This window comes from Microtus oregoni, unplaced genomic scaffold, assembly GCF_018167655.1.
Source record: "Microtus oregoni isolate MIOR12 unplaced genomic scaffold, Mior012 000023F_ref0000262, whole genome shotgun sequence".
In the NCBI taxonomy this organism is placed as follows: Eukaryota; Metazoa; Chordata; class Mammalia; order Rodentia; family Cricetidae; genus Microtus; species Microtus oregoni.
The window spans coordinates 28,413,890-28,485,978 of record NW_024543082.1 but is presented as its reverse complement, the minus strand read 5'-3'; the positions used below and the strand labels follow the sequence as shown (position 1 = coordinate 28,485,978).

At 40.2% G+C, this 72,089-nt stretch overlaps 2 protein-coding genes and 1 pseudogene across 5 annotated transcripts; 2 read left to right on the top strand and 1 right to left on the bottom strand.

Annotated features, from left to right (window-relative positions):
- Positions 1–10,622: 10,622 nt before the first annotated feature.
- Positions 10,623–11,213, top strand: LOC121462009 (annotated as a pseudogene).
- Positions 11,214–26,081: 14,868 nt separating this feature from the next.
- Positions 26,082–33,614, bottom strand: Cldnd1 (claudin domain containing 1). 4 transcript variants are annotated; one of them, XR_005976239.1, is made up of 7 exons: positions 33,505–33,574; positions 32,380–32,423; positions 31,860–32,169; positions 29,524–29,634; positions 28,267–28,404; positions 26,476–28,120; positions 26,082–26,390 (listed from the first exon to the last, which is right to left on the bottom strand). XR_005976239.1 is itself a non-coding variant. In XM_041673303.1 (6 exons), the coding sequence occupies exons 3-6, from the start codon at positions 32,149–32,151 to the stop codon at positions 27,900–27,902; spliced, it is 762 nt and encodes a 253-aa protein (XP_041529237.1). In that variant the 5' UTR covers positions 32,152–32,169; positions 32,380–32,430; positions 33,505–33,605; the 3' UTR covers positions 26,082–27,899. The 4 variants fall into 4 exon arrangements, 3 of the variants coding, with proteins under 3 accessions (XP_041529237.1, XP_041529235.1, XP_041529236.1); XM_041673303.1 differs by having other exon boundaries at positions 26,082–28,120; positions 32,380–32,430; positions 33,505–33,605; XM_041673301.1 differs by having other exon boundaries at positions 26,082–28,120.
- Positions 33,615–44,013: 10,399 nt separating this feature from the next.
- Positions 44,014–45,096, top strand: Gpr15 (G protein-coupled receptor 15). The gene has a single exon (XM_041673395.1). It carries the CDS (start codon positions 44,014–44,016, stop codon positions 45,094–45,096), a length of 1,083 nt encoding a protein of 360 aa, XP_041529329.1.
- The last annotated feature ends 26,993 nt before the right edge of the window (positions 45,097–72,089 follow it).

The following is a 72,089-nucleotide window of genomic DNA, read 5'->3' as shown; positions in this document are numbered from 1 at the left end:
CTCTCCCTCTTCTCTTCCAAATCCAAATCCCTAGTCTTATCTCCAATCCAGACCACCCGCTACAGCCTCCTTTACCCCCTTCCCCAGATCTTCCCCTCCTAACCATTCCCCATTGCTTTATCCAGGGACCCAACTCCTGCAGAGAATCTCTGGGAACTCACAGGCCACTTTGACTAGGGAAGTAGGTAGGCTAACCACACGTCACCTCTCCCTCAGCTCCTTCAAGTCAAATCCCCCTGTCTTATCCACATCTCTGCAGCAGATCTCCAGCTGCGGTCATCTTCCCAACCTTCTGCCCCCACCTCCAGGGTGTCACAAGTAACTTCCCTCTTCTCACTAATTGCTTTATCCAAGTCCCCAGCTCCAGCAGACATTCCATAGCAACCCAAGGGCCACCTGGGCCAGGGAAACAGGTAGCCTAACTGCAGCTCCTTCCTATCCCATCATACAGATCTTCTCCAACCTTCCTCCCTACTCGTCCTGTTATCCCAGTCCCCAGCTCCAGCAGACAGACATTCTGCCTGCCTGATGTGGGATGTACATGTGTTGCTTTTATTGACTAATGAATAAAGTGCTTTGGCCTATGGCAGGGCAGAATATAACCAGGCTGAAAGAGAAATAGAGAGTAGGTGGAGTCAAGGAGACACCATATAGCTGCCAAAGGGGAAAGATGCTGGAAACCCTTTTTGGTAGGCCACAGCCTGGTGGCAATACACAGATTAATAGAAAAGGTTTAATTTAAGATGTAAGAGCTATCTAGGAATATGCCTAAGCTATTGGCCAAACAGTGGTGTAATTAATACAGTTTCTGTGTGGTTATTCAGGTCTGGGTGGCCAAGAAATGAACAAGCAGTCTCCACCTATACCTGCCAAAGAAGCAGTAGGCCAGCAAAGTAGGTAGGTGAGCTTCGGATCTTCAATCTCCCTCGTCTCCTCTACATACAATCCACCATAGTCATACCCAGCTCTATAGCAGAACATCTGTTGTGGCCTCTCACTCTCTGCCCTCATTCCCTGGTGGAATAAGCAGATCCTAATAGAACACCCTTCTTTCCTCCCCATTGGTGATCCAATCAGTCCTGCCCCTCTCCTAACACACCCTCACTCCTAAATGTCAGTTCCCAATACCTAGATACATATTTTACCCAAAACCCCCAGTGATCACACCTAGATGGATCCCAGAAGAAAACCCAAACTGAGGGAAATGAAAATGAAAACTTTAGGAGCTCAAATAGGAACTTTGAGGGCTCCCACACCACACAACAGAATACATCATACAAGAGATGAAAGAGAGACTCACAGGCACTGAAGAACAATAGAAAAATGGATATGGATACCTCAGTAAATAAAATGTTAAATCTTAAAAAATTCTGACACAGAACATCAAAGTGGCAATACACATCCAACACACTCTCCTAAGTACCAGAGAAGACAAACAAAATCACAGAACAAAACACACATCCATGAAGACAAGACTATATATCATCACCTAGAATAAAAATATTCCAAAACCCAGATGCCTATACAAATTATAGTCAGGACAATGTGTCTCCCCTAAAGCCCAGCAACCCTACCACAGCATGTTCTGTGCATTACAATAGAGGTGAGGCATAAGAAAGATACCTTAAAGTAGCCTTTATGAATATGAAAGAAGTTCTTAAAGAAGAAATAAATATCTTTTAAAATCTATGAAAACACAAACAGTAAAAGGAAATGAAGTAAGTGTTAAAGAATTAAAAGAAGAAATAGAATCAATAGAGAAAATCAAAACTGAAGAAAATCATGAAATGAAACATTTAGGAACTCAAACAAGAACATCAGAAGACAAGGAACAGAGAAACTCAGGCATTGATAACACAATACAAGAAATAGATACCTCAATCAAAGAAAACGTTAAATCTAAAAATCTACCCTAAAGCAGGAGATGCCTCGCAAGATACAAGAAGCATACAGAACACCAAATAGATTGGCCCAGAAAAGAAAGTCCCCTCAGCACATAATAATCAAAATACTATGCATACAAAACAAAGAAAGAATATTAAAAGCTACAAGTGGAAAGGCCAAGGAACAAACAAAGGCAGACCTATTCAAATAATATCAGACTTCTCAAAGGAGACTTTAAATGCGAGAAGAGCCTGGACAGATGTTCTACAGACACTATGAAAACACAGATATCCACTGACTGGCTGATTTTCTGTGTCAATTCGACATTAAGCTAGAGTCATCAGAGAGGAAGGAGCCTCACTTGAGGAAATGCCTCCATGAGATCCAGCTATAAGACATTTTCTCCATTGGTGATCAATGAGGGTGAACCCAGTCAATGGTGGGTGGTACCATCTCTGGGCTGGTGGTCCTGGCTTCTATAAGAAAGCTGACTGACAGGACCAAGAGGGGTGCACCCACTGACGGAGACAGTGGGGCTGATCTATTGGGAGCTCACCAAGGCCAGCTGGACTGTGACTGAAAAAGCAGGGGATAAAACCAGACTCTCTGAATATGGCGGACAATGAGGGCTGCTGAGAAGCCAAGGACAATGGCACTGGGTTTTGATCCTACTTCATGTTCTGGCTTTGTGGGAGCCTAGCCAGTTTGGATGTTCACCTTTCTAGACCAGGACGGAGGGGGGCGGATGATGGAGGAAGGTCATTGGCTAATAAAGGCACTGCCCTGGCCCATTTTATTGGTTAGAGGATAGGTGGGAGGAGTAAACAGAACAAAATGCTGGGAGGAAGAGGAAGTGAGGTCAGACTCCACAGCTCTGCTCTCCTGAGCAGATGCCTCAGCAGAGACGCCATGCCCCGCTCCCGGGCAGACACACGCCATGAAGCTCCGACGCAGGATGGACTGGGCTAGAATCTCCCCAGTAAGCACACCTTGGGGTGCTACACACAGATGATTAGAAATGGGCTAAATTAATATGTGAGAATTAGCCAAGAAGAGAATGGGCCAAGCAGTGATTAAATGAATACAGTTTCTGTGTAATTATTTTGGGCATAAGCAAGCCGGGCAGGCGGCTGGGGTGTTGGGGACGCAGCCCCTCCGCTGCCCTTACTACTTCATATGGCGCCCAACATGATGGACTAAACCCACTTAAAAAACCTGAGAAGGCTTAAAAATAAGGGAGAGAGAGTTTAACACAGATTTTTGCTGTTTGTTGGTGGTGTGCTATAGAGAGATTTCCTGATTCGGCAACAGTAGCAGAAAAAACGCTGTGTCATTTTAAAGCGCGACTTCCTGGGGCTGTGCCACCATTGCGATCTCTGTCTGGCTCCTGCGGGAGACAGAGCTTTTGAATAGAGTATTTGGAGTAAAGTGCTACGATTTGTTTGATGGCAACTAGACTCGCTGTATTCTCGGGTCTGCTCTGCTTGTTAGAGGCAAGCATGCACTTTCTTCTAAGAGAAGCTTCCTGACTCAGCTTTAGCTGCAAATCCTGCAGCTCATTAAGAGGTCCTGCCACGAAACACTTAAATGGTGTTGATGAAAAGCTGAACGCATGCTTTTCGGTTTTCAGCCGTAGCAGGAAAAAAGCTGTGCCGTTTAAAAATGCCGGCTTTCTGGGCCATCCTGCCAGGGCAAACTCTGACTGTTTGAGGCAGGAGGGCCGGCTACCGAGAGAGAGGACTTGAGTGTTGTCTGTTTTAGCTCACTTGCTGGCAGGGACCTTGAAATGCCATACAGTTGTTGCAGTAAACATGGCTACAGCCTGTATATCCGCCATGAGGCTGGAAAGCTAAGGAATGGACTGGATCTAGCTGGCAAAGCCACGCCTTTAATCCTACTGATATTGCTTGGTAAATTAAAGACTCGTGTGGTCAGAAAAAGAGAGATATACAGTAAAGAGAGATTCAAAGACAAAGAAAATTTCTAAATGGTTTGAAGTGTGTTAAAAATATGTGCAGACTAAAAGTTGAAGTTCTTAAAATAAAAAACAAAAAAAGGAAGAGAGTTGTTGTGTGTGGTAACACACGCCTTTAATCCCAGTGCCTAGAAGGCAGAGACAAACAGATCTCTGTGAGTTCAAGGTGTAGTAGTGTACACCTTTAATCCCGAATGCCTGGGAGGCAGAGACAGGCGGATCTCTGAGAGTTCTAAGACAGCCTGGTCTACAGAGTTACTTCAGGTCAAAGATACAGAGAACCTGTCTCAAAAAGCAAAAAGTTAAAAGTAAACATAAATGAAATAGAGGTTAAAACAAAGCTGTACAAAGATGGAAAATAGACAGAGAATTTTGATACTGTATGCTATTGTGCTCTCTTTGAATTGTTTGAATGCTGAGGAAAGAGCAACAGCTGCTAAAAGATATTTATTTATAAATGCTGCTGAACTAATCCAAAATAGATATTTTGAATTTGGATCTAAGGACATGATACTTTGGAAAGGAGTTTCTTATTTTGTTTTCACAGAGGATGAGACGCTATTCATTTCTTCTATTTCGATTTGGTATGATGGACCACGCCCTCCTGAAGGGTTGGTGTGAACGCCTTCAAAAAATTGCTTCGCTCAACTGCCAACTGAGATGAAGCTAACACACAGGTTATACCATGAAAGACCTAATTAACGACGCCCCCATTCAGCAGGAAGCAGTTTGGAGAGAAATAACTGCGCCTATATTCCCAAATATGGTTTATAAATGTTCTTTTACATTTAAAGGGGGATATGATATAGATATGAATAATTTGCATTAGTATAGATTTTGCTTTATTGATAGAGATTTAAGGTCAATTTTGTGATATGTATAAGTGTTTCTGATTTTGATTAAGGTATTGTGATTGTGTAGTTCATTTAAATATGTACTGTATAATTAAGAAATATAGGTTGTTAATGGATAATCATCGATAATAGTAAAGCTTGTAGTCATGTTAATTAGATTTTCTAGATATATAGAGATATATTTTAGATAGACATTCTTCATGTCTTTCAAAGATTACAGAATAGGACATTTAATGTTTTAATAACTGAGGACTTTTCATGACAATGAGACACTCTGCTCCTGGCAGCACCAATCTACTTCAAGAGGAAGATGGGCATCGAAGAGGCTCGTTATGGAGTTTTGATAGCCATTTGGGCAAGAAACTGCTCTTGCCTGGACTATTGCATAAACTGGACACAGAGAACCCGCAGAGAGAGGACTACTAATCTCAAAGCTCTTTAGGTACTTTTGAATCCCATTCCAGAGACTCCAAATCCACTTCCTCTCTGAATGCCAGTCTGTGGAGAAACTGCCATGGGGCTGATCATCATATCTCAGAAGCCTTTCTCAAGAAGCCAGGCTTTAAGCTGCTCATCAAAGTAGCCCTTGATTCGAAGAGTCCCTGTCACCTCATTAACCTGGGATTAGAATTGCTGGATCCTGAGGTAAGTTGATTCCCAGTTTTATGAGAAACTGCCACACTGATTTATGTAGGGAGCCATTATGGAGTTAGCAAGAAACCTGGCTCTAGAAAAATGCCCAAGAACCCACAGGGATGAACCCAGCTGAGACCCTAAGCAAAAGAGGAGAGGGTGTCTGAACTGACCTTACCCTGTAGTTAGACTAATGATTATCTTAAATATTAGAACCTTTGTCCAACAACAGATGGGGAACAGAGGTGATGACCCACATCAGAGAACTGGACTGAACTCCCAAGATCCAGCTGAAGAGTGGAAGGAGTGAGAATATGAGCAAGGAATTCAAGACCATGAGGGGGTCATCCACTTAGACAGTTTGCTTGGGCTAACGGTAGCTCACCAACTCTAACTAGACTGGGAGTGAACAAGCATGGAAACAACCAAGCCCCTCTGAAGAGGGTTGACAGCTAGGGCAGACTGAGTGACTGATAGTGACATGGGGATGTGTCTCTACTTGCATATACCAGCTTCATGGGATCCTATTCTCTTTGGATGTAAACCTTGCTCAACCTAGACGTAGTAGGGAGAGCCTTGGACTTTCCACAGGGTGAGGTGCATGACACTCCCTTAGGGTTGGAGGGGTTGGGGGAGGGTCTGTGGAGGGAGAGGGAGGGGACTGAGAGGAAGGGAGGGAGTGGGAATTTGGATTAGTATTTTTTAAATAATAAAAAAGGGAAAAAAACAGAAAAAAAGAAAAATACCTTATCTAAATTAACTAATAAGGAAATAAAGATTATCCAAATTAAGAAAATTAAAGATGAAGGGGGGGACATAACAAATACTGCAGAAATCCAAATAATTATAAGGATATACTTTTTAAACAACTAGTACTACACCAAGTTGGAAAATCTAAAAGAAATTAATAATTTTTTCAATGTATATTACTTACAAGAGTTAGACAGATAAGCAATTTAAACAGCAGTAGTTAAAAGTATACCTGGTGGGAGGACATATAGTTTTAGCACAGAATTCCATCATACTTTTGAAGAAGAACTAATGCAAATACTTATCAAATTATTCCACAAAATAGAAACAGAAAGAACATTGTCAATTCATTTTATGAAGCCACAGTTACCCTGATACCCAAACCACATAAATACCCAACCAAAAAAAAGAGAATTACAGTCCAATTTTCCTTATGAACACAGATACAAAACTTCTCAATAAACTCTTTGCAAATTGAATCCAAAAAGATTATCCACCATGATCAAGCTGCTTTCATCCCAGAGATACAGGGATGTTTCAGCATACATAAATTAATAAATGTAATCCACCATATTAACAAACTGAAAGACATAAACCATATAAGCATCTCATTAAATTGAGAAAAGGCCTTTGACAAAACTTAACACTGCTTTATGATAAAAAGCCTTGGAAAGATTTGGGATATAAGGGTCATACCTCAAAAATAATAATGACAGTTTACAAAAGCCTATAGCCAACATCAACTTAAATGAAGAGAAACTCAAAGCAATTCCACTAAATTTGGGAATAAGACAAAGTTGTCCACTCTTTCCTTACCAAAATAGATAGCACTTAAGTCTTAGAGCAATTAAACAAGAGAAGAGGAACAAGGCTATACAAATTGGAAAGAAAGGAATTAAAATATCTTTTTTGAAAATATGATAGTATACCTAAGTGACCCTAAAACTCCATCTGGAAACTCCTATAGCTTGTGAACACTTTAAGCATAATATCCAACACAAAATTAACATACAAAAATTAGTCCCCCAGCCATGTACAAAAAATAAATGGGTTGAGAAAAAGTCATGCAAACACACTTTTCACAATAGCATCATATAATGTAAAATATTGGGGCATCCATAACCAAGCAAACCCTGTATGATAAAAACATTGAAGAAAAAAAAATGAAGATGTTGGATGATGAAAAATTTCCCATGCTCATAGATCAGTAGAATCAATATACTAGCAAACAGCCATCCTACCAAAAGCAATCTACAGATTCAAGGGAATCATCATCAAAATTCCAACACAGATCTTCACAGATCTTAAAAGGAAAATATTCAGCTTCATATGGAAACACAAAAAAAAACAGAATAAAACAATCCTGAATATTAAAAACCTGCTTTCAGTATCACCACCCCAATTTCAAGTTGAACTGCAGAGTTATAGTAATAAAAGCAGCGTGGGACTGGCACAAAAACAGACACATTGATCAGTGGAATCTAATCAAAGACCCAGACAAAAATTCACACGCCTATTGATGCCTAAATTTTGATTAGGAAACTAGAATTACATAATGAAAAACAGAAAGCATCTTCAACAAATGGTACTGGTCAAGCTGGGTGTCAACAAGTAGAATTGTTAGCACAGGCACTAAGATCAACAATACATGGGACCTCATAAAGCTGAAAAGCTTCTGTATGGCAAAGGACACTGTCATTCCAGCATACAGCAACATACAGAATGGGAAAAAATATTTTTACCAACTACACATATGATAGAAAGATAATATTCAAAATAAATAAAGAACTCAAAAAATTAGATAACAAGAAAGCAAATAACCCAATTTTTAAAATTGTGTATAGATCTACACAGAGAATTCTCAAAAAAAAAGAAACACAAATGCTAAGAGACACTTAAAGAAATGTTAAGCCTTGTTAGTCATCAGGGAAATGCTAATCAAAACTACTTTGAAATTTCATCTTACACCCATCAGAATGGCTTAAGGTCAATAAAACAAATGACAGTTGATGCTGGCAAGGATATGGCATATGGGGAGCACTCACACATCGCTGGTGGAGTGCAAACTTTTACAGTCATGATAGAGATCAGTGTCGTGGTTCCTCAGGAAGATGGGAATTGATCTCCCTCAAGATCCAGCTATACCACTCTTGGGCATATACCCAAAGGATGATTCATTCTACAACAAGGACACTTGTTCATTCATGTTCATTGTTGCTCTATTCATAATAGTCAGAAATTGGAAACAACCTAGATGTCCCTCAATAGAATAGATAAAGAAAATATGGCACATTTATACAATGGAGTATTACTCAGCCATTTTTTAAAAAACTGAAATTTTCAGAGATAAATAGATGGAATTAGAAAAAATCATCCTGAATAAAATATCTTAGACCCAGAAAGACATGTTATCTATTCACTTATATGTGGATATTAGCTGTTAAGTCAAAGACTAAGCTATAGTCACTAGAATCACAGGACTTAATTATAGAGTAAGGCACCTGGGGACAGTAGATCTGTTATGCCCAGATCACAGAGTCCCCCCAAAAACAAGGAGACCAAGTCCTGTATATAAAAGCAAAGAGCCTTTATCCTTATTCAAGTTTGAGCTTAGACTCTCTGTGTGTCCAACACATTGGAACAGTCAGAGAGCCTCGAAATCAGGTGAGTGGGTTTTTTTTTTATAATAGTAGAGGTTGGAGTGAGGGATTTCTAAGTTTCAGGACCCCTGATTGACTGTCGTTTGTCTAGGGGTGCCCTGGTAAAATCAGGAGATCATATTTACAACAGTTGGAACATTACTTATTTATTTATTTATTTATTTATTTATTTATTTATTTGGAATGTTAGGTACTTTCCCCTTAGATGAATTGTTTCTGGGAGGTCCCAGTTTGTGGTCTTTTGTGGAGTCTTGTGTAGACTCAGGCCTACTTTCTGGCTGGTCTGCAGAGTCTGTCTTGTCAGGTGTGTTCCAAGCTGCCCTGGGCCCTACAGATCTCCTTAGGAAAGGGAAATAAAATATATAGCTGTGGATTAATGGAGGGGGAACTAAATGGTAGGATCAATTGGAGCAGGAATAGAAAAGGGGAGATTAGAGTGCAGATAAATGGAGAGACAGCTAAAATTAAGGGTCATGTGAGAGATAGTATTGGAAACCTAATACAGTAGAAGCTCCCTGAAATATAGGCAAATATGAAAGCAAATTAAATGAAATTGCCAAGTAATAGGGGAGACAGAGCTCAAACTGGCCATCTTTTGAAGTCAAATGAAACTTCCTGTACCTTTACTGGGTTACAAATAATTGAGCTTTAGGACAAAGGGGACCCATGAAAACCCCTAACACCTAAACTGTTAACAATAAAGTGCTCTCTCAGAAACTGTTGGCAAGGCACCATTGCTGAAAACAACCCCTACCCAACTCATTGAACATGGAGAAGTCAAGCTGGTGCTTTTCCTTCTGTTTGTTTTGTCCTATTCTGATGTGTATGTCTTTGTTTTTATCTTGTTTTATTATTATCCCTTTGATGTCTGGGTTGTTGTTGCTGCTGCTGCTGTTGCTGTTTTGAGACAGGGCCTTTCTGTTGCCTTGAAATTTACTGTGTAGACCAAACTGTCCTCAAACACATAGAGATCTGTCTGATTCTGCTTGGGTCAAAGGCTTGCACCACAAGGCAGCACCTGTTTTCTAATGAGAGACAGATAGAGGGTGGACCAGAATAGGAGAGGGAATGGGGAGAAACTGGGTGGGATAGCAGGATGGGAAAGCATAATCAAGAAATATTATTTGAGAAAAAAAATCTATTTTCAACAAAAGGGAAAAATTAAAAAAGAAAAATAGAAAACAGATGATTCCACAATTCCACTATGGAAGTGAAATACACACATGTGTGCAAGAAATGAGATTGACAACTTACAAGATATTTGCACAGCCATTACATTATGTGCAATTGCCAAGATATAGAATCATTCTAAGTATCCACAGATATATGAACCAACAAAGAAAACATGGTACGTAAAAGCAAAGCAGTATTATCCTCTCTTCAAAAGAATACAGCCATTTGACATATTATTTATTAAGAACAATATGTTATGGATATTAAGCAAGTGAAGAAAAACACCTATTATGTGATTTATATGTAGAACTTAAAAGGATCCAACTCGATGGATAGGAAAACTAATAATTAGCAGGAACAGAAATTGAGAAGAAGCAGGGGAGGTATTGGCCTAATGACAAAAATTCTCAGGTCCACAAAAATGATGTTATTTCCTTGTGCATCATGATGAACATATGATGATGTAGCATAAATTTGAAGGTAACTAAGAACTACACATTACTCTTTTTGACTTTGAATGTCTTCACCATAAAAATAATCATTGTAAATGCGTGAGGAAATATAGTCATAAACTAGACTGAGCCATTCCAAATACACATCTACGAACTATAACCGAGTAGCCTTGTCCTCTTTGTACCCCCTCTGTGATCACCGACCGGCAGCCTCAGGCCCACGGTCTTGAGACCGAGCATCATGCCTTTGATAAAGTCGCAGAGTTCTGATGGAGAGATATTTGAAGTTGATGCAGAAATTGCCAAACAATCTATGACTATCAAGACAATGCTGGAAGATTTGGGAATGGATGATGAGGGAGATGATGATCCTGTTCTTTACTAAATGTTAATGCAGCCATTCTAACAAAGGTCATCCAGTGGTGCACCCATCACAAGGATGACCCTCCTCCTCCTGAGGATGAAGAGAAAAAGAAAAACAGACAGATGATATTCCTGCTTGGGACCAAGAATTCCTGAAAGTTGACCAAGGAACACTTTTTGAACTTATTCTAGCTGCAAACTACTTAGACATCAAAGGTTTGCTTGATGTCACATGCAAGACTGTGGCCAATATGATTAAGGGGAAAACTGAGGAGATTCGTAAAACCTTCAATATCAAAAATGACTTTATTAAAGAGGAAGAGGCCCAGGTACGCAAAGAGAACCAGTGGTGTGAAGAAAAGTGAAGTGCTGTGCCTGACACTGTAACACTAGAAGGGTTGCTCCACATGCTAGTTGCACTGCTCTGTTTATAATTGTTAATATGAGAACAGTAGACAAACGCAGTCTCGTCCTCTCTGCATGTGTAGTTCCAGTACAGATCTGACCTATGGCTGAGTTTCTTCTATGAGCAAAAGTTCTTTTGTTTTTGTTTTATTCAGTATTCTGAATAAAACTGAACTTTTTGGGTTCTCTGTGGAAAGTGGCACTTTGGGTTTTCCCTCTTTTTGTAAAGTGATTTCTGCCTAGTTCATTGTCCAATTAACTTCAGTGAGCCTTTGAAAGTTGGCTTTGTAAATAAAACAACTTATGAGAAGTATTCTGAAATAGAATTACTAAAACATGATCTTTGTTCATGAGTTGGATACTGGAACAAGAGAACTTGAAGTCAATGTTGCAAGTGGGGTTGTTAAGATGTGTTCCAGCCTCTTTGCTGCTGGTAAGCTTGTATACAGCTGGGCTCTCTTAATTGGATCTGAGGACTTGTTTTGTCTTATCCGCCCCCCTCCTTTAATTTTTAATCTCAGCTTTGAATATGTTGCCTAGAGATTTAGTTTACTACCCATTTTGGTTTGGGGGGGTTGTACCTCGACATTTGTTAGCTTTTCAATTAAAAATAACACTTAAAAAAAGAATTATAACATATATAATATGTTATATATTATGTATTATAACATATATATGTATTATAACATATATATGTGTGTTATATATAGCAATTATGTCAGCATATCGATGAAAACATGATAATCCAGATAATAATGATTATCCATATCCAATATAGTAACATACATCCAAAATAAAGCATTGATAATATGAAAAATCATGAGAATGGTGACCCCCTCCAACCTCTGACCTCACTGTTTTTCTCTCTCCTACTGTAGTTTTCAGCTTCTCCCTGCAGCTTTACTACCCATGGGTGTACAATTGTTTCTCACTGCTTTGTACCTACGTGCAGATTAGTGATAAAAATCAATGAGATTAAAAATTAGACAAACTAAAACCAATACACAGACCTCAGAGTTTTCAGTATTAAGTATTTGCTTCAATCTCTTGGTCTAAAAGGACGCATTACTTCATTTCACTGTGTTAGCACTGTTGAGAACACTGGGTTCCCAGACTGCAATCTGGTATTAGTAGCAAGCAAATCCCCTTAGAATTAGTTTAAATATTTAAACCATTTCTACCAATGAGATGGGTATTGCCATTGCTCACTTTATAGAAATGATCAAGAAATGATCAAGAGGAATACCATTTATTTCTGGATCTCATTCCAAAGATGACATCTGTCAAAAAAAAAAAAACTACTGGTCACTTAAGAAAAATTCAGGTGAGAATAAGTTTACTCTTTCAGTTACAAATACTAACTTATAAAGCATGCATTCCTTATGTTCTTTTTAAGTTTTGCTCTTACAATCCTAATTTGAAGTGAGTAGGACCTTTGAAGTCCTTCATACACTTCAGAGTCCTGTGTAACCATAGACTAATGAGCAGTCCCCTGCATCACCTTGAATGTTAAGAGGCTGAATGTACCAAAGTCTAGAAGAGCAAATTTGGAGCAATAATGAAATACATCAGTAAGACTTTTGAAATTTTTTAATTATGTGATTTGCCTTACTACAAATTAAATAAAATGGTTTATTATCCTCTACGTTGATAGAGGGTTGAAAATTGTGTGTTACCGGGTCAAGATCCAGGATGTCAGTCACACAGAGAGAGGATGGATTATACGGGAGAAGGGGATGTCAAGGTCATGATCCACAGAGAAATATAATTTGAAATATAATTTCAAAATGGTATTATAGATTTCCAATACCATGTTAAGGAGATTTCTCTTTACAAATGAGAATCAAATAAAATAAAACATCAGTATAAAACTTGGGAGTAACTATCATATAGGAAGACTAATAATTTTTAATACCACATGACTTGACAATGACAGAAGGAAGGCACTGAAACAAAAACAATTATAATTACAGATTCCACATGTCCACTCCATTTTACTTAATATTCTGGGAGGTCTCAAACTGAAATAAGATTATAAGGCAAGAATATTTTCAGGAAATAAATGAAAAAGAAGTGCTGTGGGACAATGGTCTTTTATCTTATCTCTTGTATTATTTTTAATAAAACACTGATTGGCCAGTAGCCAGGTAGGAAGTATTGGCGGGGCAACCAGGCAGGAAGCAGAGGTGGGGTGACAAGAACAGGGGAATTTTGCGAAGAGGAAAGGTAAATCTGCAGTCATCACACAGGTAGAGAGGAAACAAAATGTGACTGCCTCACCAAAGAAAGGTACCAAGCCACATGGCTAACACAGACAAGAATTATGGGCTAATATAAAATGTAACAATTAGTTAATAAAAAGGCTGAGCTAATAGGCCAACCAGTTTATGATTAATGTAGACCTCTGTGTGTTTCTCTGGGACTGAACAGCTTCGGAACCAGGCAGGACAGAAACTTCTGTCAACAAAGGAGAGGTTTGCCTGTATCTTTCCCAAGTACTTGTCCCTAGTTCCTGAAATTTGGAATTCTAAGCAAGGAGTGCTCTTATAAATTTTCTGAAGATTTCTTGGCAGCAAGTTCAGCTGGGCTTGTCTGTGCAGCTTCCTGAGGGATGAGACAGAGGATGCTATTTAGGGACATAATGAAACTGGTGGCTGTTGAACTGTGGGTAGGGCTTATCCAAAATAATGTTGTTTTTCCCCTTTTTGTCACTGTCAAACCTAAAGTTGTGCAATGTGACTAGAACTCGGTGATTGTAATGTAACATCAAAAAGAAAGGCAAATACTCAGCAAAAGCAGGAGCCAAGATGTAATAGTGGTTCCATCAGTTGCAATAACTATAACAAGAACAAAGGTTCCAATTACTGCAAGCAAACAAAATTTAGCAGGAGAGGCAAACCAGAGAAGTAACAGGGAAAGTGCATGTTACAGTAGAATTGTGGGCTCAGCCAAGTAGTGTTAGCAGGGCCTAGCCGCAAAAAGGAAACCTGATTTAGATAATGCTCAAGTGTGAAGCCCCCCCCCCCAAAAAAAGGAACTTGAAATTATTGTATGAAATATTTCTTCAATAAAAAATTTTAAGGCCGGGCGGTGGTGGAGCACGCCTTTAATCCCAGCACTCGGGAGGCAGAGGCAGGCGGATCTCTGTGAGTTCGAGGCCAGCCTGGTCTACATGAGCTAGTTCCAGGACAGGGGAGTGCACTGGCAGAGCGCTTGAGGAGCACGCTTGGGATCCTATCTTCAACCACAGGCAATAGCAAAAGCAAGCACACAAACAAACAAAAGGGTGGAATAGACTGTGGTGTCATGGGATCAAATTACAGAGTGAAATGGGTTTGTGAGAAAAAATTTCTTGACTATTCCAAATGTTAATATTCAGGCATCTGTACTAGCCTACCCTTGGGGTCCTGGCAGGATGTGTCCTCGGCTGCTGACATGAAGAGCATCCCCTGAGCGTATTTGTTATGCTCCCTTTTAAAAGGTGAGCCTGGTGGTCTAGTGGTTAGGATTTGGCTCTATCACCACCCTGACCTGGGTTTGATTCCTGGTCAGGGAACCAATGCTGTAATTTATAAATCGTGTGAAGAGCAGTCACACCATGGAACAAGGCTCACACAGGAGGTTTATTGGAAAAGGAGAGATTAGGGATACAAGGGTCATACCTAAATATAATAAAAGCTATTTACAGCAAGCTGACAGCTAACATCAAATTAAACGGAGAGAAACTTGATGGGGAGTTTTAAGAGCTGATTTTACCTGCTGTCAGCATTCCTTCGTCCTTTGTGTAGGGTTCAGACCTCTTGGACTCTGCCCCCACCTCCACTCTGGCCTATTGTTGTCCTTGGAGTAAAGGGGAGGGGGAAATGATGTTAATTATATTATAATCTCAAAAAGTAATAGACATAATTTTAAAAAATTGATTCTTTTGATCTCATTGGTAGAGACATATTATTAACTAATTAGCTTATTTATTTAGCCTTCCTTTAGATGTAGTACCAGAACCACCTTTAATTTAGGAGATGACTTTTCCTCACTATGGAGACAATGTTTGTTTTAGTGTTCTTCATGACTGTTCAGTGAATTTTGGAGTTTGCACTTTAAAACTTTAAATGATGGGGACAACAATTAGTTCTTTTCCTCCTGCATAGCCTTACTAAGTATTTAGGTTATAACTTTGCATTGTAAACTGCTTTCTGTCATCATGCTTCAACTTTTAGTAACTATTTTCAAGAAAAAATCCAGCTTTGAATTTAGCAGCTACAAATTACAAAATACACTATTTCAAACAAATTTTCACTGTGTTACTTCCCCTTTTACAATAAAAATGACCAAAAAAGCTTAGAAGGAATATTTTCATTAATTTATGAAATGGGTATATACATGGTTATAATAAAATTAAGACAATAATAAGTAAATTAAACATATTAATTAATTTAAATAGAAAATATTACAAATTACACAGAGAACTATTGAGTTATATTCTATTTCTATAAAGATGGAATAAAAATGATAGAAATAGTCGACACAATTCACTTCAATTTTATTGGCCATAAACTTAATTGTTATTTAGTTTAATTTGCCTCACTCTTTGCATTATAATTTTATGTTGTGTTCTTGCTGCTGAATTGATTTCAGGAATCAAAAACTAGTTGATCCTGTTTAAGGGATTCCAGGAAAGGCAGCTCCATGACAGGAAGTACCAGTGTGGGAAAGCCTTGGGAGCAATGAGTCATAGGCTCTTACTGCTTCTAGGTGCATTCCGTGTGACACTCTATTAGATGAGGCAAAACATTCCAGTGAAGTAAAGAAAACTGACTGAGACAAAAATCCACAACACTCTAGAGGATAAAAAAAAAAATGTAGGGCACTGTAAAAACATGATTTCATATAGAAAGGTGGTCTGTGTGGCATTAATTCTTTATAAACTTGTAGCATTCACATAAAGAACATAAAAACAGCCTTTTGCCTTCTTTGTCATCACTAGAGTGCAGTAAGTAGAGTATTATAAGATTTTGTTCTGCTCTAACTAAAAACCTGACAAAATTTTTATTGATTTTTTTTTTAAATTTGGTTCACAGTTTGGATGTTCAATATATGGCAACTTGGATCCACATTTGGCAGGATATTGAGTCAGTAGGCATATAGGATAGGGAAGCTTTTTTACTTCATTCCAGACAAGCAGAATGAGAAATACGATGAGAAATGGATGAGACACCAAAGTACCTGGCCTCAGTGGCCTGCTTCCAGCTATACATCCTACCTAAAACTTGTGAGAGTTCTCAGAATCACACCAGCAGTAAGGATCAAGAGTTTAGTGCATGCTTTTCTGATGAACACTTATATTGAAACCACAGCACTATAAAAGTTGAAAGAACATCTTACAGGATATTGCAGTTAATTTAATGTAATTAACAAAAGCTAAACTTTCTTTTCTAGAATACTTGCCCACTGATTTTTTTTTCTTTTACTGTAATGGCTAATCTGGGTCTTCAACTTTACACAGTGTGTAAATTGCAGGTGTAGGAAAAAAAATGCCTTCATCAGATTGGTCTGTGTGCATGTCTGTAGGACATTTTACTGATTGCTAAATGGCATACAAGAGTCCAACCCATGGTGGGAGATATCACCTCTAGCCAAGTGAATCTAAACTATTTAAGAAAGCTGGTTGGACAGAGCCAGGAGGAGCAAACAGTAAGATGCATTCCTCTGGGTTTCTACAGCAAGTTTATGTCTTAAGTCCTTGGCCTGACTTCTCTCCATGATGGACTACATAGCCTGCAACAGAAAATAAACCCTTGCTTTTCGTCATCATGTTTATCACAGAAGCAGACACAAAACTAGAACAATAACTGACTTCATATTTAAACATGTAGACCCTAAGCAGAGGTATATACACACAAGGAAATGGACATTTCCTCATTTAAGACAGATGCAACAATGCAATTCATGATCTAATAATTTTGTATGTATATAAATAAAGCTAGCCGGGCAGTGGTGGCGCACGCCTTTAATCCCAGCACTCGGGAGGCAGAGGCAGGCGGATCTCTGTGAGTTCGAGACCAGCCTGGTCTACAAGAGCTAGTTCCAGGACAGGCTCCAAAACCACAGAGAAACCCTGTCTCGAAAAACCAAAAAAAAAAAAAAAAAAAAAAAAGCTATACAAGTAGATATGTATATAGTTGAACAATTGCAGAATATAAAAAACATCTGAAAAAATTAGTAGCTAGGCTCTCATCGCTATGACCAAATTACCTGACACAGATAGCATAAAAGGAAAAATTCATTTAACTCACCGTTTCAGAGGGTTCATTCCATCACCACAAGAAAATTCACATCATGGAAAGCCACAAAGCAAGGAAAAGTGTTCTCTGGTTTTATCCTTTCTCCCTTTTATTCAATGTAGGTCTCCAACACACAAAATGGCAGCACCCATGTTGAAACAAGGGCGGCGGGCTGCGTCCCCGGCACCCAGCCGCCCCCACTGCTAGCTTTACCCGAAATAATTACACGGAAACTGTATTCTTTTAAACACCGCTTGGCCCATTATATCTAGCCTTTTCTCGGCTAACTCTCGCACCTTGACTAGCCCATTTCTAATAATGTATGTAGCCCACGAGCTGGCTTACCAGGAATGATCTTAACCTGCATCTGTCTGGAGTGGGAGAACCATGGCGACTCCCTGACTCAGCTTCTTTCTCCCAGCATTCTGTTCTGTTTACTCCACCCACCTAAGGGTGGGCCTATCAAATGGGCCTAGCAGTTTCTTTATTGTTTAATCAATGAAATCAACAGATTGATATATGACACTCCCACATCACACCCATATTCGGAATATGACATCTGCTTTCATTTAATCCTTGGGAATCTCATCATTGATGTTCTCACATCTATAGGTATGCTTTAGACTACTAGGGCACTCGAAATCCAGTAGGGTTGACACTGAAGGTTAACCATTGCACCATGGTTTACATGCAGTAAAAAGTCAAAGTTATACAACACTTATTTCTTCCTGCATCTTTCAGTAAATACTTAGTAGGCACCGATAAAATATATCAAACATTGGGATAAACACTGTGACTTAGCTACTTTTCTGTTGTCATGACCAAGGCAACATATAAAAGAAATCATTTAATTGAAGGCTTGCTTACAGTTTCAGAGGGTGAGTTTATGACCATAATGTCAGGGAGCATGGCAGCAGGCAGGCAGGTATGGTTACTGGAGCAGTAGCTGAGAGGTTACATCTAATTCATAAGCCAAAGGCAAGAGGGAGGAGAGAGACAGGGGGAAGTACCTGGAATGTCACGGGCCTTTGAAACCTCAAATTCCAACCCCAGTGATACACCACCTCCAAAAAGGCTATACCCCCAATCCTTATCAAACAGTTCCACTAACTGGGGACCAAGCATTCAAACATATGAGCCTTTGGGAGCCATGTCATTTAGTACACCTCACTGTATTATGAGTAGAGTCAATTAGAATGCATAGTTTCATAGAGTTTATAGCAATTCTGGGAGGAACAAAGTATTAGAAAATACTACAATTTAGTAAATTGGTGACATCATTTAATCACACTTTCCAACTATGTTACATAATTCAATTTAATCAGAAGCTCTATGTTCTAAACGAGGTGTTAGAACCCATGCCAGATTTGAAGAAAGTGGTCCAAAACTTAAGGCCATGACCATTGGCTCATCACTGTTCTGGAAGGTCTGTGCCTTGGAGAATAATCATCTTGGAGAATTGGGACACAGACATGTTCTGAAGATGTCTGATGACTTACAGTACTATCCACTATGGTGAGGAGGACAGAATTTACCTCTCTTTGCTCTATTAAGAGATATTTATCTATTAAGAGATAGATTACCCAGATACATGGCACATGCCCATTGGAGTTGGAGGAGCCTGTAAAAGAATAAACAACTCAGTCTAAGAGAGATTAAAAATAAAAATTTGGGGGAGATAGGTCTGAAGCTATAAACTTTGTATTTCTATCAGAGAAGAAACCTCTGAATGTATATTAAAAATACTGCAATTTACAGCAGGTGTTTTGCAAAGCATTAGTTTGCTTGCAGTGTCTTTGGTGGTACTGGAAAGTACACACAGGTGCTTAAAACAAAGCTGCAGTGAAATACAAGATGCATCGTCGGTGACTACTAACAAAAATACCTGGGATCCATTTCACCTTTGATTTCAAAATATTTTTTGGTTGTTGACCATTCAAAAACTTTTCACTTTTGTCAAGCTTTAATCAATACCCGCATTGAATTATACAGCCCCCATACAGAATTGCACTGTTTCAGAAGCTGGGCACGGTTCTATCTTGTGACCAGAGAATAGGCCCTTACCAAACACTCAATTTGCTGGCTTTTTGCTCTTAAATATCTACCCTCGAAAACTGAAATTTACCCATTGCATGAGATCTGTTCTGACAGGTTTCTGAAGCGGCTAAACTTTAATTACAGACTGGTGGTTAGCACACGCATCGAAAGGCCCCAAGTCTCACCCTAGCACAGTCCTATTTGAACGAAATGATAAAAATGTAGGCTAGAAAGCAAAACTTCTTCTACAGTGAGTAAAGCAAATGGCTAAAATGCTTGTCTACTGGAGCCCTGTTCATTTGGAAGTAAACCCTTGTTGGAAACTGAAGACAATTTGCAACATCTGTGCTGGAGCACATCCATAGGGTGCACAGCAGCTCAGACTATTGCATGCAAGCCTGTTTGGACGCTCACCTTCCTGGTCCTGGATAGAAGTGGGAGGACCTTGGACTTCCCGCAGGGCAGGGAATCTGGACTGCTCTTCATTCTCGAGAGGGAGGGGGAATGGAGGGGGAGAGGGGAGGAGGGGGGAGGGGGTGATGTGTGCGAGGAGGGGGAGGGAAATGGGAAATGGGGAGGAGAGGGAAATTTTTCTTTTTTTGCAACAACTAAAAAAAAAATAAAATAAAATAAAAAAAGAATATTGCATGCAGTGCGGACTGACTCGCCAACCAAAGGCTGTTTCCTTCCTTGTGTGTATGCCTTTTTGGCTCTTATATTTCAGGATCTGTTCTAAGCCCTCTGCAAGTTAGAACATTTAACATGCACAATAGTGAAACAGAAACTTTATTTTACAGGTAATCCATCCTCCGTCTCTGGCTTAGATAGAGACTGATGTCAACCACTCATGCTCACTCCTCCCTAGTTCTAGTGAAGAGAGAATCTGGTGAAACGGTAGACATGATAGACATGAGACATCCACTATCTTGACAGAGGCCTAATCACCCCTAGCTACAGTCCCTGTGAAAGTAGTAGAGAAATTAGTGTCCCCCTTTTACAGTGGTTTCTTTCTTTCCTGTTATCAGTAATGGAAGGGGGTAGGAACAATATAATTTCTTATGAATAGGTGTGAATTTAATGTCACACTTTGCCTAGTTTTTAAACCAGACCTTACCACGGGCACATATTAGGGCACATTTAGTATTTCTGGCATCTGGTGCACATATATCAGGAATCAATTGGAAGGGTCTTAGAACCCCAGCGAGGCTTTAATTTGGAACTGAAGTCAAACAAGCAGAACTTCCTTCTACCTCTTGCTAAATCTCAATCTTGACACCCACCACCAAAGAGCACTCGGTTACAGACATTCCCCTCCTGTGTCCCCAGCACAAATGGTGTTGACATGATTCTCTAAGAGCCCTGAGCTACTCAGCACTGCCTGGTATCCAAAGGTCAGCAAGAGCCAATGGTGCTGGAGTTCACTGTCCCATCAGTGGTTAAGGACACAGACACAGGAGGAAGCAAAGCAAAAGCAAGCATTATCAAGGAAAACTAGAAAAGAGAAACTTCTAAGATTTGTGAAGGGTCCCCAAATGGGAAAACTGCAATGCTCCTCTAGGAAGGGACGGAACTGACTGTGGCTGGGCTGTTTATCCAGGGCCTTTTTTATATGGCTTGCACAAGCAATGAAACAATAACTGAGGCCATTTCTATAAATTTGTTTACTCCCTGCGCTTTTCTTAGGTCAGAAAAATCAGGAGGTCACGAACTCTCTCCATTTTCTTCTGATGCAACCAGGGAGATGATCATGGGCTTTTAGCATGCTGCTCACCTGGTTTGGGGGTAGCGAAGGCCCCTTCTGTCCCTCTGACTACTGCTTATCATCTAATATCATGGTGGTCTATCCATCAGCTCTGACTGGCATTACTGCCAGTGTTACAGGCAGTATTATTTTGCTAGTTGTTAATCAAATTATGTTCTTTGTTCTCAGATTAATGTGATTACAGTTTCCCTACAGCAAGGAATGAAGTCCAGCCACAGCTAACCAAGACGTAGCTGAAATTTTCCTGAATGGCCTCCCACTTGACTCATTTATGGGCTAGTCTGAAATGCTGGAATAGGTGGAGACTTTTTAGAAACTTCTTATAATTTAGTCCATTACAAATCACACATTTAGTCTGCTGTGTCAGAATCAAGGACACTACAAGAAAACTCACAAAAATAACTAGCCTGATTTCATAGGGGTTCACAAGAACTGAACCCACAACCAGGGAGCCTGCATGGGACTGACCTAGGTCCTCTACATATATGTACAGTTGTAGACCTTGGTCTTCTTGTGGGACTCCTAACAGTTGTAGCAGGGATTGGTCTCTGACTCTTTTACTAGCTTTTGGGACCCTAATCCTTATACTGAGTCACCTTGACCAGCCTTAATACATGGGGAGGTGCTTAGTCTTACTGCAACTTGATATGCTATGCTTTGTTGATACTCATAGGAGACTTGCCCTTTCCTTCCCTAAACAGAAATGGAGGAAGAGTGGACTGGGAAGTAGGAACGGATGAGGGGACTGGGAGGTGAGGAGGGAGGGGAAGTTGCAGCTGGGATGGAAAACAGAGACATATATGTAAAAATGTACACACACACACACATATTAAAAAGAACCTATGAAAAGACAATAGAGCTTTGCCCATGTTCCTCAGGAAGGCCGGAGGCAGCGAAGGCAGCCAGAACTGTTTGCCCAGAGCCCCTTTCCTTGTTCTCATCTGCTCAGCTTGATTATCTCACACCCAGTGCAAACTCTCTTATTTCACATCCCTACTGTTCCTGACCAGACCTTACAGTTTTAACACTAACATCCTTTGGACCCTAATGTTTGTCCCCTAATTGCATGGGTGTGGTGGATTGGAGCTGGCCTCAGTCAAGTCAGCAGCTTAAGACAATGATGGAAATGGAGACGTAGCTTCCAGAATTCAGGTACTGTGCACGTGTTTACTTCGCCGTCTAAGAACTTGCCAAAAAAAGAAAAAGAAGGAAAAAAAAACTCCACATAATTTTCTTGCTTTTTATTTTTTTTTTTGGTTTTTTCGAGACAGGGTTTCTCTGTGGTTTTGGAGCCTGTCCTGGAGCTAGCTCTTGTAGACCAGGCTGGTCTCGAACTCACAGAGATCCGCCTGCCTCTGCCTCCCGAGTGCTGGGATTAAAGGCATGCGCCACCACCGCCCGGCCCTAATTTTCTTGCTTTTTAAATACTCTTTTTATCTTTGTAATTTTAATGGTTTGTGCACATTGGGTGCAGTACCTGCAGACGCCAGAAGAGGGTTCTGATCCCCTGAAACTGATGTTACAGGGAGTTGTGAGTCTATCAACCTGGGTACTAGGAATAGAATCAGGGTGTTCTGACAGAGTGTACATGCTCTTGGTCACTGACTCGCCCCAGCCTCTATTTCTTACTTAAATAGCTTTCTAACATAGCTGCCTACTGGATTCATTTTTCAAAGTTTAAAAAGTCAAAATGGACACTCCACGATCAACTAAACTGGATTGTTTAAAGCAAAAGCAATTTTTGTAAAATTATGTGCATGCATGTGCATGTGTGTGGGTGTACACATGTGAGAGCAGGTGCCTGTGAGGCAGAAGTGACTGTTGGGTCCCCTGGAGGTGGAGTTAGAGTTGTTCCTGTAAAATACATTCTTTCTTGTGAGCCTCCTCCCATGTGTGCTGTGAACCGAGCACAGGTCCCCTGGAAGAGCACTGCACACTCTTAACTGCTGAGCCATCTCTCCAGCCCCCAAAAGTTGTCTAGGAAATTACAATGTGCAATCTGGGCAGCAAACAACTTCATACACTCAGCTAGCTCATAATGTAAGCAGTCATAATTAGCATTTTGAGTGACTACTTTATACTGGGCAATTCACATAATCATCACTATAACTCTGAAGTAGATATGTTAGTCATAGAATATCACAGGTGTGAAAAGTAGGGCTTGGACAGGCTGAGACACAGCCGGCACTACTAACTTATCATTCTGTCTCCCGAGCTGAACACTTCATACACACCATAATACTCACCCTGGCCCAGCAATGGTTCCTGTAAAATACATTCTTTCTTTCATAGGGCAAAACAGGTCATTGATATGCAAAGAGTTCATCCCAGCATTCCTTAAAGATCACATAAATTCCTTCCATGGAAGTTGAGAATAAGTTTCTGAAAACTTTTACAGATTTTGGGAAGGGAACATTACAGAGTAATACATCAATATTCTAAGATGACTATTTTGTCAAGCAGTTAAGTCAGTCTACCTCCTTTGAATAAACAAGCTTTAAGTTTTGGAACAGACATCTTGGGTACTTTGAGAGTGAATCAGAAAAGGCAGAATCTAGGAAACAGGCAGGTAGCCTGGGGCATCGCCGGTGTTTACAAACATGACAAGCTAAAAGAATGAGAACAGAAGGCTGGTCAGCTGGGAAGAGTCCAAAAGCTGCAAGACAGGTGGGGTGAAGGCCACACCCTGTGCCACCAACACTGAGTCAGTAGATAAAAGGCGACCAATTATTCAGTAATGCAAACATCTTAAAAGTAAACACAAAGCAAATAGTCTCTATTTCATATTCCCAAACCTCTTCAACCATAAAGTAATATGTTAGATCTTGTTTTATATAAGTTTGTTGAAAGTATATAAATATTTGTATCTCAGAAAAATCTATTAATTCACTGAACAGCAAAAAGTCTGATACCGAGGTTAGTTGCTATGGTAACTTCTCTAAGGTAAATAAGCCATTGTTATTCTTTATGGAATGTGTGATTTTTCATCATTCATCATCACATAATGAACGTACAGGACACTGGCACTTAACTGCAATTGACCCAAGGAAAAAGTCCTCTCATTAGAACACGTGAACAAAGGGAAAAGAATTTCTACGCATAAATAGATCCCCCTTGCTTTACTCCTTTTCTGAATCATTATTCCCTTACGAAAGCTGAAAGGAGGACAAAAGGCCCCACCCATTTGTCAGGTCAGAGCTGTATCCTGCCTGTAAAATACCAGTCTGTACCTTCAGAGCTTTGCAACCCAAAAATTTAGAGAAGTTTGCATTTGAATTTTAAGTTTACATGAAGATTAAGCATTGAAATGCCCTCGTAATAAAATGGATGTATATGTTTTAAGGTGTGTGCGTGTGTGTGTGTGTGTGTGTGTGTGTGTGAGAGAGAGAGAGAGAGAGAGAGAGAGAGAGAGAGAGAGAGAGAGAGAGAGAAATTGAGTATGGGAATTCCTGTGCTATGACACTCAGAGGGAGATAGGGGACAATTTCTGGAAGTCAGATCTTTTCTTACATCATGGGTTACAAGGATTGAACTCAGGTCATGAGACTGGTACATGCAAGAGCTTTAACCTGCTGAGAGTTCTGGCTAGCCCCTGACAGATAAAAATTTTAACAGTACCAGCATGAAATTTGGTGTTGGTATGAAAACACTCCAATTTGGTTATTGTCAGGTCATTCTTCTGTCACATGACTTAAATGAGTTCACCTGTGATGAGTTCCTAACCACAAATATACCAATATTGACACTAATTACCATATGAATAGATAGCACACAGGGAGGGATACCTGAAAAAACAGATTCTAGAATTATTCTCCATCTTCTATTACAAAAATTTCAGTGTTTTCATGATTATCCTTAAATTTGGCTGAAAGAAACACAGCAGATATTTACCCATACCATTTAATTATTAGGGCTGTAAAATTAGCTTTAAAGTGAACTTCTTAAGTTGCTGCAAAATATGTTCCAGAAAACCAGGAATTAATAATACCTGAAGGTTGCTTTGAAAAGACTGCATGGAAAGATTACTAGGATTTACCTTAGATTGGTCAAAATTGCTATCAGCAATTTCATATAGTTCAATTGGGAAGGAAAAACTGCTACCATATCTTTGGATCTAGCAAGCCCTATTGTATAGACAAAAAGCTGCTGCAGAAGAGGATGTCCTCAACTCTGCCACATACATAACATGATCAACATAGAGACGAAAGGCACCGGCTCTCCACACTCAAAGGTGCTACTGGTGAGCAGGAACTGAGTCCAATCCTGACTTCATTGCCACAGAGAACTGGGGGTGAGAGGCCGGAAGAGTCTGAAATAACGTCTTCACACAAAAAGCAGCGGCCAAAGGTTTCCAAATGGTACCCCCAAATGTCTTTGTTCACTTTTATCATGTCTACTTCCTACAGAAGTTGTTGAAGGCAAACATTAAGAATGGTTTGGGAACGGTGACAGCAAGACTGGAATCCCAGCTAACCTGGTGCCTGAAGTGAAAAGAACTGCAAGTTCAGGATTGAACAACTTAATGACACTATCTTAAAAATAAAAACAAATTAGTATGTATGATGTTGAACACCTATTTATCATCTAGCAGTTGCCAAGCAGAGGAAGTAGGGTCAGGAGTTCAAAGTCAGGCTTGACTAAACAGTGGACTCAAGGCCAGGTTGGCTTATGTAACTCTTATTCCGAAAAATCAAAAACAAACCAGGTTGTGAATGTAGTTCCATGCTAGCTCCCCCAGGATACCCAGGCCTTGAGTTTATTGCCCAATACCAAAACTAAAAGAGTAGGTAGAAACTCCAGTGACCAGCTACGTCAGAAGGAACTAATCAAAGTAAATAATGCTGACTTTGTTATAAGAGAGAAGCTGACATTTTATTAATGCACAACACAAATAAAGGGAGCACTGGCAGCTCAGTGGCTGAAGTTTCTCCTCCTAGAACACAAAAATTCAGTCATCAAATGACTGCTTAGGAAAAACTAACCACATCAAATATAATATGAAGAGATCCCAGACCTAGTTCAGAAACATGTTTCATTGAAGACACTTGGTTTTCTAATGAGGAAAGGGCTTTTTTATCCAGTTTCCGCAACAGACTGCAGTGTTTGACTGAAGAGCATCCCTTATAGGCTCACATCTCTGAGCACTGGTCCCCGCGGCTGTCTGGAAAGGTAACGAAACCTTCAGGAGCTGGTGCCTGCTGGAGGAAGCACTACTATGATGGGCGGGCTTTGGGTTACAGCCTTACCTTTCAGTTCATTCTCCCTCTGCGTTTCCTGTCTACAGCCGAAGAAGTGATTTCTCAGCCTCCTGCTCCAGTAGTCTTCTGCCATTATGGACTCTGCCTCCAAACTGTAGGCCAAAATATACTTTCTGCCCTAAAATTCTTTGGTCATGGTCAACAAAAAGTAGCTAATATACAGACTCAAACACATGTATAATTTATCTCCTACAGTCATCCCCATTTTTAAGCCCAACGTGCTGAGACCTAAAGCAATTTACACATTCTACATGATTTTCTTTTTTTTATTTTTTTAAAAAAAGACAGATTTAGGATTTGGTAAGAAATTACTGAGTTACATTTTTTTTAAATCTGTGAAATGCTACAATAATGGAGTAAATAAATAAGATTTTTAAAGTTCAATGTTTACAGACATATTATAAAAAATGACTGAATCAGAAGACATTAGATAGTGTTGGTATACACCAGGAAGGAATTTGGGCAAGGAAAGGCACATCATTCCACCACAAGAAATAAAGACCACAGTTGGAAGTTAGTGGGTGGCCAGAGCTTTAGGTCTTGTGGTGGTGGAACCCCCAGCTCTGGGGGTCCCTATTGGTAAGACCTCCCATATAGTACTTAGCTGAAAAAAAGCAGTTGGGGAATTGACTGTGATTTTTCTCTGTTAAAAAGAAAGTTCTCTTTAATAAGCCTGGTGTGTGGAGGGGAAGAAGCAAAAATTTACAATGGTTTGGTGACACTGAAATCCTAATGAATTTCAGAATTTTTTTAAAAAAGAAAGTATAATGTAGCAAGATTAAACAGCTTTTTTCATTGAATTGAAATTTTGCAGTTAAAAGCTACAATTTCAAGTAAACATCATTTTTCACTTTTTTTTTCTTGTAGACAATCACAGTATAAACAGCTGCCATATTTTATCTCAGATGAAGCAATGTACCAAAGTTTCAGGACAAGGATGCTAAAAATAATTTCCCAATTTTATGTTCACGCATCTTTCGGAACAGTGGTTCTCCTAGCTGACTGGTATCAACAACAGGAAAGTAAACATGAATTTTCAACAGTGATAACAGATCTCACAGGGAAATTAGTTCCTAGTCAACACAGTTCCTACACTACTGAACTTAGCAGACATCAGCAGGCCCTGTGCTAGGTCTGTTTTCCATTGCCAATGCTCCTTCACAAAGCTGGGTTGCATCTCCACAGTTCTGTCTGAACAGTCTGGTAAAAAGACTGAATCACTTAAAGGAAGCCACATATATTTTAAGTGGTATTTACTGTGCATTTAGTGGCACTGTATATAAACAAAAGGGACTTTTAGGATAAAATGGCATATCCACAAAAATAAAATTTAAAGACAATTGAGAAGACGGCAAGGGAAAACTTCAATAGTAAAAACATTATTAAAAATCATCAAGCAGGCTGCTTCCCATTCATGCCACACGATAGGCCTTCATTAAGGTGTACTCTTTCCGGTTGGTGTGCGCAGCCCAGATGAAGAGAGCAGATGCCATGAACTGTAAGGGAGCCGAGACGCAGGCCAGGCAGAAGGACCATCCAAATTCTCCGGATACATTCTCGGGCAGCCCTAGTTTCTGGTGGAGTAGTTCAATGCCAGCAACATAACAACTCACAGTGCCCAGTGTACACAAACCTTGGGAAGAAAGTGAGAAATCAGAACGTGGCTGCACAACAGCACGGAAGCAAGCGTCTCAAAGATGTGACAATACAATGAATGTTCACAAGTTACAATTCCAATCCCTAAGAAGACAGAAGAATCCAAAGAACTGACTAACCCACCTGCAAGGAGATGGAGGATGCCCGTGGCAATGGTGGGATACAGGCTGCGGCAGATACAGGCACAAAGTCCAATCAGAGCCCCGAAGCACATCAAACCCAAGCTAACGAAAGGTAAAAGAAACTGGCAACGCCAAAGATCTAGTTTTAAAAAGGATAAAAAATTATTTCAGACCATTTTTCTACAATGGCAATTTCTTTATATCCTAAGGGATTAACTAGAGCTTTTCTTGGAGGGTGAGAAATGAGTATTTTAATATCAAGGCCTTATGATTCAAAAGGATTCCAATTTTTTCCTGAAAACAAATAAAGAGCCACTAAGGCAGTTAAAATACTATGCAATGTTTGCTATTCACATGCTTGAGTTAATCGTCCCAAAAGCCTACACTATTGGGTGCTACTACTATTTGGGGTTTTTTGTAACTGAAGGAACTAAAACCAGAGGCATTAGTAACTTATACAAATGAAGAACAGTGAAGAACCAAGATTTAAGTACGGTAAAACATCATTTCCTTCTATAGACAGATAGAATGAAAGTGTTTACATGATCAAAGGCAGGTGATAGCAAGAAAATAAACGGTGATCACAAAAGAGGACACAGTGGACACAGAGTATATCAGGCTTAGTGGTAGATATAAATCCCATAAATTCTCCTTTGTATTTATTTTGTTTTCTAGAACAGCATACAAGTCTTTATTTGTAAATATTATGCCTTCCCTTAAAACTCTGCTCCCAAATATACTCCTCTCTCTCATTCTCACTGCAAGGTTGAATAACTTCAAGGATTCCTTTGAAAACACCATCATGAAAACTGTTGCTCAAGTCTGAAGATGCCATCTGATTGGCAGTCTAACTATGGAGGAACAGAATGCGTGTGATACTGTTTGGTTTGCCATCTATCTTTGGCTACTACTAGGATTGGAAGGGTCTTGTCAACAGGCCTGATACTGAGCCCTTGAGTGCTTGGCCAACTTCTACAGGTATGCTCATGTGAGCTCAGGCAATGGGAGCCTAATAAATTTCCCCTTATTTGGGACCACTAAAACCATCTTTTGGAAATCAAGACTCACCCTCCATTCTATTAGCTCCCTCTACTGCAAGTTAATTGAAGTTTACTAAGTATGTTTCTGACCTCCAAATAATATTAGCCACGGAACAGAGCTTACTAGATGCTGCTGGGGAAGTTACTTAATGCTGACGCTGTGCACTAACATTCTAGAAACAGAGTTCAATCAAACACATATTCTTCCAAGTACTCACAGGTCCGAAGCAAATCAATTCCACTATTGTGGTTCCCAGGATCAACATATTTCTCCATGAACTGTTCATTTAGTGTGAAACTCATGCATTTTGTAACCACGTCAAATGACTCTGGAAAAAAACAATGACTGCAGGTTATTTTCATAAAAAACATGCCATAATAATCTCTTTCGGTAATTATCTTTTGAAGTCAAAGAGTGATGCAGAAGACATTCCCCAGGACATACATAATCTCTGGCCCTCCGTTGCCATCTCTGAGTCTCACTGATTTAGACACAAGGAAAAAAAAGTAACATTTAGAAGGTATGTTAGTAACGAAGAAGGTATATTAGAAGACTGGGAAATATGGACAGGAACACAAACTCCGTTGCCATCTCTGAGTCTCACTGATTTAGACACAAGGAAAAAAAAGTAACATTTAGAAGGTATGTTAGTAACGAAGAAGGTATATTAGAAGACTGGGAAATATGGACAGGAACACAAACTCTGAAGAATTCTGATCTTCACCCCTAAACTTACTATCCCAGCCATAGTCCTCAGAGGTGACACATGTCAACTTCTCTAGGTTCTCTTGTCCATATACATCACAACAGAAAATCCTTAAAACAGCTCTTTCTTCGGAATATATGCAAGATCCTGCTACAACCCAAGTTGCTATGTTGGTCTGACTTACAATGATCTCTCACTTGCATTACAACAGCCTACTAACTGATCCAGAGCTGACAGCCCTGCATGGGGTTCCTGTGTACAGACATCACCCAGAGTGAACAGGACAGGTCTCTCTTCTGTTCAATGTCCTTCCTCTCAATGCCCCTCTAGTCTGCAAGGTGTTCAGAAAACCTAGTGTCCTGCATGAACTGTCCCGCTCCCACCTTCCCAGCATATGCTTCCGTGTCCTATAAGTAGAACTGGAGGTTTAACAATAAACCTGTGCTCCCTTGCTTTGCATGTTACTTCTATTTTGCATACATGGTATAAGACCATCTTTTTAGTATATGGTAACTCAAGTGTATTCTGTTAGATATGATTGTTGCATGGAGGGGCCCACTTGTTCTTTCAGGCCGTCCAGCTAGCTTAGCCCCAAAATAACCACACAGAAACTGTATTAATTAAATTACCGCTTGTCCCATTAGCTGTAGCCTCTAACTGGCTAACTCTCACATCTTGATTTAACCCATTTCTATTAATCTGTGTATGGTCATATGGCAGTGGCTTACCGGGAAAGATTTAGCATGTCTGACTCTGATGGCTCCATGGCAGTTCTCCCAGCTCTGTCCTTCTTTCTCCCAGCATTCAGTTCTGTCTTCCCTGCCTACCTAAGTTCTGACCTATCAACAGGCCCAAAGCAGTTTCTTTATTAACCAATAAAAGCAACACAAAGACAGAAGGACTTCCTACACCATATGAATGCAATACTTTCCCAGTACAAGGTCAAAGAAGTAAATATAAACAAAAATAAACTGTAAAATGTTTTTATGAAGAATGCTAAGATTTCCAATTTAATACCTGCCAATTAAAATAGTTGTGTTAATAAGAATGATTGAAGAAGCTGGACAATGGTAGTGCACACCTTTAATAGCAGCACTTGGGAGGCAGAGGTAAGTGGATCTCTTTGAGTTCAAGGTCAGCCTGGTCTACAAGACCTAGTTCCAGACAGGCTCCAAAGCTACAGAGAAACCTTGTCTAGAAAATAAAAATAAATTTATATATATATATATGTGTGTGTGTGTGTGTGTGTGTGTGTGTACATATTAAAAGCAGAGTTGATCTAATTATGTTCTCTAAAATACAAGGCAAATGATAGAAACCTACTATATGTAGCTAATCATTGGTTTGGGGCTTGTTTGGCTTTTCAAAACAGGATTTCCCTGTGTTGTCCTGGCTATCTCAGATCTTGTTCTATAGACCAGGAAGGCCTCAAACTCAGAGATCTGCCTGCCTTTGTCTCCAAAATGCTGAGATTAAAGGCGTGCACCACCACCGCCTGGCTAACATAGCTAATTGTAAGAAGACAATCAACTCTAATTTGTTGACTTGATTTTGAATACCACTTCGTCCACAAATTATCAAATACTTAAAATCTTCAAACTCACAACATGTGAAATGAATAACAAATTTCCTAACTAGTAAGTATGAGAGTTCAAGTAGCTTTCCCAAAATTAAAAAGTTACTGTTCCAACTGATATCAGTGGGGACAATGGGAACGCACAGAAGCTGAGAAGAGAAAATGGCGGGAGAAACACAAACACAGATTTCTCAAGGCACAGCCCTGTTTATGCATCACCGAGTAATGATTATTAAATCATAAAGGAACCAGAAATGGAAATGAAGACTACCTGTCCTTTCTGGTGGAGCATACCAGTATGTGTTTTTGGGTACCGTGATACACCGTCTCCACAGTCCCATCGTGCCGTTATATCGGAACAGGGCATCATTGTAAGTCTTTTCATCTGCCTCATCACCAAGGAAGTCATCCCAGGCTACTTTATTCGAATCACTTGAATTTTCTTGAATCGGACTTCGATATTCATACCAGAAGTCTGTGCCTATGGAGGCTGCCATGTAGATGGTGGAAATGAGGCTAAGCACACAAGCAATCACAAACGCTGTAGCAAAACGGTTATCCATTCTGGCATTCAGACTGCTCTGTTTAAGTCGAAGAAAGAAGGAAAGTTAGACCTCAAGAACAAATAAGAAGATAACTTTTTAAAACATCTCAAACCACCCTATTTCCCATCCCTTCTTTTTTGTAAGGCAATGCATTTATCATTTTAAAAATTTACAAACAAAAAAGGCAAATGTTAAACTTAAAACAAAACTCATTCTCATGAAAGTACTTATTGAATGCTCACATACCCAGGATGCTACGGAGACAGAAGTCTTGGTCTCTAGTCTATCACCTGCATACTAAAACAGACAACACTGAAATGGACATACACATTACAGATACAAACAACAGACATGCCCGTGGCCAGCAGAGTAGCGTGCACACATTAACTGCAGGTTGAATTTTTATAGACGCTACAAAATGTTAAGTGCTTAGGGTCTGGGTGAGAAAAAGACGGAAGAAAAGGAAACTAGGACCCATCTGCTCTTTGGTGGGAAGGCTTCCAAAATAAGGGCAGGAGTGAGGAGTTGTTTGAAAATCAGAGATCTTGAAGGTGTTAACCCGAAGGGAAAGTTTGTTTTAAGTGTATGTCATAGCAAAGAGACCAATAACATCGTTAGGTATCAATCTCCCCCAATCCAATTAAAACTAAGCCAAGCTTCCTGACACAGCTTCTTACTCTCCCCATCCCTTACATTTCTAAACTCTTAAACTGCAATCCTCCTCCCTAAATCCTAAAGTATAGCACGTATCCATAAAAACTAAACAATCCCTACTCGCAAATAGAAAGGTGAGTTCGGCAAAATCTGAACACTCCCTAGGCGTGGACAAGGCTCCACGGCAGTAGTAAATGGCCGCGGTAAAACGACTCAAGGCGGATCACGCTGAGTCAAACCCTGCCAAGTGTATGTACACCGTGACCGCACCGAACCCCTCGCAAAAGCACCCGACAACAGGCTCACAAACTGGGGAGCAGAGTTTGGGAAATGAAAGTGACTCCGGAAAGACCGGGAGACTGCAATAATGAACAATAATAACTCAGTAACTGCGGTTTGTGATTTGATTTTCAAAAATCTCGTCCATCCTGGTGCTCTCGGATGACCTTAAAGGCCGGGCTCTGGAAGCTGCGCCTACCGCGGTCACCCTGGGCCTGTGGTACAGCAGGGCCTGGCATGGGCAGGCTGAGGCTGGCTGTGCTGGGCTGGGCGGGTGCCCTGGGTACCCGAGCGCAGCCAGCCCCAGCCCCCTCGGCCCAGAGACCCGCCCCTCCCGCCCCGCCCGCCCGCCGCTCCAGCCTCCCGGCCGGGCTGCGCCGGCGAGGGGCCCTCTCTCCACGCCGCGACCCGTGCTGGCCCGCGACCCCGCGCACTCACCGCCCATCCTCTCACTCCACCGGCTTCGCCCTCCAGCTCTGACCACAGCACCCTACTCTCCCCGCGCCTCCTCTGACGCACTTCCCTGCAGAGCCCGCCCCCTCCATAACTCCCGCGCCTCCGCCTCCGCCTCCACCCAAGGCCGGGCCAAGGCAAGATTGGGCCGTGGGGTCTTGTGGGAGTTGTAGGAAGACCGGAGGAAAAGCTGCTAGAGACGGCGGAGAGCATGCCTGGTGCCGCGCGGGGCGTTGTGGGCAATGTAGTTCTTTCCGAAGGCGGAGAGCAACGCAAAGCAGAGGTCCTGACTGAGGGATTGTTACACCTCAGAAAAGGAGGGACCAAGCTCCAAAAAGTGAAGGGGGAGGGTCTTTAATCACTCACAGTCAAAGACTGTGATTGACGTGACTCAGGTCTAACTTACGGTCTTGTGTTTTCCCTACCGTAACACCGTACCTCTAAATATTACTACTACTGAGTAGATGAACATTAATAGCACTTTTCTTCAAATATCGACAACCCCCTCCCCATTTCTGACTTACTCCCTTCCATTTGAGCAAAGAATTCTTATGTTTTGTTTAAATCTGACTAAAGATGTAACCCATCATATAATAACTATGCTAACGATGTAATCTTTTAGGATATAATTATGTTATTTGAAGAAATCCGTCATTTGTTCTCTACTACGGTAAAGTTTTATTTTTAAGCAAGTTTCAATTGGTTTCTTTTAAATTTGTAAATCCTGACGATACTAGATGTCAAAAACGTGAGTGACTTTAAAGTGTGAATTTAATATGAAATGGAGTTCGGAGAACATCATTTCCAGCAGAAAAGTCACGGGCAGCCTCAGAGACAGTAGACTGGGCTGCATGGAAGCAATGGGGTGATTCTACACCCGCAAATATTTCTCAGCAGGTAGTAGAAACTTTTTCTTTTTTAGTTATAAAGAAAAACATTTGTCTTTGGCTCATGGTTCTGGCTCACCATCAAGGGCTGTGTCTGGAAACGGACTTTTGGCTGGCAAATGGATTTCTTGAGGAGCACGTCATCACATGGAGAGGTGTGATACTTGCTTTTGTGTTTGTAGAGTAGGTAACGTGATGCTTATAACCAGAGCCTACCTCAAAGAATCAAGATGTTAACCAAATACACCATCACATGCAAATGGCGTGACTAGGCTTTCATGTACAACATCAGATCAAAAGGCAATTTTGCCACAGGCCTCAGCTGGAGAGCTTGATGGGTGTGCACAAGTGAATAGTGACTGTAACGATCAGACTTGTGAATGCATGTATGTGCCAGCCATTTTCACCCAGTGGCCTTCCTAATGAAGGAAGTCTTCTTCCTGGAGGAACATGCTCAACCGGTGCTGGTCAAAGGAACATTTCAAGAAGAAAAGAAGATGCAGCCTAAGTTTATAGACAGAGAAACTGAGGCCCATGAAGATTAACCAACTAGGGCAAACGTGAACTCTGAGGTAAATAAACTAATTTTATGACTTTGGACAATTTACTTAATAATCTTTAAGATAGGACTGTCTTTTTTTTCAACATATGGATTTTTGAAAATAGCATCTATCCTATGAGATCATCATGAAGCTTAGATAAGAAAATATACAAAATACCAGGCAATGGATGTTGTGGAATATTAGTTGAAGATGTGTTACATTTGTTTATCCTGTGGAATCCTTGTTAAATGATGCGAAGATGTGTTGCATTCTTCTATGTTGCATTTGTTTAACTCTGTGAAGCTGTGTTCCTTTGCCTGCCTAAAACATCTGATTGGTCTAATAAATAGCTGAATGGTTAATAGCTAGGCAGTAGAAGGATAAGCACGGCTGCCAGGCAGAGAGAATAAGTAGGAGAAGGAAGAAGAGGGAGTGTTGCTGGGTCCTAAGGGCTCCCACGGGGGAGGGGATGAGAAGGGGTGGCATCAACAGCATAGACTTAGGGAATCAGGTAAAAAGCGAACAGCAGACTTGTTTATTCAGCATTGGGGAGTGAAAAGTTTTTGTGCCCCAATAAGCCTCTCCAAATCAGACCAAATCAAACCGAATTAGAAAAAACCCAGGTTTAATGGATACTAATGTTCCCTGGTAGCCCTCCAGTCTCCCAGAGAGGAGATAGGAAGGAAGACCAGAAAACCACGTGTTTGTTCTCTGGGATACAATTTAAATACCCTGTGGGAGTGGTCCTGAGCATCTCTGGGGAGGGGTCATCATTTGGCAGGTTTTCTCAGGGGTGGAGTCAGGACCAAACATTCCAGAATCTTTGGATATATGGATGCCAGAGGCTGGAGTGACACTTCCACTGGAAAAAGGTAGAACCTTATAGACCCTCCTGCCAACACTCAGCCTGCATTCCAATCTGTTGGCATTGTGTGGTCACCCCTCATTGGCTAGGCACAATCAGGATCTCTGACAGTATCTGTTGCTAGGCCCTCAGGTAGACTACAGGTTAGCTCATCTCTCAGCCTTGTGGGCTTTATCTTCCTACAGGCGAGGAGTGAGAAAAAGAGGAGAGGAGAATGGCTGAGGCCAGCGACACAGCCACACAGCTCCACAGCCAAACACAAAATAAGAAGGAAAGAAAAAATATACAGAAACAGAGAAAGGTAAAAGCCCAGAAGCAAAAGGTAGATGGGACACTTAGTTAAGAAAAGCTGGCAATAATCCCAGCACTCAGGAGGCATAGGTAGGCAGGTCTCTATATGTTTGAGGCTAGCTGGGTCAACAGAGTTCCAGGACAGGCTCCAAAGCTACAGAGAAACCCTGTCTCGAAAAAAAAAAAAAAAGAAAGAAAGAAAGAAAGAAAGAAAGAAAAGAAGAAAAGAAACAGATAAAGAAAAAGAAAAAAGGAAAGGAAGGAAGGAAAGGAAAGAGAGAGAAAGAAAGAAAGAAAGAAAGAAAGAAAGAAAGACTGACTAGAAATAAGGTAAGGTCAGAAATTCATAAGTAAGAATAAGTCTCCATATATTTATTTGGGAGATGAATGTTGCCCCCCCCCCCAAGAGTAAAAAGAGTTTTACAAAAACAAACAAACAAAAAAAAAACAAGTGGACCTGATGATTATTAAATGGTTAAAGCATTGTTTATAATTTAATGTCTACAGTGTTGGAATAAGACTAGCATAAACAGCTTTTTAAAACACCTAACTCCCCTGGTGAAGAGGAAAAGCCTGTCGTGTAGGTGTCCTTGTTCACGGCAAATGACTTCTGGACTTGTCTACTACCTACCAAGTAACTAGGAAAGACTTAGCAGGAAGGCATTTCTGATGTGGTTGGTTAGTCCTCTGCTCAGGAAGTTCTAAGTCCTGGGTTCACTCTACACTAGTCCTGACACAGGGGGTAAAGTTTCTGGGGGCTCTATGAAGGAGAATGGTGCTTTCTTCCTCCAACTCTGCAGAGTGCCTAGCAAACAGAACAACTTTTAGTCATCAGCTTAGTGTCAATGTGGAAGTGTGTGCTTGAGGTTTTGGCCACCCTGAAGTCCTCAGCACAGAAGATCTGAACTTCCTTCTCACACAGTCCCACCAACCACACATTCACATTTCTGGGTTATCTCTGCATCTTTGGTGTTTTCCAATTTTTATTTATACTAAGTTTTGTGGGTGGGAAAAACCTGTAATCAATTATTAGAGGTAAATTTTTGCTCTTATTTCTTGCTCCGCTGTTAGGGAACACCAGCTGCTCATAGGCATTGTTAACCAAGTACAGCCTAGCCACCATCCCAGATTATGGGATATGGGTTTTAAACTAGTCATCTGGATAAATTTGCTGAATTTGATGTTTCTAGTTTTCAGGAGTAAGGTGTTAGAGATACAGTCCACTGTAAGTGAGCTCAGTAACAGAAAATTTAGATAATAATCTTTGCACAATAATTCCCTTCCATCCTGGGTTCTCTAATATTCTTAAATACAACTCTTCTTTTTTATTTGTTTGCTGATAAGAACCAAAACTTATGTTAATCAAAATGTAGCTACCTTATATTAATCTCATATATTTGTCCTCCTTTTTTCTTATAAACTTTGGGGCTCAGGAAGAAAAATAGAATTAGTTCAAGCCAAACTCCAAAGTCTTGATCAAAATTGCTTTATATCTAAATGTTCACTATAGATCAATGACAAAACTTGATTCAGATAAAAAAGCAAATAAAAATGTATTTTAAATGTTGTGGGGTATTCATGAGAGAACACGGCTCAGACATGGGTTTAAACCAATAGAAAACCTTTATTAGCTGGTCGACGACTACACTGGGCCTTTATCAGGGCCCAGTTCTCCTGAGCCTTTATCAGGGTGAGCACAAAAACTATGTTCTGGTTGACATACTTTGGTTAGAAAGAAGCAGAATTCTAGAAGCTAAAAAGCAAGGTTAGTACATTTAGAGACTTTTACAGAACTATGGACTTTCATGGATTGAGTCTTTGTTTTTGCTTTGGCGAGTGGTACTGTCTATGTGCTAAGTTTTATGGCCTAATGGTGCTTCCATCATGGAGTCAGTTGTGCTATGGTCTGGTAGCCTACTAATGTCTGGGGCCCTGTTACAAAATATTAAACTCTGTCCTTTTCATTTAGCAAATCCTATTAAAGTGTAACAAATAATAGTTGTTTGATTCCTATTGTTTGTGATGGACAATAGTAAATAACCATTTGGAGATAAGAAAGTCTAGTTAAAATTGTACTTTATTTTAAAAGACTATGGGTCCTTCTGGGTCCCAGTGATCTCATTAGTTAAATAGTTATTAAACCACTACCAAAAACCTAAATTGTGTGACTCATAATTCGGCTGAAAGTGGCGGAATGTAACTTCAAAACACAGTTATCATAGATTTGTCATCATCTGCAGAGATTGAAGTAAACAAGATAAATAAATTCATATCTGTTCGTTTTTGAATTGCTTCTGATTTAACAATATGCACTAAATTAAGCATTTGCATAAAGCAAAAACAATATGCTATATTAGCTAGAAGTATCTCTCTGTGTTAGTTTATGATACAATGAAAATGGGAGGACTAGCATAGAATGGAAGCTATTCCAGAGGATTTTGAATGTTCTTGCTCATTAGAAATGGCTCTTTGAACCCAAGCATGACTTAATCCAGATTTATAAGCATTTTTTTGGCCACTGCAGCCAGTAGTGTCTGCAGTGTTGGATTGCCAGGAACAACAACATAAATAATTCGATATGTATAACATAAATCCATATCAAACCTAATGTTTTATTTGTGTGAATGTGTATGTGTTTATGGGCATGCATGTGGTACACGCACACATATTGAAGTCAGAGGACAATTTGTGATCCTTTCGTGATGTGGTTCCAGGAAATCAAAATCTGATCGGCAGACTTGGGGCAGACAATTTTACCCAGTGAGCCATCTTTCCCTCTGCAAATCTACTATTATTTTTTTAAAGGCCTAAATTAACAAGGAAAATAATAAGCTAAATGAGGGTTCACTGATTACAGCAAATATATCCCTCCTAGTTTGCTAAGCTATTTTACTAAATTCTAAATTCTCCAAGTAATTTTAGGAATTAAAAAAAAAAAAAAAAACTCCAGGGGCTGGAGAGGTGGCTCAAGTGGTTAAGAGCACTGACTGCTCTTCCAGAGGATGCAGGTTTAATTCCCAGCACCCACACAGCAGCTCACACCTGCCTGTAACTCCAGTTCCAAGGGATCTGACATCCTCATGCTAATGCACATGAAATAAAAAAATCAAATAAAAAACAAACTCCTAGAGTGTAAACTGTTTCCTTAAGTTTAATTGTTTAAATGATTGCATACTTTACTATATTTATATAAGAAGTGAACAAGAGAATATTTTTAAATATAAACAAACATGTCTGTCTGTAAGAATAAAGAGAAATAGTTTGCTTCAAGCTCTTCAAATAGTTGCCATTTATCCTGGGACCTGTAAGTAGAACACACATGATCAGAAGACTTACATTTGAGATGACTTTGTGCCCACTTTTTTTTTTTTTTTTGTATAATCTGATGGCGTATCAACCAGTTTTGGAGGGCAGACCTTCTTTGGAAAGAAGCCAAAGTAATTTAATCCCAATGACAGAGGTTACCAACTGAGGGGACTGGCTCTGTTCATACAGAAGGCTTAACCAGCACTGTGGGTTGGAGGCTACAAACTGCAGTTACAGCTATATAATAAATAGGACAGTAGATTCACCTGAGCAAATGTCCTAGTGGGGTAAGCCTACCTTTTTTGTTCAACATCTTATTTAGTTCTGAACATATCTTGGGGATTGAAAAAAAAGTAGAAAATAGGAATTCAAAAGAAATCCTAAAATGTGAACTCCAGACTAAAAGTCTTCTGTCGGTTTCAGCATTTGACATATCTTTTAAGCCTTCAAAAAAATGGCCAAAGTAATTACAAAGCACAGCATATTACGGTGTTTATCTTATGCAAATAACTACAGTGCTTCTAAACTTTTGTGTGATAAACACAGCATTCTAGGCTCTATCACCAATAGCCGAGTCTATAAACCTAAACAGGGTTTGGAATCTATAATTAGGAGATGATATAGGCAACCCTAATGTGGGTAATGGGCCCTGGCATCCATAAGTTCAACACCATAGCCTTGAGACATCAAAAGGAGTAGGTGGCTGTTGTCTGTTTTAGACACTAGAAAGGAGGTGAGTAGCCTCTGCTGTTAAATTATTCATGATCAGCTCAGTAGGTCAGATGACAACATAACTAGTCACATGAAATGACATCTGGAGTACGATATAGAGTATTTTAAAAATGCAAAGAACCAAGGCACACACCTTTAATCTTAGCACTAAACGAGGCTGAGGAAGGCAGACCTCTGTGACTTAGAGTCCAGCTTGCTGTACATAGTAAGGTCCTTCCTCAAAAAGAATAACGTGAGTAACACAAATAAAAATCCAATGGAATCATTTCTGACAAGGCCTAGGAAGAAAACTTGAGTGTCTTGTTGTTGTTGTTTTATGGGAAAAATCAGTTCTCAAAAGGTGCGCACATACTTTAATTCAGTTGCTAATGCCTGAGTCTTGTTTTTCTTTTTGAAGGAAACTTGTCTGTGTTACATTTTCACATGCTTATGGACTCACTGATGCTTTTGAGTTTTGAACTATGTTTAACTGGTTATTATATTGCTAGTGTCTGCATGTGTATTTCAAAGGATGTTCAAAGTGCTAAAAATGACCCTTGCACTCAGGTTTCTTGGAACTTCCCTATTTTACAGCCAGCCTTTACTGTGGGTTTTCTTCTAAGACAGCATTTTATTCTGTGTTACTAAGACCCAAGAACCATGCTACTTTCTCCCCATCTTTAGCTTAAAACAGCCCATTTCCTAATGTAGGTCTGGAGGAGATACTATCAATCCATGATGGATATTCTCATTATGAAGAAGGTTCATTGTCGTATTTTCACTACATGTCATACTCCGAGTTGACAGATATGATAAAAACTAATCACCTTATCTATATCTGCTTCAAGAGTCTGATATAAATGTCAGATTCATTAGATATGGTTTACACCCCCAGCTCAGCAACTTTAGAAACTTGAAAGAAAATTTAGACCTACAGAGACTAATTAAATTTCTAAATGTTTAGCAATTTTCTTTTTTATATGTTTGTGACTGTGTCTCTCTATGTAATCCTGGCTGCCTTGAAACTCACTATATAGACCAATCTGGCCTTAACCTCACAGAGATTCACATGCCTCTGCCTCTTGAATGCTGGGATTCAAGGTATGTGTTACCTAGCCCAGCTAGCAATTCTATTTTTATCTACATGTATACATTCTATTAAACTAATATTTTCCTCCAAAATATAAATATTACTTCTTTTTAATTTTTATATTTTTATTTTAATTCCTTTAAAAATCGTGTGTGTGTGTGTGTGTGTGTGTGTGTGTGTGTGTGTGTGTAGGAAGGTAGGTATATCAAAGAACGCTTGTAAGGTAAATTCTTTCCTACCAGATAGGTTCCAAAGATCAAACTCGGGTTATCAGCTTGGAAGCAAACGCCTGTACACAGCTGTGCAATCACACTGGTGCCAAGATATGGTCTTCACACATATGTAAGGATTTAAAAGTTCCAGCCCCTTCCCAGGCAGTGGGTGCACAGGTCATTAATCTCAGCACCCAGGAGGAAGATGCAGGTGGATCTCTGAGTTGGAGGCCAGACTGATCTACAGAGTGAGTTCCAGGACAACCAGAGCTACACAGAGAAACCCTGTCTCAAAATGAACAAACAAAACACTCTTAGCCCTAAATCAGACTTATCAAATGCACAATAACTTCTGATCAAATGAGCTTAGTGTTACATCTAAGGCACAACCACAGAAATTTTCTATGACTGGCCCTTCAACCCATGCACATATAGATGCAGTGTTTCAACATTCTATTTTAAACAACTGTTCTTTTCCATGTAAATATTGTCCTACTTCAAACTATATGAAAAAAATGAATTATTCTCTTAAATAATTAAAGTTTACCCAGTGGGAAGGATTTCTGTCCCAGAAATGTCAAACTGTTAATTATTTTCTCTGAACTACAGTCTATATTTAGCGAAGAATATACCCCCCATGACGTGACTGAACAGCACAGAACAGTCAGGACAAAGAAGACAAGTCACCCCATAGATCAACTCCTTAGTGACTTGCTCCACAGGAGAAGAATCTTCAGTCCTTCATAATCTTACTTCTCTTGCCTGGTACAGAGGTCAGAGGTGACCTAAGACCACAAGGAGGGAGACTCGGTTGCTCTTTTCAGCAACCAGCTACTGAAAAAAATGACGCTTCTGTGGAAAGGACTTTAACTATATAGCGGTAATATTTTTGTCCGCAGACATCCCTTCTTCTGCACAATAGTGACTGCTGTAATCCTGAAACTTTGAGCATTAAAGAGATGGAAGGAGGAGAGGTGAGTGCAAGAGACTTGACACGCGTCAGACAGTGAAGAGGTGAAGTCAATGGAGTCAATATCAAAAGTTGTTATATTTTACTATGATCCCTACATATGAGAAAAAGAAATACACATGAAAATGTGCAGTGAAATGACTTCTGTTTTAGTTTGTTTCTCAAATATTGAGAAATTTGTATTAAAATTTTAAAGTGTGAAGCTCTCCTGTAAAGGCACTTTATACGGTATTTGCATTTGTTGCCAGTTCACTGATGTGTGGAGACATTTACTGAAAAGTGATGGGTTGAAAGCTAAAAAGAAAAAAAAAGAAAAAGAAAAAGAAAGAACTCTTGCTAGGTGCAAAACATCTTTATTCCTGGTATTTGGGAAGATGAAGTAAAAATAGCTTAAGTTCAAGGCCTCCATGGGTTCACTGCTGCAAAGGTGTATGTAGCACAACACAGAGAACAGGCAGAGAAGAAGGCAGCTATGGTCTGTAAAAGAAAAGTCCCTCATAACTGACGATGTAACCTGAAATAAAAGAGAACTTGAGAATGAGTTATGATAGCAGGTAAGAGGTAAAAATCGCAGTTAGTGTTTTTAAAGCATGTTTGTAATCCCCATAAACCACAGTGGTACCTATAGCTAGATTTGCCATTGATCCCCAGAGAGAAGAAAAGAAAGAGAGGGGAGGGGGAAAGGAAGGGAGAGGAAGAGAGAGAGAGAGAAGGAAAGAAAGGGAGCAAGGGAAGGAGGAACAAGAGGGGAAGGGGAAAACAAAAACAAGAAAGAAGGGGAGAGAGAAATTAATGGAATGCCAAAAATACTGAAGTCATGAATAAAAGTACAAGATGCAGTCCAAACCATTTGAAAAATTAGTTTATAAAGATAGGGCTGGTTATGAAACAAAAGAGCCAGATAAATAGGAATAATCCCATGCCCTAGTTACAATCATAGTGTTTGCTGTGTGTGTGATCTTCATGGCTTGGGAAGACTCAATTCCCTCCATAGGCAGTAAATACTAATAACGTGTGTGTGTGTGTTTGAGTGTCTGTGTGAGTGTGTGTGTATGAGTGTGTGTCAGTGTGTGTGTTTATCAACGCTGTACTACAGAGCATCTTCATCAGCATTTTACAATTCTATAATAACAAAATTTAAAAGTTGACATACAAGGCTGCAATCGCATAATTTGGTGTCACAAAAGGCTACATTCTTTAAAAGAAGTGAAAATAAAATGTTGATTCATTTCTTAATTTCTGGATTTAAGAAAACAAATCAAACATCTCAAATAAAGAAGTCCAAAAAAACACCTAAGTTTCACAGGCGAGTACAAATAAAGAAAACCACAACCACAGCCCAGCACCAATCACAGGGGTGCTCCTTGTGGGCCTTCAGAAGACTGGCAGAAACTACATTTTAACTGTTTTCATGTTCGTCCAAGATCTTGAAAGAAGGGGAGAGATAGAGACAGAGAGAGCAGAGAGAACAGAGGAGAGAGAGAGAGAGAGAGAGAGAGAGAGAGAGAGAGGGAGAGAGAGAAAGGAAGAGACTGCATCAAGAAGCTCTCTCGATTTCTCAAGCTCATAAGACTCATAGTAGGTAAGAAAACTTACCAGCTTCAGCATCTAACTTCAGTGATGGACCCAACAGCCACCCTTCTTTATTTGGATTACTATGAAGCTGCAAGCACCGATCATCCCGCCATGGGGACTCTCTCCCACCTTTCCTACACGTCTGTCTTCCTCCCTATCTTTTACACAGTCGTGTTTCTGACTGGAGTACTGGGGAATTTCACCCTCATGGTTGCACTCCATTTCAAACACGGCAACCGAAGATTAATCGACATCTTCATCATCAACCTGGCTGCTTCTGACTTCATTTTCCTTGTCACACTGCCGCTTTGGGTGGATAAGGAAGCCTCTCTGGGGCTGTGGAGGACTGGCTCCTTCCTGTGCAAAGGCAGCTCCTATGTGATCTCAGTGAACATGCACTGTAATGTCTTCTTGCTCACTTGCATGAGCATGGACCGCTACCTGGCCATCATGTGCCCAGCCTTAGCCAGAAGATTGAGAAGGAGAAACTGCGCATATGCAGTCTGCACCAGTGTCTGGATCATCTCATGCCTCCTGGGACTGCCCACGCTTCTGTCCAGGGAGCTCACTCAAGTGGATGGGAAGCTGTACTGTGCAGAGAAGGAACCCACTCTGCTAAAACTGATGTGGGGTCTGGTGGCCTTAATTGTCACCTTTTTCATCCCCCTACTGAGCATTCTGACCTGCTACTGTTGTATCACGAGGAGGCTGTGCGCTCATTACCAGCAGTCGGGAAAACACAGCAAAAAGCTGAGGAAGTCCATAAAGATCATCATTATTGTTGTGACAGCCTTCATCTTCTCCTGGTTGCCCTTCAATACTTTCAAGCTCCTGGCCATTGTCTCGAGGTTGCAGCCAGAACACCAGTTTTCCCTGGAGTCTTTTCAGATGGCTATGGAGGTGAGTGGGCCCTTGGCCTTTGCCAACAGCTGTGTCAACCCTTTCATTTACTATGTCTTTGACAGCTATATCCGCCGGGCCATTGTCCATCGTCTGTGCCCTTGTCTGAAGAACTATGACTTGGGGAGCAGCTCTGAGACATCAGACAGTCACCTTTCCAAGGCCTTTTCTAACTTCATCCATGCGGAGGATTTTGTCAAGCGGAGGAAGAGGTCTGTGTCACTCTGAAGAAACCTGTGACATTTTCAATCATGGACACTCTGAGGAAGCTGGGTTTTGTCAGCAGTGGAGAAAGAGGAAAGCATTAAAGTTGAAATTTATATTGCTTCATAAATCCAAGAAAGTGTTGATTTTTTAAAAAGGTGCCCCTGAGGAGATCCTGTGTTGTGCATATAACTAGGTCACATGCTGCATTTTCAGCTAACTGGTCTTACTTGGCGATTAAGCCAGCCAGGCAAATTACAAACTGTCCTTGAACTCTTAGGTTGATTTCTTCCTGTGTGGCAGTGCACCTTCAGGCCTTTCAAGACCATCCATCCCCACTGTTCATACTGGGCTATGTTTGGAAGAGACACTTTCATCTGGTAAGAAATGGAGTAGGAGGCACGATAACAAAAAAAGTATAGTTGCAATCTGTACCTCACAGTCCCTGAGTTACTGAGATGGACTCCAGTCCCTTTTGATCCTCTGTCTGGTGAGTTGTCATCTCTTTCCAGCATTGGTTTTCATCTCAGGCCAATCTTGCCAGCTTTGGTCTGGCAGGAAAAGTTCATGAAGATAAAGCCACGTTGCATTGTGCCTATGAACTGAGACTCACCTCATTACCTGATCTAAAATCTGTTAACAAGGTAGCGTGATGCAAGATTTGACCTTTACCTTGTAAGAAACACTGGTAACAATCCAGCTTATTATAATGCTGTGGTAACTGCTTTTTAAGGTTTTAATATGCTGTTTGTTTTCATTGCCCTAGAATTTGACTTTATTGTAATTACATGTTTTTAATTACCTGTCATCTAGTTATCACATGAAAACGTTACTACTAATGTAATTGGAGCTTAGAGGCTTGGGCCCACCCCCATGCTGATTATCACTTGGGGTTCTAATTAAAATGTTAGCGCTGCACATTCCCTTAAGAATTCTTTCGCTTGGGGTATATAATTTAAAGATGACGTGGGATGCTCTGTATCCAGCCAAAGAAAAAGAACTGCAACAAAAGTAGTACTAGCGTGTTACATATGCTTTCAATACCAAAGGCCTTGCTGAGTCTCCTTCCCTAATGCAATACTTACTGCGTCCGCTTACATCCACATTTAAACCAAAAAAAAAATGCAAAATTACTGGCAAAAAGAAAAGGCCACATCAGCAAGTAGGCTGTTGTAAGCTTATGGGGTTTTAGTCCCATTGTTGGCCTAAATGAATTGCCTTTTGATTCCTAAACGTTGAACTTAGAAAGAAAAAAAAAATGCAGATTGTTTTCAGAGACCATCTTATTTAATTTCCTCCCAAGCATCTTTCCCAGTAAGAGAAATCTTAAATATTGAACATGTTCTTATACTAAATCTATTCAAAGCTGAAAGTATAGGTTTAGGTTCAGTAATGTATTCAGTTTGTTATTCTATACACTGTCACCAAATAAAATATTATATCCTTTTTTAAAGTATTTTTATATTAAAATATTAATTCTAATGGCATTAATTTCAGTACCAACTATAATAATGGCTATTTAATAGATTGTTGTGTTCATAGAAAAAAAGACTATGTAAACCATAGCAAATAAAGTTTTCTGTGAAACTTCAAAATGGAATTCAGAATAGTTGAAAAGTTCTTCAAAGCTGAAGCATGAGCAGAACACAGAGTGAGGGAACATTTCTAATCGTACAGAAGAATGCAACATCTTAATAATCATGGGAGTTACTCCTTTTGAGAAACACTTGTAAAACATTAACCAACTGAGAAAGCCATTCGAAATGAGAAAGCCTGGGGTATTACTATAAGCATAACTGTTCTGACAACCCATATCAGAACTGAATAAAAAACACACAATGCCAGGAAAGTTTGGAAGATAAATCTGGCATCCTAACACATTACATCTTGCAGGCTACACCCAAGATTAGTAAAACAAAATAACAGTAACAATCTGAGTAATATACTAAGGCTGCTTGTTTTCATTTTCTTAAGCTCTTCAATGTCTTTAACAACAAAACTAAAAATATACCAATGTTCAAAGCATTTCTAAAGTAGTTCTCTTGAATTTATTCCAAAAGAAGCCCTCCATTAAACCCTTGATAAAGTGTTGCTTGATCATCCATGATTAGCTTTCAAATAACTGTAATGAAGACAGGCACAGTCACAGGCACATATCGAACTAACCTGATAGGTCTTGAGCTTCGTGTACTCTGTCCACTCTAACATGCCAAACCTCTTCTCTGCCGACCATAAAGTGATGCGGGGAAGCTATGCGCATGACTGAGAGAGTTATATCCCTGGGGTCACGAGCTAATTTTTTTTTTTAATGCGGAGAGCACTGTATGAGGTGGTAGGGGGAAGAAATCTTGCCCTGTGATTCATCTCCATCCCTCAAATCACTCTCCTTTCTCGCTGGCAATCTCAGAAGTGAGAAATGACTTGTCTGCTGTGTCTGGCCTCATAAAAGAGTGAGCCTTGGTTTTTCTCCAGAGCTCATTCACAAAAGTCAAGCAATGCTAAAATAGCTGTAACTTTATTTTAAAAAGCAATGCCGCTGGTGTAGCCTGCTAGCAGGACGATGGGCGCAGCCTTGTCAAAGGGGAAGAACCAGAGGGTCTTCAAACCGCTGCCCTGTTTGCACTCGCTAGCTATTCCAAGTTCCTCTGTTGTCCATAAGTGTGGTTTGAGTTTCCTTCTGCAAATGCCTTTGATAATTTGCTTGCTTTAAGCCAACATTTTGCATGAGTTTTTTTATTATAGGGAGTAATTGTGGCTAGAATTTATATAGAGGGAAGAGCCTTCCAATATTCTGATTTTATTTTGCAGATGTAAAAAAAAAATCTACCTTACAACTTGCCCTTGTTGTTTCTAATTATATCAATCATTTCCATAATATAACTGCATTTTACACTGAACTGATAAATTAGAATTGTGTCATAAAATATGATTACAGAGCTCCACCCCCCAAAACCCTATTTTAAATATCTAGTACACCAAACTATTAAAATAGTTTTTAGGACACAGTGAATTATCAGTTCCAATAAAAAAGTCTACTTATTATATATATTAAGTTAATAGTCATAAGTTTTCTAAGGCCAAAACGTACTTTAAATTTATCATGGGACATTTTTTTACTTGGCTACAAGCGGTTAAGTTGGAAGGTAGTCTGGTTGGTCAAGTGTCCATTTAGAAGGCACGCGATACATTGTTAACCTTACTTCTATGATTTGTTGCATGTCTTTAGCTGATGTTACCAGTCTAACATTTCTTGGTTATTCTTGTTTCTAATTAAGAAAATTTAATAATTAGCCTTTAAAATTAGTCTTTATCAAAGTACACCATGCTTATCAACAGTGATAGGATTTTAACACTTTATTAGTGCTTATCAATTCATTTTGGAAAATAGTTTTATCTCATTGTTCATTCAAAGGAAAGTATAAAATGTTCTCCTTCCTAGTATATTTGTGATCTTTGTTCTATAAATGCATCCTTTTATTTGTTCTTGATTGTGTAGAAGGCACGAGCTGTAAGCTTATTTGTACATCAAATAAAATTTTATGCATAAAAATAATACAGCACTAAAGACTACTTTTTAAAAACTTTTCTCTGCTAGTCCTCAGCAAACTCGGCTTTGTTCTGTTCCTTATAAAGTACAAACCTCTGCAATTCATGGCAATCGATTGTGAAATACTCACATATCCTTGAGTTTGTCCATTCCGGAAGAACATAACTCCATAGAAACTTAGTTAGGTGTAAAATTTAGACTAACTGCCTGGTTTATAGAAAATGAGCCCAAATGGGGTAGCAGTCTTAAGTGGATGGCCTCACTCTAGCTAAATGATTCATTTCTCTTCTCAATATGTTTGTGGCTTGGGATTCCTTACAATCATATCACACACTAAACTAAACACAGTGTTAATCACAAACAATATGTTGTGATGGTTGTTAAATCTCCTTAACATATGTATGCTTATTAAAGCAGACACACTGAAATTACTCTATTGACAAAAACACGTTCTCACATATACATACTTAAGTATATAAACCTACAGTGCAATTATGACTAATAAGCATCCATTAAATTTTGTTATTATGATTATCTTAGTGGTTTCTAGAGTACATAAATCTTTCACCTTTTACTAATATTATAGATAAATTACTTGAGCTGAATGTAACTGTTCTCTATTTATTTGATTAAATATGAAATACAATGTGGATGTAAAACAAAGAAAAAGCATGGAAAATGCAAAACAAAACAGCATGTGTACATTTATCAACACTTGCATGACAAACGCAAATGGATCAAAATGCTTTGCTAACAGTTTAAACAAATAGCCTGCTCCTCCATCAATCTTATCATCTGTATGTCTATTCTCTCCATAATCTATCTGGGATTTTATTAGACTGTGGTATGTAAAAATGCCAAAGCACAACTCACCTATTCATGAAGTTTACCACAAAGTTATTTTTTTGTAATCAAAGAAGTACTGATACTCAAGAAGAGCCTGTTATATGTAAGAAGATTGCAAGTCAAATAAATACCTTTGGTCTTTTATAATGCTGATAGAAAACACATGCTTACTTATTATGTCTCAAAAGTCAAAAGAAGAAGAAAAAGGAGGAGGAGGAAGAGAGAGAGAGAGAGAGAGAGAGAGAGAGAGAGAGAGAGAGAGAGAAGGTGTGCAAAGCAAAGCAGACATCTCTTAAGAACCTTCCGGATTCCATGACTGGGTAAGATGCCCTCTCACTTGCCCTCAGCCTCTAGCAAAAGCAAAACTAACAGCTCAGGTAGAGAAGTGGTAAATGAGAAACGGAACTCTGCCTGCGGTTTCACTTTTGAAGTAAAAATACAAATTCGCAGGGCTTGAAGGTAGATGCAAGGGGCTACTGTGTTTGTAATGAAAAGGTTTATGAAATGCAGAGCTGACTCCTACATTAGCAAAACTCGTTTAAAATCAGGAAGATTCCTTGAGAATTGAAAGAGTCAGCGAAGAACTGCATGATGCACGAAGTTTGGCGGATATAAAGTCAAAGCCATTTTGTCTCAAACAAAACATCCTGGTAATAGTCTTGTGAAAAATATCCATGCAAATAATCAAACATGCCCATAGTTAAGTAACAAGTTTTTTACCTATAAAACTGGCAATCATGTTTGACCAGGGTTAGAATGTGCCTTACAAGGGAAGACTTACTTAATCATCTGATTAAGCTTTCTAAATGCATTTTAGAAATCTATATCAGGAGCAATTCCACTTGCAGGATTGGATCCTGGCAAACAAATATGGGCACATCCATGGATAGACATGCCCAAGGAAGTTTCGCCATATATTCTTACTGCAGTATTGTTTGTAGAAGTAGAAAAATGAAAACTTACATGTCCACAATTGACTAAATAAGGTTCACGTCTACCCTTACTACCACATACTATGGAGTCAAAAGAAAATATTCTGAGACCTTTGTCATGCATTCAAGTCCTGAATCATATCATGGAATACCTGACTCCTTAAAAGTAACCGTTGAGAACTGCCATGGATTTAAAATTATTAAAGATGATGGTTAGCCCACAGTTCAGGCACGCCTTCATTTTACATTAGCATACTTAGTATCAAATCTTTATGCTACATTTCAATATTATTTATTTTGGTGTTCACTCTTGTCTTCTATTTGGTTTTTTTATCCTGTTATGCTTCTTTTATTTTTTTAATTGATATTTATTGAGCTCTACATTTTTCTCTGCTCCCCTCCCTGCCTCTCCCCTCCCCCATTCAACCCTCCCCCAAGGTCCCCATGCTCCCAATTTACTCAGAATATCTTGTCTTTTTATACTTTCTACTTCCCATGTAGATTAGATCTATGTAAGTCTCTCTTAGTGTCCGTATGTTGTCTAAATTCTCTGGGATTGTGGCTTTCTTTGCTTTATGTTTAAAAACCAGCTATGAGTGAGTACATATGATAACTGTCTTTCTGTGTCTGGGTTACCTCACTCAAAATAATGTTTTCTAGCTCCGTCCATGGGAGGATTTTTGATACCCAGTTACCATGTGATAGAGTAGTGATTCCAGTTATGGCTGGGGTGTTGTACTCTTTGTACAACCTTCAGGTATAGATTCTATATTTGATGTTACATAACTTAGTAGACTATGAACTTTTGAGGGGGTATTATAGAGATAAGTAAGACAGATTCCAAAAAGGCTGTGAAAACACTATGCTGGAAAAGAATTCCTTTCTTGCTGTTCCTAAATAAGAGCTGAACAAATTCTATAAAACATATTTTTAAACTTTTACTGAAAGCAATGAATATATTTATCATTTAACTCTATCTAGTGATCGGGTCAGCATGTATTTGAAATGTATTCAGACCTGTGAATCTATGTCTCCTCTCAGAACTTCACATAAGGTTTTAGCCAGTTGGTTAACACAGATGTACATATACTCACAGTTAAGTCTTAATCATATATAAATATGGAAAGAAATGCCTGAGTCATAACTGTGCTCTGAAGACTAGGAGTATGAGCTGGAAACAAGAGCTTCTCCAAAGGTCTATAGGCTTTCTTGGCTTTGATGACAAAGTGCAGAATAGTCTACAAACATAAACCTGCCAATGTTTGAAATGTTCCATCAAACAGATAAAAAAAATATTGCAAAATCGGTAGAAAAATATATAATCACCTTCTCCCTCTTGCCTGTAGTTGCAGGGCCTACCAACCCTGCTCTCTGGTATGATGAACTCTCGTTTGCATTGGGTATGAAAGAGGAAATGAAGAAATATCTAGTGAGTGGGATTAGTGCCATTGCAGACTTTTTTATTCCAATCCCTGTTCCATGTGTTTAGTATGCTAGACACATCATGGACTTAAAATAACAAAGAATTTTCATAAACGTTAACTATAAAAAGTTCATATTTCTAGTTTTTTCATTGATGTTTGGTGAAGCCAAACCTGAAAGGCTAGGTAGAGATGAATAAGTGTTACTGTAAGCAGGAGAAATCCTGGGGGTGAAATTCACATCCATGGAGGAGCTTTGACCCGGCAGGAAAGGGTCAAAATGGCTTTAACTCCTTTCCTCGTCCTTCACTTTGTATGACCAGGTGAAGTGCAGCCCGTGTAAGTGGACCAGTTCAGCCACTGGTCCATCTACAGACAAAGAAAGCCCTCCATTCAACTCTAATTTCTCTATAACTATTTCTGTTCTTGTGCTTATCTTCTCTCTGTTCAGCTCAAAACAACATCAGTGGTTTTTAAGATGTCAAATGGATATTTTTTTTCTGTCCCTCATTCTATGTGCAAAACACAGAAAATGAGAAACAAGAAACCGTTCATGTTCTTAGGAAGAACAGAGTTTAAAAATCTGTGTCAAGATGCAGTTAAATTCAGGAATAGTTAATGGGCCAAATTTCGAATGGAAATTTGGTCCTGCGCATTTTAAATTGTGTAGCAGCTATTGATTCTAAAACAGACATATCCCAATGTGCATGATAGAGAGAAATAAAGCTCACTTGCATAAATTGTTACAGATTACCGTGCAAACACTGCTCTCAGAGGAATTGTTAAGATCATCTAACTCAGCCCACTCATTTTTCAAATGAGAAAACTAAAAGAAATGAAGAATCTACTTAAAATTTTGTTTGTTTTTCTTCTAAGCTAGAACCATGGATGTGGTAACAAAGGCTGTTATAATGCTGACGTAGAGTTAGCCTGGTTGGTGACAGCCACAAATCTGACTGCTCTATGTGTTCCACCCAACCATGGCCCTGAAACCTTTTCTGGTTCTTGCATCTTACAGCATCAAGTCACTAGGCAGTCAATGCCTGATGTGAAGAGAACTTCAAGACCCAGGCTCCTATGCCGAGAATTGTGCCCCATGGTTCTCAGTGTTGTCTACAAGATTGAAAACTCTTAGTTTAGTGGTATAGAGCCTGTTGCCATCGGTGTTGAAAGTTTGAATTTCTAGCTCTAAAGCCCATTGTTGACTGGTCCAGCATCCATCATCCATCCCCACACTTTTTTTATACCTATAGTTAAAGATTTTGGTACTCTCACTCTCAAGCAATTGACTGCCTGTACTTTCTGTTGTTGCTAGGGTGCTTCAGTGAAACTTAAATCAATTATTCTCACCCATAAGATAAAGCTTTAGTAGACTTTGAGTCCTCCATGCTTCTACACCAAGATTCTAGCCACAGTTACCACAGAGCAGGCATGTAAGAGACCAGTGGACTGTCTGAGAGGCCAGGGCTCTGTAGCTCCCCTACCACTTCACCACAGTGAAACTTGTAGCCCCCTTGCTGACCGCAAAGGAGCCAGTCTTACATTTTACAATATTCACTGTAAAAACAAAAGCAAAAACAAAAACAAACAAAGAAAAACCCTAATCTACTCAACTCAAAACAAGCTAGAAACTCTGGGCCCTTCTTGGCATGGCTAAACCTGCAGATAAATCCATCCCAAAGTCCTCCCTATATCTGTGCATCCCAAGTGCCCGGAATTGAAAACACTTGCTAAGGAAAGGAACATTTGTTTTAACTTTTATCCGAAACCTCCAGGGACCTAATTTATACTAGCTCTTCAGCAGTTCCGACAGTACTGCCTACAGTTAGTTGTACCTCAGAGAACAAGTTTTCAAAATACTTGCATAACAGCACAAACGCAAAGAAAAGGTAATAGCCATGGTAATGGGAAGTAATTATTCGGTAAACAAAGTTCGAGATTGGGATCAGGTAACAGAGGATTGATGGTGCACTCAAAACATAATTTTCATTTTTTTAAATTTCTACCCAGTCCATTAAGGATGTGTTCAGTAGGGCAATGTTCTTATGCAGATCCACTGACTGACGCTAGTTATCTGGGAAGAGCTTTGAGCCAGAACACAGTGTCAGCTCAGAAATTACAGAGCAACTCATGTGTATCAACTGCTCAAGGAAAGGTAGAATATGATTCCAGTTGCCAGATTTAGTAACTAGAAGTGGGGCATATTTATATATGAATTTTAAATGAATATCAAGTGAAGTTTTAGTATAAGCAGGCCCCAAAGATTGCTTGGCAAATACTTACTGACGAAATGAATTTATTATTATCTGAGATTCATATTCATCTGAGTGCTATATTTTATCTAACAATCCTGTCTGAGGACAAGGAGGGAAGAGAGGGGGAGTTTACCATCCTTACAGTGCTGAGTGGCTTCATGTTCTTGGGAGCGAGCAAACAGCTAAGGTGGGCTCGTGGGATAACTACAGGCTTTTAGACATTGCACCAAATAAACCTCTCCGGCATCAACTCTCAAACCATGAGTGGTGCTCCCCATTGTCCAAGGATGTTCACGCTTCTTTTTTAAAACTATCTTTTATTGAGGATTTAGACATCTCACATCATGTACCCTAATTGTCCTTACCTAGGATGGTCAAATTCCTAGTGACCAGCCTCAAAAGCGAGGATAAGTCTTTCTCCACCTTCTTCTATGTTAGAAGTCATCAGCTGAGCAGAGTCTTGTGGTGGCTGGAGCAGGGAGGTACTAGCTCTCCTGCATCCATGCCAATATGAAGGCACCCCAACCCTGTGTATGTTCACACTTCTTTAGCTGCCAGCTTTCCAGACCAGAAGCTCTATCTTATTCACCACCTCCTACATTGCACACTTTGCTCCTGGGAATAAACAGGCTGGCCTTCCTCACCACCACACAGCAGCGAAGCTTAGTCTTGGTTTAAAATGCAAGTGAGATAGTTTCCTCATTGAAATTTCTGAAGTGATCTGTACCCAGTATATCTTGCTCACTCGGAGCACACTGAAGCACCTGCGTGCTGAGCTTGGCATAGAAAGCATGAGCTTCCGCCAATGGAAAAGTCTAGGCTGCCATAACACAGTGGCACTCATTCCCTAGGAACTCTCAGGAAGCCCCTCTATGTTCTCTACATGGCTCCGAGCGTTATGGGATATGTTCTCTATCCCATATGAGTTATATTTGCTCATCTGCACACTGTGATTTTTTTCAACCCACTTGGGTATCTTGCATCTATTTTATCTGGATGTCTACTTGAAATTTCAGTTTCACATTCTGTTATATAGGTTTCTTTTCTGGGAAAATTCTCACAACTTTTAATATAGCATGACTAAAGTAAAACCTGGAGGAGGAAGTGAACCACTTTCCTGGGAGGACTGTCTCAGGCATGGGCTCAACCCTTGAATCTTTATTAACAACACTTTCCCTATTTAAAAATGAAAGGAATTTCAGGGGATCGGACTGGTAGAGGATTCTTGGTGAACCACAATTCTCAAAAAATAATACCTAAAAAAGTATTGTACACTTAAACAGCTTTTTTATTATTGTATTTTCCCAACTAATTTCTTTTATCAACAACTTTGCTTCTATGGCTTATGGGCTTTGGTGAAGACCACATAAGAGACCTCAGGGTTTTCATGTATGTTAAGAAGAAACTGGACATAACAGATCAATTCATAAGAAGGGGCTAGAATGACTTTTGATTAAAGGCTAATTTTAAGAAATAAAAGAACTCTTGAGTAAAGTATAGTGACATAAGGAAGATAAAGAGATGTATGCAGCAGTTTAATAAAAATATTACAAAATGAAGTGATCCTGCTGGGGAATAAACGAATAAGACTTCCAACAGTAATATAAGCCGTATAAGCCATTATAAGTAACATAAGAGGCAATAGATCCATTTGACTGATAGAGAAGTTGGTTCTCACAGAGCTGGCCCAGGTTTGATAGTCTTCACTTCGTGAGGTTGTAGAATGAAGTCTCTAGAGAGGATTGCTATGGAAACAGCAGGCATCAAAATGGCATTAAGAGAGTAAGCCTCTGGGTGCCAGCTTGAGGGGTAAATTACCTCAGCCCTTGCTAGCCAAAATAGCCAGCAAAGCAGTTCGTTGCTGTCTTCTATCTTTGTGAGGAGCAATCAAAAGTAAAATATTCTCCGACCAATCCACACTGCAAATGACCAAGGCTTCCTGTTGCGGGAGACCTGTTTGTGCAGCACAGATCTGATACGATTCCTTAACCATGCCCCTCGATGGATGGAGATCCTTCATTATTTCTTATTCTCATGCAGGAATGAACTGCATGAGAGACAGGTTTTTCTTTGGATACACGTGGTGTGAGTATACTTACACACCATGACTAAACCACTAGATTTACAACAGGGAGGACACCAGCTCTCAAGCCCTCCCTTAAAGGTCCAGCATTGTTTTAGAGTCGAACGGCCGAGGGCTTGCCATACAACTATATTTGAAAGCCTATTGCAAGTTATCCTCTAGACAGCATTTTTCTTCATTTCGGATTGTTCTGATCTACCCAAAAGACTAAGCTGAGTTGTTTTGATTTTCATTTCTCTGATGACTAAGGATGTTAAACATTTCCTTAAGTATCTTTCAGACATTTTAGTTTCCCGTGTTGAGAGTTCTCTGTTTAGGTCTGTACTCCATTTTTAAAATAGGATTATTTGTTCTTTTGATGACCAATTTCTTGAGTTCTTTGTATATTTGGAGATCAGACTTTTGTCTGATGTGGGGTTAGTGAAGATCTTTTCCCATTCTGTAGGGAAGCTTTTCAGTTTCAGGAAGTCCCACTTATTAATTGTTTCTTTCAGGGTCTGTGCTGCTGTGGTTATATTTAGGAAGTGGTCTCCTGTGCCAATGCATTCAAGTGTACTTCCCACCTTCTCTTCTACAAGGTTCAGTGATGCTGGCTTTATGTTGAGGTCTTTGATCCACTTAGACTTGAGTTTTGTGCATGGGGTTAGATATGGGTCTATTTTCATTCTTCTACATGTTGATATCCAGTTATGCCAGTACCATTTATTAAATATGCTTTATTTTTTCCATTTGACTTTTTTTTTGCTTCTTTGTCAAAAATCAGGTGTTCAAAGGTGTGTGGGTTAATATCCGGGTCTTCTATTTGATTCCATTAGTCCTCCTGTCTTTTCTTATGCCAATACCAGGCTGTTTTCAGTACTGTAGCTCTGTAGTACAGTTTGAGTCAGGGATTGTGATGCCCCCAGAAGTTCTTTTATTGTACAGGATTGTTTTGGCTATCCTGGGTTTGTTTTGTTTTGTTTGCTTTTCCATATGAAGTTGAGTACCATTCTTTCGAGGTCTGTGAAGAATTTGGCTGGGATTTTGAAGGGCATTGCATTGAATCTGTAGATTGCTTTTGGTAAGATTGCCATTTTTACTATGTTAATTCTACCTACTTAAGAACATGGGAGATCTTTCCACTTTATGGTGTCTTCTTCACTTTCCTTCTTCAAAGATTTAAAATTCTTGTCATACGGGTCTTCCACTTCTTTGGTTAAAGTTACTCCAAGATATTTTATGCTATTTGTGACTATTGTGAAGGGTGATGTTTCTCTGATTTCTTTCCCAGCCCTTTTATCATCTGTGTACAGGAAGGCTACCGATTTTTTTGAGTTAATCTTGTGTCCTGCTACGTTACTGAAAGTGTTTATGAATTGTAGGAGTTCCTTGTTAAAATTTTTGGGATCACATATGTAAACTATTATAACATCAGCAAATAGTGAGAGTTTGACTTCTTTACCGATTTGTATCCTCTTGGTCTCCTTTTGGTGTCTTATTGCTTTAGCTAGGACCTCAAGAACTATATTGAATAGATACAGAGAGAGATTCCATCTTACACCTGTAAGAATGGCCAAAACATTCTTACAGATCAAAAACACTGATGACAACTTAATGCTGGAGAGAATGTGAGGTAAAAGGAATACTTCTGCATTGCTAGTGGGAATGCAAGCTGGTACAGCCCCTTTGGATGTCAGTGTGGCAATTTCTCATAAAATTAGGAAACAACCGCCCTCAAAACCCAGCAATACCACTTTTGGATAAATATCCAAAGGATGCTCAATTGTGCCACCAGGACATTGCTCATCTATGTTCATGGCAGTATTGTTTGTCGTAGCCAGAACCTGGAAACAACCTAAATGCCCCTCAACCAAAGAAAAGAAAAATATGGTACATTTACACAATGGAGTACTACACAGCAGGAAAAAAAACACAGACATCTTGAATTTTGCAGAAAAAAAAATTATGGAGCTAGAAAACATCATTTTGAGTGAGGTAACCCAGACACAGAAAGACAAGTATCACATGTACTCACTCATAAGTGGTTTTTTTTTCTTTTTTTTTTTTTTTTTTTTTGTCTTTCAAGACAGGGTTTCTCTGTGGTTTTTGGAGCCTGTCCTGGAACTAGCTCTTGTAGACCAGGCTGGTCTCGAACTCACAGAGATCCGCCTGCCTCTGCCTCCTGAGTGCTGGGATTAAAGTCGTGCGCCACCATCGCCCGGCTCATAAGTGGTTTTTAAACATAAAGCAAAGAAAACCAATCCACAAATCACAATCCCAGAGAACCTGGACAACAATGAGGACATTAAGAGAGACTTACATAGATCTAATCCAAATGGGAAATAGAAAAAGACAAGATCTCCTGAGTAAATTTGGAGCATGGGGACCTTGATGGAAGTTTGAATGGGAGGGGAGCAGCAGGAAGGAGAACAGAGAAAAATATAGAGCTCAACAAATATCAATTAAAAAAAAGACTAAGCTGAATTTTCTTCAAGTTCTGAGCTGGATTGGCAAACTACGCAGCAAAGTGTTTCCACTCTCCATGCCTTTACCCCCAAGATGTGGCTAACCAACTCTGCTGATTCCTAAACACTGTATACTATGGTAGAGATTCCTCTGTGAACAGATTCTCTATTGGCCAAACGAAACCAGCTTCTGCTTCCTTCCTTGTTTAACACGGCCTTTAAACCCCTTGCTTTTGCAGACTACAAAGGCTTTGTCATGGTCTCTTGCAATAAATCATTCCCACACAGTCACAGCTATCCCCAGTAATTAGCCTTCTCTTAGCATCTCTCATAAACAAGCCTTCCCTACCCATTCCTGTTCCTCTTGTGACATCCATAAATTCAATAGTCATGAATAACTAACATCCATCCTTCAAGAAGGTCATGCTGCTTGCTATAAATACTCTGCAAAACAATGTCTTCTTACAGGCTTAGAGCTTATAACCTAAGCCAGTGTTTGTTGACTTGCCTAATGAGATTGGGGTTCAACTGGGGTAGGGAGTGTATAAAATATGAGATGTCATTGTTTCATTGTTTGCTTATCTTATGCTTTAATGCTAATCAAAGCAATGAATTTTAAAACTGTCTAAGACGTATAAAATAAAAATTTCACCGTGCATGATGTGTAACAGGTTAGTTGGGAGAAGAATGCAGATAATGGCATGACAGTAAATTTCATCTTTCATTCTTCTGTTCACAAGTATAAACCATTACTGAACCAAGTATTAGCAAGAGATTGTGTGTAGGTGCTTGGTGTAGGTTGTTCCTAAACGTTAGAAATTGTTTAGAGAAAAGTTAACAGGTCACCATGTATGTTAACCCTGGGTCAAAAACTGGTAGGATTAAGGTGGATGGATCATAAATATGGTCCACCTTAAATTAAATAATTTTATAATCTTGCAACTTATTGTGTATCTTAAGTTACTCAAGTGTATAATCATAATGCTACCCAATCTAAATCCTTCTATCTGGGTAATTTTAAGGAATTTTCATCAATAAAAAAAAAATTGTAAGCAATCAGGCTAGTGTCCTGCCTGTTCACTTGATCAAAACTGCTTTGGCCAAATAGTTGGTTTTCTATGAACTGTGTATGGGCTATGGAAGTTTCTTCAGTTTCAAAGGTTCCTTTTCTACCACTTCCAATCACCTTCCCAGTTTCCAAAGCCCACATGTTCGAAGCCCCATTCTATCCAGACTCAGACAGTGAAATCAGTAGATAGGAAAGAACGCTCTGAGACAGGGGTTATGGCGAAGGGAAATCCAAATGCCTTTGGTGTGCATTCTCTCCAGAGGACATGTAAACTGGAACAATAGCAAATGGCTGAGGCCAAAAATCCTTCTCTCCTCTCCTGTTACGTGAACAACTCTCTATCTCCTTTATAAGTAGGTGATTGTTCACAGATCTGGCCTTATAGAGTGGTTTAGATCTGAGTCCCATTTAGAGTTATACCGCTCTGTATTTTGTTTTTCTCCTGGGACTTAAGAGAATTATTTAATTACAAAACGTTTCAAGCCTTTACACAAATAATGGTTGTAGTTAAAAAAAACACACACACAAAAGCAACAGCTTCTAAAACGCATGGCAAAGGTTTTGAAAACACTCACTAAGCAAAGCTTAGCTCAGGAGGAAGAGGAAGAGTGCAGCCTAAGCAGAAAGGGTTTTCTAAAATTGGACCTGTTCGCTGGCAGTGACGGGGAAATAGCGGAGTAAACACAGCTGCCCCTTGCTATGGGAGATGCCTTATTTGTACGTGTGATTGTGTAGCTGCTTCCCTTAAAGGTCAAATGTCACAGATCTCTGCCATTTATATTTCAAATCAAATTAAACTTTGGCATTTCAAAAGGTTCGGTGGAATCCAGAAAGCCAAACAAGAGGCAAGAAGTGAGAAAGAGAAGGAAGTCAGAAGCACGCCCGTATTCCTGGAGGAGCGTCTCAGAAGAAGCACCCCCACGCCTGTGTTTCTGGGGCATCGGGGAGCATCTCAGAAGGCTTTTTCTGAAACCTCTTCAGCAGAAGAGAAGGTGGGGACAGCCTGAGCATAGCGTGCCATTCTTGAGGGGTCCTGGGTGGTGACTCATTCCTGTTATCATTTCTCATGAAATCGAGAGGTGGTGGCCATCACTGGAGAGCAAAGTGTGACTTGGTGACTGATCTCATTACTGAACAGAGAAAAGCAATCACACGCAAGGATCAGAAACTCCCCACTCCTCCAAAAGCCTAACAGCTTTGTAGAAGAGTCATTTCCACCCAAGAAGACAGGTGTCAAGTGAAAACATAGCCAAAAAGAAAAGAATAAACATCTTTTTATAAAAATGTCACACTAGTAATGAACAATCAGGATTTTTTCCCCCTCACTGCAGAATTGATCTTTCTTTGTATTTTTAAAGTTCTCTCCTTTTCTAAATGTATCACTTCACTTTTAACTGTCCAGAGATCCCCTTGTGGTTTTCTTCATCTCAACTAGGTCCACTTTTAGCAGAGTGATAAGACAAGAATGTTACAAGTTGTCCAACCCAGAGATTGCTGGGCTTCAGGAAACAATACCTCAAGTATGTCACTATGCCACGCTGAAGACTTTGAGATAAGAAAAATGGGAAGCTATCAGAGCCAAGCTCTGTAACCTCCGGCCTTCTTGTCTCAACCTTCTCCCCCACCCCACCCCCACCCAGTGTCCACCCAGGACATGGAGAACAGCTTTTTCTGACACTTTCTCATCTGCTACAAAAAAAAAAAAAAAAATCCACACGTCACTGCCATTGTCTTGAGTCCCCTGTAGGAATTTCTTTAGTGTGAAAGAAGAAAAATTGCATCACAGAAAAGATGGAAGATACATCGTACCCAGGCAGGCTCTTTCAGAGTGTCATCTACTCTTCAGAGGGATGCTCAGACACGACTTGCTTGTGTAACAGAATGAGCCATCTCCATTGGCATTTCCTGGCACATTGCATGCTGCATCCCAACCTTCCCAAGAAGCTCCATGCTCCTGTCCCTCTGTGTAGTCCAGCTGCTTCACTGCAGCCATGAGCTAGTCTTCATAGATCACGTTCTGTGGAACGTAGGTGCAGGTGTGGAATTCAAACCATTTTTTTCCAGGTCAGCCTGTGTATTGTCAGTTTATTTAAACTTCTCTATTAAAACATTGGTGGGGTGGAGAGGAGATTTCTCTCTTCATCAGACAACAGTAAGCTAAAAAAAGAAAAAAGAAAAAGAGGTTAAAAGTGGTCGCTCACTAAGGAAAGAAACAATGGAGAAGTCAGGTCTCTCTCTCCTGGGGCAGTGGGGGAAAAAGGTTGACCTTCCCAGATGGGCACTAAGGCTGTGCCTTGTGCACTCGAGAAAGAAAGAGCACAGCTTTTGTGGGTCCTTTACTGGGTAGGATGGATAAAAAGGTACTGCACTAAATACGTTCCAAGCGTACATAGTTTGTCCTTAAAACAATAAATTCATTTTTACTCCTGTTTTAGAGATGAGAAGGTAAATGTTTTAAGTTCAGGGGCAAGCAGGGACAATTGGTAGAATCCAAGCAGACAGACCCCCATGCACATTGGCTGCTTGCAGGCTTCTGAGGCACTGTTCTCCTTATGAGTAGTACTGAAAACTTGGCATCACTTTGCATAAAGCAGGACATACTGTCTCGGGTTACCCTCATTCACTATGCTGGGAAGCTGCTTAATCTTCGTCTGATTACTCAGGTAAGGAAAATGAGTCTTAGGGAGTTCTTAAAATCACTCAAGCAGGAAGTAATCCAGCCATGCTCAGAACGCAAAACCAGTGCCTTCAAGCCCTCTGTATGTTCAGTTTTTCCTCTCGACTCTGGGTGCTGCTCCCCTCCCCTTCTCATGATTTGTGAGAGATTGTTTGGATTTCTTTTAAGACAAGTTCTCACATAGCCATTGCTAGAGCCTAAAACTTGCTATGTCCTGGGAATTACCTAGAATGCCTCACTCTCCTGCCTTACCCTCCCTCGTGCAGGGATAACAGGCATGCTCCACTGCGTCTGATTTCCAGATATTTTTTTAAAAGATGCATTATACCATTATTATACCAAGAGAGTTTTAATTCCTCTTTTTAGAGAGGGTCTTATTAGGTAGCCCTGGCTGACCTAGAACTCACTTTGTAGACCAGGCTGGCCTCAGACTCACAGAGATTCACCTGTCTCTGCCTCTCAAGACGATGGATTAAAGGCATTGCCACCATACACAGCTTTTTTTTGTGTGCCTTTTTTTTTTGAGATAGAGTGTGATTATATTGTGCTAGCTGGGCTTAAGGTTAAGGTTACTACATAGACGATGCTAGACCAGGCTGGCCTCAAACTCACAGAGATCCACCTGCCTCTGCCTCCCAAGTAAAGAGAAAAAACAAAGAAATGAAAAAACCTTTATATTCTGAAAATAATTATTGAACAATATTCAATTAAAAATTTACAGTAGGGAAAATATGTACCTATACAAAAGCATGAGACTCGCATAAGCTCAAGCCAAAACCAGATCCAAGCATGGACAGGGGAGGTGGGCACAGTGTCTGCCTCACCATAGTTAAGGAGCAGTTGGCGCTTTATAGGTACCTGGGGAAGAAGAGTCAGTTTTAGGGTATGCACAGCATGGCCCCTAGCCTAGTTTCAGGGGAAGGCCATACATCGGAAAGCAATAGGACTTCATAGCCATCCCTCCCCCAAAAAAGAAAATAGAAAAAAGACACAAAACTGAGAAGCGAGCCAGGGAGAGTACTATGTTGTATTTGAGAGTAATGGGGGAAGGTGAATATACAATCAAAACAAACTGCATGAAATAGTTAATGAACTAACAAAAATAAGGAAAACAAAGAAAAGAGATGAACAATCTGATATATGTATAAAAGACATCAATTGTAAAGTAAAATAAATATAAATGTACATATCCATAATATACTTTTAAAAAAATCATCCCATATATAAGTATAAAATGCAAACTTTACAAAAAATGTAAAGCTACAGAAAATGAAATTTCTTTTCATTATATTTTTTGAGATTATAATTTTGACATGTTCTCCCTTCCATTTCCTCCCTCCAGCCACTCCCATGTACCTCACATTTCTCTCTCTCAATATCATGGCACATTTTTCTTTCATTGTTGTCGTGTGTGAGTGTGCACATTCCTAAATATATACATATGTACGGGCTGATTTTGTGCACCAAATTTATGCAAACTTGAGTCATCAGAGGAAGGAGCCTCAGCTGAGGAAATGCCTTGATGAGATCCAGCTGTAAGACATTTATTTTCTAATTTAGTGATCAATGGGGGGAAGGCCCAGCCCATATTGGGTGGTCCTGCTTTCTGTAAGAAGGTAGGTTGAGTGGGCTGGAAAGATGGCTCAGCGGTTCAAGCGCATAACTGCTCTTCCTGAGGTCCTGAGCTCAGTTCCCAGCACCCACATCAGGTAGCTTACAGCTCCAGGAGAACCTCACACCTCTGACCTCTGTGGGCACCTGCATTGATGTGCACATACCCTCACATACATGTAACTAAAATAAATAAATAAATAAATAATAATTGTTTGCATTATAAAGAATACCATTCAAAATTTCCACCTTCTCCCCTCCTCCCATTCCCCTCTAGCTCCCCCACTCATCCTCTCTCCTCCCCCTCCAGTCCTAAGAGAGGGCAGGGTAGTACCCTGCCCTGTGGGAAGTCCAAGGCCCTTCCCCCTCCATCCAGGACTAGGAACGTGTGCATCCAAACTGACAAGGATCCCAAAAAGCCAGTACATGCAATAGAATCACTAGAGTCTTGGAAGCTTGACTATCCTACGTTCTCCTACAAATGGACCTTGAGCGCTTATTTGGGGGTTCTAGCAGGGGAGCACAGCTACTCGTATATCCTTGACCGAAGACCAGTCCTCCTCTATTCGGGGAAGGTCATCCTCTTCAAACGCGCGCGATGGAGCAGTGAGGGAGGAAGAAGACACCCGCCTAGCTAGCCAGATCAGCCGATCAATGGGGTGATAGATGTCATAGCCAGATCGCTCTCACACCATAAAAATATATATTTTTTTTTTTTTTGGATTTTCGAGACAGGGTTTCTCTGTAGCTTTTGGTTCCTGTCCTGGAACTAGCTCTTGTAGACCAGGCTGGCCTCGAACTTACAGAGATCTGCCTGCCTCTGCCTCCCGAGTGCTGGGATTAAAAGCATGCACCACCACCGCCTGGCTTCTAAAAATAATTTTTAAAAAGGTGGACTGAGCAAGACATGGGAAGCCGACCAGTAAGCAACTCTCTTCTGCGGCCTCTTCATCAGCTCCTGACTCCAGGACCCTGGCCTGTTTGAGTTCCTGTCCTGACTTCCTTCAGTGATGAACAGCAATGTGGAAGTGTAAGCTGAGTAAACCCTTTCCTCCCCAATTTGCTTTTTGGTCATGGTGTTTTATCGCAGCAATAGAAACCCTAATGAAGACAACATACAACTTCCTTTGTCAGTATAATGTAACTTGTATTTTGTATTTTCTGGGCTAACCATTTGGCATTGGCTGTATTTGGCATGGTGTACTCTCCCCTACAGAAGGCTACTCAGGATCTCAGCATTCCTTATTGCCTGTATTTGTTTTCTAGAGTTGGGGTATCTTGAGCTCACCTCCCCATTTAGCATCTCTACTGGAGTCGTTCTAGCTCAGTACATCTTTAGGCAGCGTGTTGGTGAGATTTCACGGGAATGGCTTCTCTGACGTTTCTAGGAGACACAGTCTCACAGAAAACTCCCCAATTTTCTGGCTCTTACAATCTTCCACAATGCCTCTTCCACTGCCTCTTCCACAATGATCCCTTAGCCTTAAGCACAGGAGTTGTGTTGTACCAGTTGGGATTGGGCGCCACAATTCTGCATTTTGATGGCTCGTGGTTTTCTGTAGTGGTCTCCATCTGTTGCAAAAAGAAATTTTGTTGATGAGGGGTGAGAACTATCCTCATCTATCAGGGCAAGGATAAATATGTAGAATGCAAGTAGGGATTGTGCTAATTTAGTAAAGTGGTGGTTGGATTCTCCTCTAAGATGCACAACTTCACTAGCTCTAAGCTGTTGGCAAGGCTTGCAGCACCAGGCATGATATCCTTCTTGCTAAGAACATTGGTTGCTGTCGAGGTATGTGTACCATTATTGCACCCTTAGCGTCATTATGCTGTGCTGGTCAATCTTCTGTATTCGACTCCCCTCTTCCTCTCTAGTTAAAGCCCTCCTCTATTCTTCGAATTTCCCCATTCAGGTCATGTGTACCTTGCTATTCCCCTCTCTATCAAAATGGCAAAATTTTAATGTGAGCTATAGAGTTTGAGATTGTCGTGAAATTTCTCATCCACTATGAATCACTGTTCAATTAAACAGAGGAATACTTAAAAATCTTAAATCAGTGTTTTTAATTCTTTTCGGTTTTACTTCTAGGAATTTGTCTGAGAGCCTTGCATGGTTTCACAGAAATAAGTAGATGGGTATGACCACTGGGGTACGCTTATCTACTAGCTATTCGCGAAGCAAAGCAGAAAGTCACAATGGCACTACTGTCTCAGAGAATTCCCCTGCCTCAGCCATGAAGAGCAGGCTATAGCTGGCATGTGGCAGAGGCTGGTGCAAGCTCCAATTCCAGTCTGACTCACTCACAGGTTGCCAGGTTACAGATGTTAAGTCTCACCCCTCAGACCTTTCAGTATGACTGTTGGAGAATCCCCATAACCCCCCAATTGTCTACCAAAGTAAAGGATCCCAGACAGAGTAAGGCAGAGGCCACCGGGCTTCCACTGCCCAGTTCTCGAGCCAGATGGTAACATTTCCACAGCAGCTTCCCATGTAGCTGAATCAAACACCACCAAGGAAGGGGAAAGAAAAGAGAGCAGGTCCACGAAAATATGGCTCCTGAGAGGTCATCTTTTGTAGCTGCGCATCACAGTTTGGAGAGGAGAAGGAAAAGAAGGGGCGGGGGGTGAAAGAAAGCATGCCCCAATGCCCATTGTTAAGGTGCCAGTTAAATAAATGGTCACTTTTGGTGAGATGTTGTAGAGCCTCTAAAAGAAAGCAGCCTGTTATGGTTTAGATAAAACAGTGAGGCGCCAGGTCCCCCCACCTGAGGCCTCTGGTTCCAGGCAGATGGGAGGTGGCAGGTGCGAGACCTTGGAGGAGCCTCGGTGGATGAGAGACAGAAATGGATAAGAATGTCATGCAGAGAGAGGATTTGGGTATAGTTTGTTCAGTGGGTTATGATAAGAAAGGGAAGGGGGGAAGGGAGAGGGGGCAGAGAGGGAGCACAGGCTGCCAGCAGAAGGAAGATCTGCTTGCCTGAGTGGAAGGGGGCGAGTGGGTGGGGCTTGTCTCTTAAAGGGACAGGACAGACCATTACACAGTCTATATCTGTTAGAAAATGACCAAAATATAAAGTACACGAAATGTCTATTTGGAAGATTCCTTCAGAGTTTTTATTAAAGCGGGTATTTGGGATAGCTATATACAAAAGAGTAAGAAATTTCTGGAACATATTTATGGATATTTATCAATGTGATTTGGAGTCAAAGGAGGTAGTTATTGGAATATGTAAAAATTTATTTTATTTTATTTATTTATACCAGTAACTTTTTTAATGTTTCAATTCAAATCCATTTGGTAAGGTGTGACCTAAATGTCATGTTACTAACTCAATTCTTAAAGTAATGTCATTCAACAGATTAATTTGGGGAGCTTACTTGTAAAGAGGATCCTCCTCTTCTGGATGGATGAACATCATCTTTGTTATAAAGTGGGCTAAGCAGCATGCTTGCACTGTCTTGAACCATCATGCCCTGCACTATCTCAGGACTGCAAAGCATCAGCACCCGCAACAAGGTTCCTTTGCTTGGTTTTGCTTGACTTGTATTCTATAAGGAATATATTTCTTTTTTAATAATAAAAAGAAGTATTCAGTACTAGCCATCAAACTGGATCAAGACAATTAACCCTTTCAAACCTCAAATCTGATAACTCTAATCCAGAGATTCTCATCCTAATGCTGCTGCCCTTTAATACAGTTCTTCATGCTGTAGTGACCTACAATCATATTTTTTCATTGCTAGTTCATAACTGTAATTTTGCTACTGTTGTGAACTGTAATGTAAATATCTGATATGCAGTGACCCCTATGAAAGGGTCTTTCGAACCCTACAGGGGTCACAACCCGCAGGTTGAGAACCACTATTGTAACCGAATGGGATAATTATAGGTTCAGCCTTCAGGTCTAACTGAGTTGAAGTTTCTGATTACAGAAGACCAAGCCAAGACTGTGGGGTTTGAATCATAACAGTGAACATTTACTTATTATGGGCCTGGCCTGTGTTGAGGCTTTGCATATGTTAACATAACAATGCTTTCTTCCACTCTATCAAGATACCTGCCATTTACATGGTATGCTAACCTCAAAATCTAGCCTCTCCGTCCACACTTTCCTGCTCTCTGTGATTTCTATGATCCGCGTAGTGTCTTAGTTACAAACCCAGGCTGCTATCAGTGGTGAAGGGTTTGGCTCAAATACTGCAGGTTAATTAGTAAACAGGTGCAGGAAGTGGTTTACTTTGCTTAAGCATGCATTTCTATCCATAGTTCTATAGCTGTACCAACTCACATGCCAAAACTTTTCAGAAGTTCAGTGCCGGCAAGACCTCGATGTTATGAACATTTCATAATCTGAAGCTCCATAAATCACATTAACCATTCTTTTCTTTAATATTGAAAACAGAAAGAAGACAATGGTGGCGGATTCATAGAACACAACTACTCTAGCCCTTCTCACTTGTCTCCTTAACTATAGGATTGATTTCCCAGAACACCAACCACAGGACCTTTACTGGTCCTTCACAGAATGCAAGCCATGGTTGGGACCTGGGAACCACAGAGATGGGATGGCAAGTCCTGATTCCCAATGAGCTGTCCTTCCATGGTAACTCAGCGTGCACCTCACATAAAACCTCTTTGGGCCAAAATTTGACTGAGAGATGTTGAGCGCATACTCCACTCATCCCACTTCCGGTTTCAGTGGGAATAAGGCCCCCTTGGATTACTTCAGATAGTGAAGACAGCAACATATGGTTTTATAATAACAGCAGGTACAGTCACCTCTTAGTGAGTTTAGCTTCCGGATTAGCTATTAAGAGGCAAAGTCAAAGCTGTGCATAGTGGCATATGCCTTTAATCCCAGCACTAGGAGGAAGGTAGATCTCTGAGTTTGAGCTCAGCCTGGTCTACAGAAAGAGAGAGAGAGAGAGAGAGAGAGAGAGAGAGAGAGAGAGATCTAGTATAGCTAGGACTGTACACAAAGAAAGCCTGTCTTGAAACACCCCCCGCAAAAAGAGGCGAAGTAGACCATTTAAATATACATTTAAATTTACAAAGAGATAAATCATGTTACCAAATGTCAGAAAGTCAGATGAGAGACAGAGATAACAAATACACCTGGGTTTAAAGTGGGGGTGAGTCGTTCTAGGGGGGAAAGACTGGGGCCACAAGGGTAGAGTTTGGGGGTAAAAAGCCTAAGTAGAGACAGAAAACTGCCTGCCTTATGCCCCTTTGATGTGGGCTGCGTTCATTTGCTGCCCCTGGTATAAAGCTCTCGGGTCCGGACTTCAGTTTGTCCTTGACCACAAAGACAGAACAAAGAGAAAGAAAAGTCAAGCAACAGATGGGAGGCCAACGCGGAGTAAAATAACTGGTGCTCTGTGTAGAAGAGAACATGCTATTTTCTTCCCAAGCTAAACGTATATGCGTATGTGTCTATAAACATGTATCTAATATTTCAATTATGTATAAATACCTATCACTAAGTGGTTCTGTACTTTTCCAGACAATTTCTTCAGGATACTCAAATTCTTAACTTAAAATCATTGTGACTTGATGCTTGATGGTCAGAGAAAGGAAAAGGCACCCCCTGATGCTTCTGTGACCACGAGGTCTCCACATCTGGATTTCACCTGGGAGGGGTGGGAAGGCTGGGATGGAAATATCTGAGCTCTCCTCTCTGCTTACTGTCCCTTCTGTGCCAGCTTTTTATCTTTAAAGTGCCAACCAATCACATGGTCTTCTCCATGTGAAAATTCCGGTTATTATTGAATTGAGGGAGGGTTGGTGTTTTGTTTTTTCTTGTTTTCTTTTTTGTTTGTTTGTTTTGTTTTGTTTTTTGCTTTTTTGTTTTTTTCGAGACGGGGTTTCTCTGTAGTCTTTGGAGCCTATCCTGGAACTAGCTTTTGTAGACCAAGCTGGCCTTGAGCTCACAGAGATCTGCCTGCCTCTGCCTCCCTAGTGCTGGGATTAAAGGCATGCTCCACCACCGCCCGGCTCCTGTTATTGGTTTTAATGTCTTCAGTGTGCCTCTAACTGACTTACTCAACACTGAGAATCCACAAAATCCTCTCCCACCGTGTGTGTAGTCACACCGTTTTTGTTTTTTTTTTTTTTTAATTTTAGCATGGGTTCTGAAGATTCAAACTTATTGATTTACAGAACTTTTCCCCACATTCTATTCTACTAATTTCTCACGGGAAATTTTGGAAGTTCACACTTTTCACACAGCTTAACTGGAGAGTAGCGTCTCCTTGAGATCATAACTGTGTGTGACCTGAGATCCAGTCTCTGACAGAATGGAAATACAGTCAAAGTGTCCAGAAATTATCATCCTGTGTTTAAGGTGCTGGTTTAAGCAGGAAAAGGAGACAACATAGAGTTATATTGGAATCCCTGCCCATGAAGTTTCTCATTTTGTCATTTTCTCATTATATTTCATCCTTGGTTGTGGCTTTTCCTTTTGAAAAGTAACCTAAGAAGTTTTCCTTTGCAAGGAAGCAAGACATGAAATGGTAGATCATTTGTGCTCTTCCTCTCATAGACATACTGGACGGCACAGTCCTGAAAAGCTTCAGGAAGGCTCCTTGTTGTTCTACTCCTGTGTAGAGCTCTTTAGAGCCACATCCCTTGATTGGAGGTAGCAAAACTAATTCCTGCTGCAAAACCATTAAGCAGAAATGATTCATTAGAATCTGTAATCACGTAAGGAATTTTATCAAGAGCTCAGGTTGGGAAGGACAGGGAGACAGGGCCACTGGAGGAGCACCATTTCAACTAGCAGCATGACTCAAGGTCTGTTCAAAGACAGCCACTGCCCACCAGGAGGCCAAAGCTTCACTTAGCCTGAGAAGTATGAGCTCATGGCTTGGTGTTCTAGAACCCTGTGTCTCTGTAGTGTTACGTGTGAGGGAAAAAAAAAAGGAAGGTGGAAAATGTGACACTTCTGAAGCAGAGAAAAGAGAAAGGGCTCACAGCAAGGAAAGGAAAGACAAGATGTAAGACAAGAGGCAAACTCTAGCTATGCAATCGATTTTTATGAGTGGGGCACAGTGCCTAGGTTTGTCATCAAACACTGCTTGTCTCAGATGCAAAAGGCAAGAACATGTTGTTTTGTTTTTTGTTCATTTGTGCTTCTTTTTATTCTGTTTTGTTTTTATTTGAGACTGGGTCTCTGTAGCCTAGGCCTTGAACTTGTTTTGTACCTGAGGCCGACCATTGAATATCTGATTCTCCTGCCTTTATCTTCTGAGTGTTGATATTGAAGGCATGTGCCACCATATCTGACTTTCTTCTATGCGGGAAATCAACCCAGGGCTTCATGATTGGTGTGTGAGGACTTTGCCGAGAGCTACATCCACAGCATCTGCAACACTCTGATGCATATTTTTTAAAGGGTATGTGTTGTGTGAGTAGGCATGTGTGCAACCGGGAGAGGTGGAGGATGGGTAGACTGTTCTGTTAGTTCCTGCCTTATTTCTTTGATACAAGACCTTTCACTGAACCTGGAGAGAGGTTCAGTCACTCTTCTGTCTCTGCCCCATACCCTTGTTTAACGTGGATACTAGAGATTCAAGCCCAGGTCCTAATGCTTAGGCCACAAACATTTTCCCCCACTGAGCCATCCTCCCAGGCTTGCCAGGGTGGTTGTGAAAGATATTTACATCCTAATCTGTGAACCTTGAGGAAAGGAGTTTGTCTTCAGAAATCATCTAATTAGTGAAAGCCCCAAATTAAGCAAGACTGTCCTTCCTACACACAAGAGGAAATCTGCCAGCAAACACAACTGCAGAGCTTCAACTTGCCACCCTCCCTACTCAAATGAGCCAGTTCCTTCATAGTGGTCTTGTTCTTGGCACGCACACTGCATGTCTTGTGGGTTCTGTTTCTCTAGAGAATCCTGACAGGAGTGGTTGTGACCATCGGTGTATAAAGTGATGAACTGAAACTGCTCAACAGAACAGAAAGGACTTGGCACCAGTCACCCTTGTGGCCCTGGGTCCTGGGTATTAACCTCACTCTTCATTTCATCAAGGCCCGCTCCTGGCTCCTTTTGCTGGCTCTTGTGTCTAACTGAATTCATTCCGCTGTATTTTATGCTACATTATACATCATCATCATTCATTTAAAGAAA

Coding starts and splice junctions, on each gene's coding strand:
- Cldnd1 (XM_041673301.1), bottom strand. Junction 32,170..32,379: donor CTGTCTCCGTAGCATCCTGG/GTATGTGAGCAT, acceptor CGACTTAAACAG/AGCAGTCTGAATGCCAGAAT. Junction 28,121..28,266: donor CATCCTCCATCTCCTTGCAG/GTGGGTTAGTCA, acceptor TTTCTTCCCAAG/GTTTGTGTACACTGGGCACT.
- Gpr15 (XM_041673395.1), top strand. CDS start 44,014: ATGGACCCAACAGCCACCCTTCTTTATTTGGATTACTATGAAGCTGCA.